This window comes from Onychostoma macrolepis, chromosome 05 (genome assembly GCF_012432095.1).
Source record: "Onychostoma macrolepis isolate SWU-2019 chromosome 05, ASM1243209v1, whole genome shotgun sequence".
Taxonomy (NCBI): domain Eukaryota; kingdom Metazoa; phylum Chordata; class Actinopteri; order Cypriniformes; family Cyprinidae; genus Onychostoma; species Onychostoma macrolepis.
In genome coordinates, this window is record NC_081159.1 from 18,841,767 (window position 1) to 18,902,714 (window position 60,948).

The window sequence follows — 60,948 nt, forward strand, 5'->3', positions numbered from 1 at the left end:
TACCTTTGAGCTATTTCAGAGAACTGGTTTGTCATTGGTTGATCTATATTCTCTTCATTAGTGAAAGTCACGATTCACTTGAACAATTCATGGCAAAGTTATAAAAATTCTAATAGAAATGTGTAGAAAATATGCTTGACAGTTTATGACAGCTAGATCAACCATTTTGCATTTACCGTAATGACTGATACGATGAATTAATGACTCGAGGTTTTGAGGTGTAAGACTATATAATACAATTTGAGCAACATGACAATAGCAACTGATAATGTAGGAAACCGCAGACAAATGTACATAATCAGTTGCATGAATGTACCAAAGCAATCGCAACTTGTTCAAAAGAATGAGAAACTTTTCATGATTTGCACCAGTGAATAGATGATGTGGAGGTTGAACAAGTAGTTTTGAGAATTTCATTTCTGATTCGAGAAATGCACCAAAGCCATGTACACTGAGAAAAACTGTAAACTGACTTTGGCCCTTTATCCATTGAAGGTTCTGATTGGTGTTTGATAAATTGTGTGCTAATTGAGTTCAAATTGTGCAGACTTGAGTGAACAATATTGAATGCTAGTGCTTTCTAAATGATCACATGGTGTAAGCACTGAGAAATGTAGGGATTTGTCTGTAGAGTTTTGCAGGAACAGTTCATCAAATCTGACTCGTGTTAAAGTAGGGGAATAGTGTTTATAGTTCAGCAAAATGGGTGTGCTTTTTGAAAAATGGCGTTATGGTTTTGAAATTTTAGTTCAAAAGCCTGGTTGTAGTGTTTTAGCAATCGAGAAAAACTGTAATGTAAATAGTACAATTAAAAATAACCGTTTTCAATTTCAGTAAATGTAATTTATTCCTGTAATGGCAAAGCTGAATTTTTATTAGCCATTGCTTCAGTCTTCAGTGTCACATGATCCTTCACAGATTATTATAATATGCAGATTTCCTACTCAAGAAACATTTCTTGTTATCAGTGTTGAAGATAGTTGTGCTTCTTAATATTTTTTGTGTAAACCATGATACAAATCTTTTAGAATTCTTTGATGAATGTATTCAAAAGAACAGCATTTATTTGTAACATTACTTTTGATCAATGTAAGGCAAAAAAAAATGTTATAAACCACCTTTATTAAATGTGAAAATGCAACTATTAAACACTAAAATGAAATGAAAAGACAAACTGAAAATAAAATGGAAATAAGAAATAGATTTTAAATGATAATAATCCTGAAAGCTGTTTAAGAGTCACAATTAAACAGGATCACATATATCTGAATGCCCCTTTTAAAAGTCAATATTAGAAAAATAGTGAAATGCTAGAATCCATTTCTTTGAGGCAAGTAAAAATTTCCTTTTATTTGTGCAACCTCAATCTGAACCCTGACAAACATGAACAGACAACTGTTCTCCCACAGAATTGTGGGTTTGGTGGCCAAATGGCAGAAGCAGAATAAATGAGCCAACAACGTTGTTGCCAAGCACAGAATCTCCCCCGTTCCCCGACTGAATCACCTCAGTGTGCATGTTAGATCATTTTTGTTGTAAAGTTGTAATTTGAGCTTGAGTCATTGACACTTCAATTAACGACCCAATCTGAGGTCAAGTCCTTTTCAAGATGCCTTACTAGTGGTGTTGATATGAGAAATCAATGCAGTCTGGGAACCAGAGTCAGAAACTCTACCCTGACCTGTTTGTCAAGCTACCTTAAGAATGATAGTTCAGTGTTCTCTCCACATGTTGATGCTCACGTGACTCAAGGAATGAAATTGAGTCATGTGGGAGCCTCTGTCTGTCCTGAAGGTAATAAAGCTCCAAAGCAACAGCACAGTGCTACAAAATGAGTCTAAAGAGTTTAAAGAGTCTAAATCACTTAAAAACAACTTTTACGGGGGAAAAGTTGTTTTTTATGTGATTTAAATTCTTTAAAGGAATGGTTAGAGTGCGTAAATGATGGCACAGTTTTCATTATTGGACAAACTGTCCATTTAAACTTGCAACACATAATGACTACATTTAAAATATGAGTGGACTGTACCGTTTAACATGTTTCGTTTTTCATACTTATCCATGTACAACAATACACAGATAACATAATTTTGTAACTCAGGACACTTACATAGAATTACACGTAGAGAATAGAATTACATTGAATGGAGCAGGTGAAACTAGGCAAACTCATCTGGAGGAAGGTCAAGAGCTTGAAAAGCTCCTGTACAGACTCGTATTTAAACTTTGTTTTATAGATCATTTCAGCCTTAGGTGTGCTATCCATATTTGTTTTTTGGATATGTTATACTTTTAGGAAATTTACAATTCAGGCTGATGTCATTGTAATATTTGAAATACTGGATTTATATTTGTCCACAGAAATATTAAGTAGCACAAACATTTTCAAAATAAGAAAAAAATGACAAATGTTTAATGAGTGCCAATTCAGCATATTAGAATGATTTGAAAGAATATGTGTGTGTGTATATATATATATATATATATATATATATATATTTGAAATTTTTTTTTTTTTTACTTGTAATTGTACTTGGTCTTCCTTTCTTGCATCCATTAAATAATTTATAGCCATATTACCACCATAAAGATGGTATTTCTGTGCACTTTAACACTCATATACAGCCGACAGAACACAAGACACAAACTAAGTGTCATGACAACGGCATCTTATTTACACAGAGCCAAAACCTTAAACTTAAACCCATACTCACTTTAAAGTTTAACACTGTTTTTGCTGCATTGCAAGTTCTGTTATTTCCTTCGGGAACTGCAATTAAATAATTCTGTTTCTTATTTTCTTAACGGCATCATGCACTGGCTGCAAATACATCGTTGTAGTGTGTGTTAGTATTTGAATGCACATTTTGTTTTGTGTGTAATTTTCTGGGATTAAGGTGTAACCATTATGACACGTTCTTAATTTCTTTTCCCCCTCACTGCACCAATTACATCTGCATTTATCCCTCAGCTCTCTCTCTCGCTCTGCCTTTCCTTTAAATTATAACTAGTTTGTGCAGCTGACTGCAGAATTGATGCAGCTGAGAGAAAGGAGGCAAAGACGAGAAATAAAAAGAGAGCAATGGAAAAGAAAGAATCACTCGTGGGTGAGAAAAGAACAACAAGGGAGAACGAGAGAGAGAGAGTAGAGGGAAGGCAGTGGATGGGAAAGAAAACAGAATTTAAAAGAGTGATAGGTAGGCAAAGGAAGAGAAGAAGTTTGAATATAAGAAGAGAGAGAGAAATCGGCAGAAAGTTAACCAATCAGAGAGCCACTGTCAAGAGAGAGAACTGATCAAAACCGCGGAAGCCTGGTTCTTGGAAACAAAGGACTGCAAACGTAAAACGTGGATGAATGTATGGAACGAAAAGGGGTGTATGGCGAAAGCGAGAGCCAGGGAATGAACGAGGAAGAGGGGAACAAATGAAAAAGAGTAGGAATCAGCAGAAGAGGCTTTTGCGGTCCCAAAGCAGAGGGGGAGGAGGAGGGCAAGAGAGAGGCAGGTTGGGGATGGGAAGGCAAGATCAATAACTAATTTCAGTGCCGAGCCTCAGTCGGACTGTTTTCCAATAAGCCCTGGACATAACGAGTTAGCTTGAATAGCTGTGCTGCAGCTATTGCTGCTCTCTCTCTCTCTCTTCATCCATCCCCCCTCTCTCTACCCGCCTCATGTCTCTCAGGGCCCTGGTGCTTGCGATGGCTGGATCGATCTTCTGCACGCTCACAAACACGCACATACTCAGGAATACAGGCCTGAGTTCTGCAACAGAATGCCAAGACATGTCACTGCTACAGCTGCAGCCTTGCATGCTGGTTGAGTGTGTGTGTGCGTTAATTATTTCCATCATTATGAATCATCTCATTTCTAAGTAGAGTGACCAGATGACCATAATAATTTTCATAATAAGTTTCAGATTTCATCTGAAAAACAAAATGTGCAAGTATTTTTATCGCTTGTCAACAGTGAAGTAGTTCTTTAGTATCCTCAAATGAATAAAAAAATGATTGTGCATTTTGACATTTACTTGTGAACTTGCAATTAAAGAAATATTTCATTAAATCACAAAACAATACCTAATGAATGTTGCATAACAAAAACATGATTTTGAGGCAATAGCAGTATATGGAATTCTATTTTTGTTGGATTAAATCATTTTTAAAACAAATATGACAACAAAAATAGTAAAATGTACAGTAATTGCAAATAAAACACTTTTAGAGGCTGGATGGCCATGTTTCATGATTATTTAAGGTTTTATCCTGGTCACTCGATATCAGAAATAGTTTATGTATAGATTATATGTAGTAAATATTACAAATATTAACTATTTAAAGGCAAAAACTGTTTTGCCAGGTCTGAAAATACTTTGCTGGCATGCTGTTGAATCCAAACGCGTTAAGACTCGCAGACGGGGGAAGCGAGCCGCCGCGCTCGTGAAGCTCAGACAGCGCGGATTTCGAACGCCATTGCCTAGCATCCATCTGGCGAATCTCCACTCTCTACCCAACAAAACGGACTAACTCCTTCTGCTTTCTCGGTTAAACAAGGACTTTTCCAACTCTGCTGTCTCTGCTTTTCACGGAAACCTGGATGAATGACACTATTCCGGACAGCGTGCTACATCTGCCGGGCTTTCAGCTGTTTATAGCGGATCGTGATGCAGAATCAACGGTGAAATCGTGTGGCGGCGGGACTTGCTTTTACATCAATGAAAGGTGGTGTACAGATGTAACTGTGTTAAAGAATATGTGCTGTCCCGATCTGGAAGCGCTCTTCATTAACTGTAAGCCTTTCTACTTGCCGCTGGAGTTTTGCTCGTTCATTCTCATGAGTGTTTACGGTCCTCCGCAAGCGCACGTGAGCTCAGCTTTACAGAAACTCGCTGATCAAATCACAGAGACAGAACTACAGCACCCGGACTCTGTTTTAATAATTCTCGGGGACTTTAATAAAGCAAATCTCTCCCGTGAACTGCCAAAATACAGACAGCATGTTATAATGTCCCACCAGAGACAATAATATATTGGATCACTGTTACACAGCAATAAAAGATGCATATCACTCTGTCTCACGGGAAGCTTTAGGATTTAAGCTTTTTAGCTCTCTGATCACTGTTTGGTTCATCTTATACCAACCTACAGGCAGAAACTGAAATCAGCTAAACCTGTATTAAGGACTGTAAAGAGATGGACTAATGAAGCAGAGCGGGATTTACAAGCCTGTTTCTTTCTCACAGATTGGAGTGTTTTTGTAGCTGCTGCAAATGATCTGGACGAGCTCACAGAGACTGTAACATCTTATATCAGTTTCTGTGAAGATATGTGCATTCCTACAAGGACTCGTCTAACTTACAACAACGACAAACCATTGTTCACTGCAAAACTCAGACAGCTCCGTCAGGCCAAAGAAGATGCTCACAGGAATGGGAACAGAGTCTTGTATAAACAGGCCAAATACACACTGGAAAAGGAGATCAGAGTGGCAAAGAGGAATTATTCAGATAAGCTAAGGATTCAATTCTTTTCCAGTGACACGGCTTCAGTGTGGAAAGGTCTGAAAGACATCACCAACTACAAGACACCATCCCCCAGCACTGAGGCAAATCAACAACTGGCAGATGATCTGAATGGGTTTTATTGCAGGTTTGAAAAAACACCATTAACACCTCCAGAAACCCCCCTCTCCCCCACACCTGCACTCCAGATCAGTGAAGATGATGTGCGCCAGGTATTCAGAAAGAACAAGAGAAGGAAGGCACCAGGCCCAGACGGTGTGACACCAGCCTGTCTGAAATCCTGTGCTGACCAGCTGGCCCCCATCTTCACACAGATCTTCAACAGAAGATCTTCAACCTTCCTGCTTCAAACGCTCCACCATAATCCCCGTCCCAAAGAAACCCAAGATAACAGGAGTTAATGACTACAGACCTGTGGCTCTAACGTCTGTGGTCATGAAGTCATTCGAAAAACTGGTTTTGGCTTATTTGAAGGACATCACTGGACCCTTACTGGACCCCCTGCAGTTTGCCTACAGAGCAAACAGGTCTGTGGATGATGCAGTCAACATGGGACTGCACTTCATCCTGCAGCATCTGGACAGATCAGGGACTTATGTGAGGATCCTGTTTGTGGACTTCAGCTCAGCTTTTAACATGATCATTCCAAACCTCCTCCTGCCCAAACTAACTCAGCTCTCCGTGCCCACCTCCGTCTGTCAGTGGATCACCAGCTTCTTGACAGACAGGCAGCAGCTAGTGAGGCTGGGAAAATTCTCATCCAGCACCCGTACGATCAGCACTGGAGCTCCTCACGGTTGCGTCCTCTCCCCACTGCTATTCTCTCTCTAGTCTACACCATCAACTGCACATCTAAAGACCCTCTGTCAAGCTCCTAAAGTTTGCAGATGACACCACAGTCATTGGCTTCATTCAGGACGGTGACGAGTCTGCTTACAGAAAGGAGGTTAAAGAGCTGGCTGTCTGGTGCAGTCTTAACAACCTGGAGCTGAACATACTCAAACCAGTGGAGATGATTGTGGACTTCAGGAGAAACCCCCCTGCACTCCCCCTACTCACCATCACTAACAGCACTGTGGCTGCAGTGGAGTCATTCAGGTTCCTGGGCAGCACCATCTCTCAGGACCTGAAGTGGGACATTCACATAGACTCTATTGTCAAAAAGGCCAAAAAATGTTGTACTTCCTTTGCCAGCTGAGGAAGTTCAACCTGCCACAAGAGCTGCTGAAACAGTTCTACTCCACCATCATTGAATCCGTCCTCTGCACTTCAATAACTGTCTGGTTCAGCTCAGCTACCAAATCTGACCTCAGAAGACTACAGAGGGTCCGGACTGCTGAGCGAATCATTGGTACAACCCTCCCTACTCTCCAAGAACTGTACTCATCAAGAGTGAGCAAAAGGGCTGGCAAAATCACTCTGGACCCCTCACATCCAGCACACTCCCTCTTTGAACTGCTGCCGTCTGGTCGACGCTACAGAGCTCTGAGCACCAGAAAGGCCAGGCACAGGAACAGTTTCTTCCCTCAGGCAATCCATCTCATGAACACCTGACAATAATTATGGAACACACAACACTATCATACATTTATTTATTTAACACACATACTTATTACATTTCAAATTTGCACCTAACATACCTGTACATACTAAATTGTCTATTTTGTATATTGTGTTTGTGCTGTTTTGCACATTGTCTACTTTGTATATTTGTATATTATTGTCCTTATTATCTGTGTCTTGTCTTGTCACTGTCATTCTGTCGCAGTGTGGAGCTTCTGTCACCAAAACAAATTCCTCGTATGTGTAAACATACCTGGTAAATAAAGCTCATTCTGATTCTGATTCTGAAGAAACAAAACTTGCAAATGTCACCAATCATATGAATCTGTCAGTGAATCAGTGGTCTTTACTTGTACTGCAGGTAAAGACAACATATATCCATAAAAGTATAAAAAAGTATAAAATTATGGGGATGTTATGAAATAAAGAAGACATTGAATAGACAACAGATCACTGTATTGCTTAACTGGTTGTACACAACAACAATTGCTGCTGCTGCTTCCAGTTCATTCATAAGAGTTATCAGTTTGAATCAGTCTAGTCTCACTGAATCGCTGAATCACTGAATCGTTCAGAATGGTTGTTGATTTACTCAAAGTTGTTTTATTCATCATGTACAACTCCAAAGTTGTTTGTTGTTTTGGGAGGAACTGCAAAAAGTGGCCTCTTTGCATAACTGTTCATGTATATGTCTGTGCATAGCCTATATGAGTATGTATGTACTTATGCAATGCAAAATATTGAGTCTCCATGAGCACAACAGTTCCTTATGTCACAATCAACACATTATCTTTTGTCCCATTGTCATCAGTTTCTTTGGCAATGGAATAAGGAAACCTGAGAAAATGTTCTCCTCAACATTAATATGTACATTTCATTAAATCATTTCTAAAACAAAATGTGATAGCATAAACAATAAAATGTAATTCCACATTTAACAGTGTTAGAGGCTCTTGTGATCTGCAATGTTTAATTTACCTTTGCTGGCAACAGAAAATGAACGTTTACAGTGACAGCAAAACACTTCACTTGCATTGTTGAAAGCGCATTTTCATTTGGGCATTTCTCCAGCTTAGCTAGCGAGCTAAATTGAGAAGCTGCTTGCGCTGTAGGACTGCAGCGAACAGCAGCAAGCGTGTAAAGTTATTGTTATGGCAGCCAGATACATTGCAAAGTGATTTGCGAAAAGACATTCTAGAATTGAAAGTATCAGCAAATCAACTTTCGATGGCAAAGAAACAGCTATTGAGAAGAACAAACTATACCAGAGACGGTAGCTAGAAGGACACTGAAGAGACATAATTTTAAGCGAATACGTCTAGCAGGTGAAATCAGGACACTTTAACATTTTTAAAGAATTGTGGGGACAAAGCTTTTCCCTAGGTGTCTCCAAGTCTACTTGGTTGTACAGAAGTTGATTATGATTTTAATCAAATAATTAGCACTATAAACACTGATGTCTTTCCTAGCTAAGTGGGCGGAAAATGAAACAGTTAACTGAAATAAAAATAAAAGGTCCACACACTGGGTCACAACACGGTTACATGACTTGTATCACTAAAATTTCTACACAAAATGCACTTTTCTGAAGAAATGCAGGATGATAGAGATGAAATGTCAGATTGAATTTAACTGTCGTTGAATGCAGGCTACTTTAAACTTTCAGTTATTTCTGCTTTTGTGTACTTTGATTATGCTGTTTCATATGTACACATATATTTTACATGATTCCATTAAATATGTGAATATAAACACTACTGTTCAAAGGTTTTGTGTCAGTAAGATGTTTTAGTTTTTAAAGTAATACTTCTAATCAGCAAGTAAATGTTATTTTTTTGTTTGTAAAAGTCATTGACCGTATCCAGTGATATCATTGTAATGTTAGCTTTTGTAAATTGGTCCACATATCCAAGGAAGACCAGTCACAATGCTGTAGGCAAATAAATGTAATAAATAATTACATCTACATTTATGTTCAAAATAGTGGAGTTGTAAGATTTTTTTTTTTTTTTTCTATTCATCCAAGAATCCTGAAACAAAAATTATAAGGGTCTCTACAAAAATAATAAGCAGCACAACTGTTTCAACACTGATAATAATAAGAAATGTTTCTTGAGCAGCAAATTAGCATATTAGAATGATTTCTGAAGGACCATGTGACACTGAAGACTAAAGTAATGGCTGTTGAAAATTCAGCTTTTTCATCACATGAATAAATTACATTTTATAATGAATTATGATGAATATTTCACAATATTGCTGTTTTTACTGTTTGTCTGTACTACCACTAGATGGTGCTGCTCTACTGTGTGTTTGCAATGGTCATTTAAACTATAATTCAATATAATGCAAAGAGAAAAAATGCATGGTTATGAGAATCACTGTTCTGCTGTACTGTCTCAAGAGTTTACTTGAGTCATTTACTTGATAAGTACACATATTGTTCCAAGTGAGAAATTATGTCAAAGAAACTGTTTAAACATTTGTGACCTAGTCTGGCTTGTTTCATCTGAGAACTGAGGATTCCATCCTATTTTTTTTTTCTACATATATAGTTTTTTCTGCTTTCCCCTCTCTTTCTTCTTCTCTCTTTTTATACTCATCTCTCTCCCTGTATCTCTCTCACATTCTCTCTCTCTCCCACTCTCTGTACTGCTTGCATAGCTACTGCTGCACTGGTGATAGGGAGCTTGCATATGTGAAATATTAATAAGAAAATGGCTTATGCATTTTTAACTATGTGCCAGCCAGACGTAGTCTCAGAGGAGTGTAAATTCTCCTCCAGACCAGGTGTGGAGCTCCTGTGCAACTAACTAGTTTGGTAACTCATAACCTTACAAACTGCCTTCATCTTTGATAATATGTTTTTGTCTTAAATTCAGACCATTATATTAATCCCAAACTCAATCCTTCACGTCTTTCATATGTGAGGTAAATACTAACTCTATAATCATGATGATAAAGCTAAAATATCTCCAAAGGAAGTTTATGGCAAGATTTAGCTCACTTGTAGGGGTTTTTCCAGAAATCTCAGCTAAGTAAAGCCACCCACACAGGACACTTCTATCCTCTCAGTAACCTTTTAGTATTCTCTCTTTCTCTCTCTGTTTCTAGGTCAGGGATTAGGCAGAGAGGCAGTAGTGAGTGTGTGCTCTGCACTGCTGTCCACTTCAATCTACCCAACCAGGGCTGATCTCACAAAATATAGATACAGAGAGCGAGAGAGAGAGAGAGAGTTGTTGGCGGTGATGGGGGGTGTCAGAGGCTCACATGGGGAAAACAGAAAAAGAGGGGAAAAATCAGAGGAGAACGGGCAGAAAGAGAGGAAAAGGCAGCTAGCATGGTAAGCATAGCGAGTAGCTGGGTTGTGTAACATGCAATCATGTTTTGTTCCATAAACACACACGCACACACACAGACTTACACTGTTTTCAAAATGCGAGGCACTGCTGCACTGTGAAACCAGAAACCACATCAGACCTCAGACCTTCAAAGACAGAACTAATCCTGTTCTCACCCAAACCTGATTGTAATTCAGTCATTAAGCATTCAGCTCGACGCCCTGCAGAGCTCTGGCTTCGATTAAGAGCCTAGTGTTGACTGGTTGAAGTTTGCTGCTGATATATTGCTGTATGTACTACAGGGTCTATAATGATATACTAATATAAAAAGGTGAGATTTAAAAACTGTTAGATATTGCATATTGCGTACAGATATACTGATTACGTTATAAACATACATAAATGTGCATATCCATTTATATATATATAATTCATAATATTATTCATTTTTTGATTTAGCTTTTATTTTATATTTTAAGTTTAAGTAGCCTAATTTTGTTATGTGCTTCTGTCATTTTTATTTTTTAAACATCTCTATATAGCTTTATGTTAGTTTTAGTTTGAACAATTTTAGTATGTCACCGTCAGCTTATTTCAGTTTCAGTCAATTTTAATTTTAAGTTTTCCATCTAATATTTATATTTTATTTTATTTCAGCTTATTATTTTTTTTCAATTACCAAAAACAACTTTTTATTTACTATAACAACTGTAAACAAGATTATAATATATAATGTAATATAATATTAAACATGAACATGGCAATGTAGTCATCCATTTTAAGCATTCATTATTAAAAAATATTCATGGTAATTTATAATAATTATAATTTATAATATATTTGCCAAATGCCATGATTGACCAATCAGAATTTAGTATTCAAGAGAGCTGTTTAAATAATAGCACTTTATAGCTACCTGATAGCTACTGCTTCTAGCTCAAACATAATACTGAATTCGTACAGGGGCATTCAGTACAAAGAAATTTAAGGAAACAAACATACATGATTTTACACTCTTTTTTATGTTATTGTTTTCTTCTGCTTCAGGAGAGACCTCAGTCCAGCCTCTCTTTTCATCTGTGTATTTTACAATTTTTTTTTTCTATCACAATACAGGTGCTCTCATCCAGACTACCATGATGTAATCCAACTGTAATCCCAAACATCAAAGAACCACACAGCTGTCATGTGTCACAAACACACATCCACACACTCTCTCTTCAAAGACTTTTGCAATGTGCGTTTGGCTAAAATTTGCTTCTGACTCATTTTTTGAGGAAAAATATCATTCATTTTTAAAACACTGTTAATGATATTGTAACATTTCTTAGTTAGCTTGGTTGTTTTTGCCTTTTGGCTCTGTGACAGACACTCTGGCCATATGGTTCAGCTTGAATAAGGCATAAGACCTCCTTGTGACCTTTCAGAGTGTATAAACACAAACATTTGCATACACATATGCACAAACACAGTCATATGACTGTGTAGCAAATGGCATACAGGAACACAGCAGATTACCTCGTATTTTATCTGTTATTAAGTACACAATCAGACAAATTCAACAAACAAAGAGGCACATCCACTCATAGCTGCTTGTATCATTATGTTAAGAAGCTTTTGCTATTGTATGCATTATTTACACATATACACATTATAATTATATGTATTTATAATTATATAACAGTCATAGTCATCTTCTGAATAAAATGGCTTTTAACAATACAGCCATGCGTTATAAAGTATATAGATTTGCTGTTTTAACTGTCTAACTAGGATTAGCATGAAGAGTCCTTGGAGTTATCTAACATTTCAGTCATTATTCCACTATCTTTAACACAGTTCCATGGAAACCTACAGAATATCTACTTTTAATGAAGTGTTAACCTATTGTAACAATAAACATTATTTTACATATACATTTTCATAGTATTGTCATCAATAAAACATGTACTTCAGGGTAGTATTGCAAATAGGACAACTTGTATCCGAAATACGGTTGTTAGTCAGTCGTTCACGGTGTTTTGAGCTCTGACCACTATGTGGCATTGTGTTTATTGTTAGTGTTAGTTTGCTTGAGAGAACTACAGATCCTGTTGTGCCTATGTTTAAATATAAAAATAAATATATTGAGTGAGTGAGTAAGTGAGTGAGTGGTTGATTAAATAAATGAATTAATAAAAGTATAAATGACTGGCTGAATGAAGGGAGGAATGATTTTAACCTCATGCTGTCCTAGTTAGCTTGAATATAGTACAACAGTGCCATCACGTGGCTCCTTTAATTAATGCACAAGTGTGTTTTTAAAAATGTTTTATTACAGTTATCATATACATACGAATTCTACACATTCAAACATTTATTTATTTATTTTGTAATAATAACATAACATTTTTTGTTATTTTTGTACAATTCATGATTTGACACCAACAACATGACAAAAGTCTAAATTATCCTACAAATGACCTAAGCACACTTTTAGGAAACTTCTGCAGGAGACTTTTTTTTTTTTTTTCTTTATTTTTTTTTAGTTTATTCTTTGTTTAAGTAGCACAAGATTTATCATGTCAGTAGCTGTCACTTTAAATGCAATTAATTCAAAGTGTTTATAGTTGTGCACACGTTTTTGTAAGTGTCCTCATATTGTCTATTTCTTTTTCAGGGAATCCATATTTCCTCTCTTGCATGCCATGAACTGAATGCCTTAATAAATGCATGAGGGTAAGTTTGTTCTATGTGTAAGTACAGAACATTTATAGATTGATACATATGTCCTTGAGTCTGAGTCGGGGCGACTGAAGGTCTGTGTGTAGAATGATAAGATGATTCTTCCATCCTATGCAAGACACATCTTCACACCTTTCCGTCCAACCAACCTCCACAGCTCCAGTTGGAAATCACTCCACTTCTAGAGCACAAAAAGATAGATGTTTCTTTTCTAAATACCAATTACACTGCATTTTAATCAGCTACTCTTGCTAATGCTGTTATTGACAAGAGTTCCTGTACTGTTGTCATTGTGTGACTGATAAGAGTTATAGCCAGTGGTGTAATTGAGTTACAAGGTGGCATCAAATAGCTGCCATTCAAACTAACTGACCTGATATCAGAGAAAGTTATGAGATCTGCATACTAATCTGCATGTTATATTAATATACAATTGAATACAGTATATGTTACACTCTTTTCCTTAAAGAGATAGTTCAAATAGTATGAGTTTCTTTCTTTAGTGGAACATACGTTTTTTTTTTTTTTTTTTTTTTTTAAAGGATTCTTTTGTATGAGTGTGTATATACAGTATATATATATTTGTTGATTGAAATAAAGCTAAAATAAAATGAAAAAATATATAAATATTAAATGAAGAACTTGAACTTGATAAAAATACTTACAATTAAAACTGAAATGAAAATACTTCAAAACTAAAACTTCATAGAAATTCTAAAAATAACAAAATAAAATCAAAATAAATAAACGAAAACAAAAATTAAAACTGAAAGCTGAAAATCTAATTAAAATATGAATAAACACTATAATAGTATATATATATATATATATATAGTTGATTAATATTATATTATTATTAATATTAGTTTTTAAACTACCTTTCGAATGTGTCCTTTGATGAGAAACTATGAGTCTACGATGAGACAAATCTTGGTGACTATACTGTCAAACATATGCAGCAGTGCAGAAGAGGTTAATCTGAAAGGACAAACGTGAAGAGGGCACACGGAGAGAGAGAAAGAGAGGACTACAGGCAGAGACAGGTGAGGAGAAGAGCAGGCCAGCTCTGCTGACTCAGGACATTTCAAAAGTGTTGATTTCCGCTCCATTTCTCCAGCCTCTTTGTAATTCTAATGAGAGTGTAAAAGGTGTCAGGAGCCAGAGAGGGAGTAGGCAGAAGAAGATAGGGTGAAAGAGAGCAGATCAGATTAAATATCGACTGACTTCAGGCTGTCCGATGCAGACAGGCAGTGTACTGAGTCATCATCTGTATACCCTGCCAGCTCGGCTGAGGAGGACAGACAGAAAGAGGATGAGCAGACAGAGCCGGGAGGGAGAACGAGGAAGAGAGGAGTTACCCAGGGGAGAGTGAGGAGAGCAGTGAAACGTAGGGCTTGTGGGGGAGGAGAGACCAGCATAAGTAGGCGAGACAGAAAGCATGCTGTCAAGTAATGAAGGGAGCGAAAATAAGAGATGGGATGAGAAGAAAGAAAATGCAACAGTGGCTGGACGGAATACAAAACAAATACAGGATCGAAACTAGGACCACTCAGATGAACATTTATTAAACAGGCTGGAGATCTCTGGGAAATGAGAGAGAAAGGATATTTATAAAAGTATACTAGTATAACTATGCCAACATTTAGATCTTATACACAATATGAAAATGAAATGATGATAAAAGGGATAAAAAAAAACAACAACTAAAAAGTAACACATTCTAACTAACTAGTTACTCAACAGTATCAATTCTTCTCTGTAAACCATTGCTCTGAGGGCAAAGAAGGGACGCAAACTATTCTGTCTTAAAAGATATAAGTAAGCCATGCTTTTAGTGTCTGACAAAAAAGATGCTATAGTGTTTTTACACTTTTTTTTTTCTTAAATTAATAATGCTGCTTTGATTGTATGAGTATTACAATAATTTTATATTCTCGTTAATCTCGTTTCATTTTTCAAAACTTCTTGTTTGTCAGTGTAGCCTATTTATGCCTCCTCTGGGCCCCAGCAAACCTCGAGTAATTTTAAGATGACTTAAAATTATTCAAATGAATGTCTTATTATTATTATATCATTAACACATCATTCTACTATTAATTCAATTAAAATAAATGAAAATCAACAAAAATCTAAAACATAAATCACATAGAATTTTTTTTTTTTTTTTTTTACAATATTGGGTAAAACACCACTGGGTAAAATGTACAATGTCGGACAATTTACAAGCATTTGGGGGGGAAACAAAGACAAAACAAAAAAAACATTTACTTGACGGTTTCTTAGCCACGTGCAAGTTTAAGTGCGGCCACAAGATGGAGACAAATAAAAAACAAAACACTGAAGGGAAACACGGTAGGAACACGCAGCAACATCGAAAGCTCGAGTCCCTGGTAGGTCTTTTTTTTATTTTATTTATTATTATTTTTTTTTATTAAACAGAGTACAATAACTCATAGAGGTAACAGCATAGTATAAGACCAAATACAATAACAATCAGCATCAAACCTTAAGGAGATCCACAATACATAAGGGGAAAAAAAATGAAGTAATTAATTAAAAAAATTAAAACACAAGAAACTTGGACATGTCCGATGATATTTTCGTGGCACAATTTTTAACTAACTTTTTAACTCCTCTTAACTGAGGAGTAGAATAGTTTAAATTCGTTCATGAAATGTTCAAAGCAGGGGCGAGAGTCTCTCCACTTACAACAATGTATATGATATGTAGCAAGTAGGAAAACAATATTCACAATGTCTGATATTGAATTATCTAAACCATCAACATAAAGCAGGATATGGTTGATGTTAAATACAGGGATGTTTGACATTTTTAAAGTGAGTCCCTGGTAGGTCTGAGGTAAGGGGATTAGAGTCTCTGATCCATTGCTTCAGTAGATGGCGGTAATGCTCAATATGGGATTGCGAGCCGCCAATAAAAACGAGAAGAAGAAGAAGAAACACTGTAGTCAAATAAGGAAATGACGTGAGGCGTGCAGTATTTCTGATTTGGGAAGCCAGGGGAGCTGGAAAAGCTTTCATGGGGCAGTTCTGCTACAGTTGTTCAGTTGTGACATGACCGATAGAAAGAAACGACAGTCAGCGAGAGCACGAAAGCAAAGGTACGTCAGTCTCCACTGTCTGAATTACTTTTAGGACATAAAGAGGTCAGAGAGAGGCAGTGGAAGCGTGTGATTTCCATCTGCTCTCGTGTCAACACGTGTAACTTTTTGTCATCACCAAATATAGCCGAGACAAGACGCCTTTAAAGACAGGAACACGTGTAAGAACTTTTTGGTCCAAGTAAATCCAGTAAGAAATGAGAATGAAGGTGAACAGATGCAACTGTACCACATGAACTATTTTCAGTAACTATTTATAACTCTCTAAATGTACCTATTTTTTAATCTATCCCAAAGACTAAAATGTTTAGTGAGTGTGGACATCGATATACCGTATGTCCTATATTTATTCATGCTTACATTTTGTTAGTAGACTACATGTTATAATAACTTGGCAGTCATTTGTCTGTCAGTCTGTCAGTGATGCTTCCTGACAGCTGAGTTCGGACAGCAGAGCTGCATTTGGATCCAGGTGTCTGAATATGACATGGGCTTACGCTTCAGCTCTTTAGGTCTCATTACAGGCTGAATATTTGGCTTTTGACGATTTCATTGAAATTATATTTTCATTATCAGTATCCATATAACTCCAACTTTGTCTAACTGACATTAAACCATTTATTCAGTGAATGCATGCATGACTAGTTCTACAAAACTAGTACTTAAAAATTGTTGTGATGTGTGTCCTGCTAGATGAGGATGGTTGTGCCCAAGGTTTTCTCACATACAACAACATACAGAATTTTTTCCTCCTGGCCACATTCACCTTTCTCATTTGGGGGCATGAATGAATGATTTTATGAAAATATGACCTAAAACAGGTAATATAATACAGTAATACAGGTATTGTGAAAAGCACAGTACGGAAACTTGACTAATAGCAGTTGATTATAACATTTTCATAAGAATGCAAATGATTCATTTTCTGAAATACTAATGCGTTTTACACTGCACAGAAGCTTCATCTGAAGCAACATATATATACCACGGAAAGATACATTTATACAGACTTATGATGCATCAGGGACCGTATAAATACATTTACACAAACTACAACTGCAGAAAAATGAAGCAATTTTTTTTATTTTTAAATGAAGCAATGTACATAGAAACATACAATAAAAATGAGGGACTACCTGTAATATATAGTCTTGCATAAATGCAGATATGATATAGCTTTATTATAAATTACTTTCTCATTCAGATCTGTGGTAAAACTAACTAATTTTGATCTCTGTGGTCAGGAGTTGCACAAAGATGGAAGACTGTTTGATAGAAGACCAGACAACCTTTTACTCAAAGGCAGAACACTATTGGAAGGAAGTTCCACCTACTGTGGATGGAATGCTGGGGGGTTATGGCAGCATTTCTAGCATCGACATTAATGGCTCCAAAAAGTTTCTTCAAAAATTCCTTGGGGTGAGTAGTTCTAAATTAATACTTTAATTCTGCAAGCACAAATTAAATTGATCAAAAGTCAAGACATTGATGAAAATAAAGACATTTATAATGTTACAAAAGGTTTTCATTTTAAATAAATGCTATTCTTTTGAACTGGCTTTTCATCAAAGAATAATAATTAAAAAAAGTATCACTTTTCACAAAAATGTTATACAGCACAGCTGTAAAATATAATAAAACAGAAAACAGTTTTTAATTGTAATAACATTTCACAGTATTGTAGTTTTTACTGTATCTTTTTTTTTTTTTTATAAATAAATGCAGCTTTGGTGAACATGAGTCTTCTTTCAAAGTTCTTTCCCAAATCTTTGAACATTAGTGTAAATGGGGGTGGGCGACATGACCAAAATCTTATATCGCAGTATGACTAATTTTATATCACGATATAGTAATTTTTTTTCTTTTAAAAAGGTTTTTATGATATTAAAATCTTTGATACCATAGAATTTTCATAATCCTTGTCACCAATGTCAATATCAAACTAATACAAGCCTAAAAATAGACACAAAAAAAAAACACTCAAGCTCACTGAAAATAAATAAACAGTCAGTGATGAAATAAGTATAAGAAACTAATTGCAAGCAATAGGACAAAAAACTACAATAAATAAGAAACACTACATTGTGTAAATTAATTAGCCTTCATTGTGTTAATTATATCCATCTATCTATGATAGATATAATTAACACGTGTATTATGAATTGATTCTCTATATATATATAATTATTATTATTCTTTCAGCTGTTTCCTCTCTCTTAAGACCTAAATCGCTGTCTTTATGAGGATACTTGTCAAAACGGGGATTCCTGACGCATACAAGTGTGTTTATGTAATAGTTCAAAGTCAGTCACACAGAAACAGAGACGGCGCACGCATATAGCTCTGTTGTTTGTTTCAACGGCTTAAAATCGGTTGTTTTAAAACTGCAGTGCTTAAAAACGTGTGTCCATGCTACAGATGTAGTCCCTCGTTTAGGACCGAGCTCCTCGTTTTGTTCTGGTCATTCTCCACCTGGTTCTGTCTCCTTCACGCCCCGTGGTGGTGTGTAAAGATTTAATCTTTTGGAAGTCTACTATTCTGAATACTAGTTCACTGTCAAGTCTTATAAACTGATTATTTGAAAGAAATATTGTGAAACTAACTGTAATCTTTCCCACAGTTACTCAACTTTCACCTAACCACAAATGAAAGCTCATGAGAAACACACAATCATTTGGTTTTCTGTTTTACTTTAAGGAAGGCCAGGGTAAGACTGGGACAGGCTGTGCTCTGGACTGTGGTGCAGGAATCGGCCGTATCACCAAACGCCTGCTGCTGCCCCTCTTCCGTACAGTGGACCTAGTGGACGTGACACAGGAGTTTCTGGATAAAGCTCGTAACTACCTGGGTGAGGAGGCCAAGCGAGTGGAGAACTACTTCTGCTGTGGTCTACAAGACTTTCAGCCCCAGCCAGAACGCTACGATGTCATATGGATCCAGTGGGTGATTGGTAAGGCATACAATTCACTTCTTTCACTACATTAACTATGAACCGAAATGGTGAAAATGACCAAATGTATCTTCTATTATACTTTGCAAAAAAAATGTGTCTCTAGGTCACTTGACCGATGACCACCTGGTGGAATTCCTGAGGCGTTGTCGGAGCGGTCTGCGTCCAGATGGCCTGATTGTGGTGAAGGATAATGTTTCATTTGAAGGTGTAATACCTGATGATGTAGACAGCAGCGTGTGTCGGGACCTGAATGTATTACGTCACCTAGTATCCCGGGCTGGACTCAACATCATCTGTGAGGAGCAGCAGCAGAACTTCCCTGAGGAAATCTATCAGGTCCACACTCTAGCACTCAGATAGCTGTGAGCACTAAACGAGGGGTTTTTTATGTTTGTTCGGAAGCCAATAATGTGAGAAGTTAAGATAAATGCTAGCTACACAAGAAGCTACGTGTTACTGCCAATGTTATCACCATTTTTTTAAACAAAAAAGGCACAAGACTTGAAGGTGACCTTGGGATTTTAAGCAGGGGAGTTTTACTTGACCTCTAGAGTTTGTAATATAAACAGCTAGGGTTCATCAAGTGGCAAATGGTAGCTTTTCAGATATCCAAACAGTTATACACTCCAGTTGATCCACAGTTTGAAGTGTGGAAGGCAGAAACAATCAAGAAAAAATGTAAACCACGCACACTGCTTTGTGTTTAGCAATAGGTGTGCTGAAGACTTGAAGGAACAGTTGACCCAAAAATGAAAATGGTCATGTTTTCACCCTCATGTTGTTCCAAACCTGTATGACTTATTTTCTTCTAGTGGACAAAAGATGGTATTTTGAAAAATGTCTGAGTCATACAGGTTTCCACAGTCGTACAGGTTTGGAATGACATGATAGTGAGTATTTGATGACAGAATTGTTTTTTTTGGGGGTGAACTTTCCTATTTAATCAGAGTTCAACGTGTGTCTATGGCACTGAATGGTGTGTGTAAAACATTTTAATAACTTATATGGCAATTTGAATCTATACTAGTTAATGTTACATGTGTGAATTTACAGCTGTTGACAGAAAACTCTATGAACCATATGCTGTATTTTGCCTTGAATAAACGAATATTTTGGAGCAGTGTTTGTACAGTGTTATTGTGTATAACAATGGTTCTCAACATTTTGGGCTTGAAGGCCCCTCGTTGTCCAACACAATATTCATGTCCCCCGTATATGCTATATTTGTAAGATAATTACGATCTGTCTGCTGTAATTATGACACAGCTGCTTGTTTTCAAACATTTTATTGATGTATTTAATGACTTTAGTACTATTGTTTCAGAAAAATAGTTATTGAGGGAAAATAAAAATGACTTCAGCTCCCATCTTGATATTTTTAATTTGTCATATTTGGATTATTTTAATATATATTAATAATGTTTTATAAATTTATGGCCACCTTGAGAGTCCGTGGAGGTCCTCTGATTGAGAACCACTAATGCAGAATATACAAGTTTGAGACTGGTATGGACATATTTTGGTCAATATTTATTTTATGAAAAAAAAAAAAAAAACGAAGAATTGAATTATTTCCAACTTTGGTTTCAAGTCTTTATCACTTTATCCTTCAGTTTTATACAACAAAACTGGAAGCAGTAACTACCTAGTTTACAGTTAATATCATGGTCTAGTTATGTGTGTTCATATTAATTTCAGTTACACTTACAGGTCCCAGCTGCATTGTCCAAGGTAGTGGGGAAACAACTCAGAAGAAGAAAGTGGTCGGACCACAACTCTTAACACCATTTAATCTCTTGGACTCACTTTCACACGAGGCTGTTGGTTATTAAGGCTATGTGTGTAATAGAGAGAGAGAGATCAGGACCAGGTTTCACTTTGAAAGCGTTTTGTTTTCTCCATGGCATCCAGCATCTCCTGTGCCTGGTTTTCAGACATGCCACCCTCTTTCTGGAATGCTTCTTTCAGTGCGTCACACACACTTGTGGGCATCTGCTTGGCATTCCTGGGTGAAAAGGGAAGGGTAGCTCATTTCTGTAATGCTCCTCATATGTGCAGTACTGTCATATTGCTAAACAACCATACATCAAAGACTATAGAATACCCAAGACTTGTCACTCCTATAGTTCTGAATGGGGAAAAATGCAACGCTCAATTGCAGGAAGCCCCGCCTTCTGAATGAAAGAGCTAATTGGTAAAGTCAGCGCGTCACTGCAGCTGCCATTAGAAGTTCCGGTTGAAATAGAAACAGTCAGCGTTCTAAAATGTGTGCTGAGGACTGCGCATGCGCACTGGCTGATCTAGCCTGAAAAATAAGCTTTTTATAACGCTATTTGAGCAAAAGAAACAACATTAACGATACAGTTGTTGTCAGATTTCTTTGGTGATTTTAAATATGAAATTTAATCGTAAGCTTAGTGAACAGTTTTGGAGAATTTGATGTTTCCCCATTCAAAGATATAGGAGCAGCACTTGCATGTTTCAAAGATGGCCGCCGAGTGACATGACTTGTCTTAAAGAGACTTTGCATACATGTAAGGGTTTGACATTCCCTAAAAATGTTAATGTTTTAGTAAAGTGTTGTTGAATGCCTAAACTTGATGTTAAAAAAGACTTACCCAGCTATGTAAAAGAACGCATTCTTCTTTGCTATCAGATCCCATAAAAGTTTGCTTTGTTCCTTCACACGTTGCTGAACATAGATTTTTTCCTCCTGTAAATGAATCGTATTAAAATTTACCTAATTATATTCCACAACTTATAAAAGGAAACATTTCCAGGGAAGTGTTCTTGGGACCTCCCCAGTACTGCACATTTTGGATATTTGGCTTATTGGACAAACCTACGCAGTATTCTTAAAGTTGTCTGACCTGATCTCTGGAGAAGGCTGTGACAAGGATCATCTGGCCCGCCTGTACCTTCTCCTCCCATTCTGATCGACAGTAGAAGTCTTTTGATTCAGACCGACAGCCAAAGAATAGCACATTCGCTGAAACAGGAGATGAGACTTCAGTTAGAATGTATTATCACTAACTATTCTGTGACTTAGCAACAGCATTATGTCTCATGACACACAATCAGTCACTACTTATCAAATTCTGTATTATCACACTGTTTTATAAAAGTATATTTAAAAAATAGGCCCCATGTCTTGATTGTTACCATTCTGCACAAATAAAGCAGAATCCATCAGACCTTTAGAGGAAAAAGCTCACCAGAAACCTCTTTAGCAAAATTCAAGTTTGATCACTTTCAATCTTTTTCATTTCTGAAAAACTGCAAAATACAAGAAACTCACCCATCTTCCCCTGAGCAGCCCTCTCCTGTATGGCAGATCTGAAGGGAGCCACACCAGTCCCTGGTCCCACCATTATAACAGGGGTGTCTGGGTCCTGAGGGAAACTCAAACTTCCCTTCTTCACCCAAAGCGGTACGTAAACATCTCCTAAATAGCATTTTGGACACCAATAAAATGGAATGTACAGATTTCATATATTTTATTTGTCTGAGAACATTACTGACTGTTTTTTACTTTCTTTCAGTTTGATCAGACTAACCGTTAGAAGGGTCCAGAGATGCCAGCCAAGAAGAGCAGAGGCCTTTGCGTGGCTTAAAAAGCAAGCTTTTATATTTCACCACGGCAACCAAAATCTGGATGCGGTTAGGCTGTTGCTGTGGGGGAAAAGGTAAAATCAGAAAGACATATTTATAGAAATATTATAAATGTTTGCACCACCGTTCAGACATTTAGGGTTGATAATGTTTTTGAAAAAAGTCTCTTATATTTTCTGTTTTTATATATTTTAAAATGTAATATATTCCTGTGAACACAAAGTTGAATTTTCAGCCATTGCAGTCTTCAGTGTCAAATAATCCTTCAGAAATCATTCAAATATCCTAATTTGGTGCTTAAAAACATTATTTTCAATTTTCAATGCACAAACAGCTGCTTAATATTTTTTTGTGGAAACAACAATCCTTCGTTTTCGGGATTCTTGGATGAATTGGAAGTTCAAAAGAATTTATTTGAATTTTGTAACATTCGTAAACGTCTTTACTGTCACTTTTGATCAATTTAATGCATTCTTACTAAATAAAAATATTAATTTCTTTAAATAAATATCTTACTAACCCCAAACATATGAACAGAAGAACTCTATAAATGTTTAACAAATATATATTTATGTAAATATATACGTAAAAAATATTTACCAAGAGCGACGAGGCAATAGAGAAGGAGCGAGGCTGAATTTCTGGAAAAAGATCCAACAAGTAGTCAATGCTCAACTCGGCTGTGGTATGAGGGAAGTCTGCCAGTACCTGAGTTAACATTAGAAAGGGATTACACCACTTTTTTTTGAATGATTACACAGCTCTTTCCTAATCCCTATGACAAAAGAAGTCAGTCAGTGTATGAAATGAATCTACAGACATCCAAAAAAAAAAAAAATTGTATTAATTCACATCAACAGTCAAGTGATCTCTGACCTCCAGGGCTGTTCGACGGGGTCGGTTGCAGTAGGAGTGAAGAGCGTCCTGACCCTGAGCGGAACTGAACTCCAAAAGTTTATCACGCTCCAGCTCATTAGTGGCAAAAGTGGCCAACACCTCAAAGAAGGAACGCCGTGGAACAGCAGAAATGTCCAGGAACTGTTCCACCAGAAAGCGAACAGAGCAGGGCTGAGGAAGACGCTCAGGGACTGCTGCAACAGGAAGGAGAGGAACACAGAGTTTAAAAGGTAAGACTTTCTTTCTTACATGGATCACATAAGGAAGTTTGACACGTGGGTTTGGAACAACATGACAGAATGTTTAGTCTCACCTGTGCTGCTGTCAGTGGGAGTTAGTGTGAAGTATGTCTCCGGGTCAGTAAGTTTCAGTAGTTGGCAGAACTGCTCCACATCCTCTGCATCGTTACAGGGTCTCATCATTACAACATCCCCTGCACTGTACCTGTCAGAGATAGACAACATCTTTTCATACCATTTTGTGATGACATTTAATCTGTATGATTTGATTTGAAATATTTCATGTATGCTCACTGAATGTTGGAGCCGGTGATGTCGAACTCGATATGCCTGACATCCTGGAAGTGTGAAGGATGAGTCACTCTCTGATTGAACACAACTCGAGCTGGAAAAGGCTGCAGTGGGGTGGGAGGGGCCTTATTATCAGGGGTCTGGAGATGCTCAGTCTGCTTGTCTGGGACTTCATCTAGGAAGTGGAAAACGTATCGGGGTGGAAGTCTGGAAAAGATAGATTATGAATTGTTATCCATTTGAATTCATTCATTTAATAAACATTATTGTTAGATTAGTTGACAGACTTACTTTTCTTCCTCACGGAGTGGAGCAAGGCCAGCTGGAGGAGGGTAGAGAGACAGGGTTTTCTGCCAGAACGAAATCAACCAGGGGTCAATCACACCATCTGGCCTGAGGAGTAATAAAAAGATATATAGATATATCAGGTGCACACATAACATATATATTCATTACATATACATATACATATATATACAGTCACAGAGCAGTCTTCTGGGGCAGTCATGGCCTAATGGATAGAGAGTCGGACTTGTAACCCAAAGGTTACTGTGAAAATTAATCTGCATTGTTAATCCTTTTGATCTTTTATTTAAAAGAATTCACAAAAATCTAACCTTTCATTGGATAATAAGAATTTAAAATGGGGGGAAATATCATTATGAAATAAATGTTTTTCTCTAATACACATTGGCCACAATTAATGGCACCCTTTTATTCAATACTTTTTGAAACCTCCATTTGCCAGTTTAACAGCTCTAAATTTTCTCCTATAACGCCTGATGAGGTTAGAGAACACCTGACAAGAGATCAGAGACCATTCCTTCATCCAGAATCACTCCAGACCCTTTAGATTCCCAGCTCCATGTTGGTGCTTCTTCTCTTCAGTTCACCCACTCATTTTCTATAGGGTTCAGGTCAGAGGACTGGAATGGCCAGCAGAAGCTTGGTTTTGTGCTCAGTGACCCATTTTTGTGTTGTTTTTGAGGTTTGTGTTTGGATTATTGTACGGTTGGAAGATCCAAACATGGCCCATTATAAGATTTCTAACAGAGTCAGACACTTATTGATTTTTTATCTGTTGGTATTTGATAGAATCAGTGATGCTATGTGTCTAAACAAGATGTCCAGGACCTCCAGCAGAAATATAGGCCCACAACATCAAAAATACAGCAGTATATTTCATTGTACACATAGTACTTTTTATCCCTGTGTTCACCAAACCCATCTTGAGTGTTTGCTGCTAAAAAACATTTTTTTTGTTTCATCTGACCATAGAAGCCAGTCCCATTTGAAGTTCCAGTCGTGTCTGATAACTGAATATGCTGGAGTTTGTTTTTGGATGAGCTAGGAGAATTTTTCTTGAAACCCTCCCAGACAACATGTGGTGATGTAGGTGCTGTTTGACAATTTTTTAAAGGTTTTCTGACCCCCGAGACTCAACTATTTTCTGCAATTCTCCACCTGTGGTCCTTGGAGAGTTTTTATCCACTCAAACTCTCCTTCTCACTGTGCATTAGGACGATATAGACACACGTCCAGTCCAGCAGTTTCGTAACATTTTATGTTGATTGGAAATTCTTAATTATTGCCCTGATGGTGGAAATGGTAATTTTCACTGCTCTTGCTCTTTTCTTAAAGCCACTTCACTAATTTGTGAAGCTCAATTACCTTTTGCTGCACATCAGAAATATATTCTTTGGTTTTTCTCATTGTGATGGATGATTAAGGGAATTTGGGCTTTGTTTTCCCTCTTATTTATATTTCTGTGAAACAGGAAGCCATGGCTGGATAATCTCATGTTCATAATCACCCTGGAGTGCTCAAAATTGTGAATATGAATGGGAATATACTTCAGAGATATTTTACTCATAAGAATTTCTAGGGGTGTCAATAATTGTCCAATGTGTATTTGAGAAAAACATTCATTTCATAATGATATTTCCCCCCATTTTAAATTCTTATAATCCAATGAAAGGTTAGATTTTTGTGAATTTGTTTAATAAAAGATCAAAAGGAGTAACAATGCAGATTAATTTTCACAGCCACCTTTGATCATATTTACCAAGGGTGCCAATATTTTTCGCCATGACTGTATATATATACACAGTACATATACATATATATATATATATATATATATACATATACATATACATACATACATACATGCATACATACATGCATGCATATACATACATACATACATACATGCATGCATACATACATACATACATACATACATACATACATGCATGCATATATACATACATACATACATGCATGCATATATATATACATACATGCATGCATATATACATACATACATACATGCATGCATATACATACATACATGCATGCATACATATACATACATACATGCATGCATATATATATACATACATACATACATGCATGCATATATACATACATACATACATACATGCATGCATATATACATACATACATACATGCATGCATATATACATACATACATACATGCATGCATATATACATACATACATACATGCATGCATATACATACATACATACATACATGCATATATATATACATACATACATGCATGCATATATACATACATACATACATGCATGCATACATACATACATACATGCATGCATACATACATACATACATGCATACATGCATGCATATATACATACATGCATACATGCATGCATATATACATACATGCATACATGCATGCATATATACATACATACATACATGCATGCATATATACATACATACATACATGCATGCATACATACATACATACATGCATGCATACATATATACATACATACATACATGCATATATACATACATACATGCATACATACATACATACATGCATGCATGCATACATACATACATACATACATGCATACATGCATGCATACATACATACATACATGCATGCATGCATGCATACATACATGCATGCATGCATACATACACATACATGCATGCATGCATGCATATATACATACATACATGCATGCATGCATGCATGCATATATACATACATACATGCATGCATGCATGCATATATACATACATACATGCATGCATGCATGCATATATACACATACATACATGCATGCATGCATGCATATATACATACATGCATATATACATACATGCATGCATGCATATATACATACATACATGCATGCATACATACATACATACATGCATGCATGCATATATACATACATGCATACATGCATATATACATACATACATGCATGCATGCATATATACATACATACATGCATGCATGCATATATACATACATACATGCATGCATATATACATACATACATGCATGCATATATACATACATACAGGCATACATGCATGCATATATACATACATACATGCATACATGCATGCATATATACATACATACATACATACATACATGCATGCATACATGCATACATACATGCATACATACATGCATGTATGCATACATACATGCATGCATACATACATGCATACATACATGCATGCATACATACATGCATGCATACATACATGCATGCATACATACATGCATATATACATGCATGCATACATACATGCATACATACATGCATATATACATGCATGCATACATACATACATACATACATGCATATATACATACATACATGCATATATACATACATACATGCATATATACATACATACATACATGCATACATATATATACACACACACACACACAGATCTGATGTTTCAGATCAAACAAATTTAAATATTAATCAAAAATAACACAAGTAAACACAACATGCAGTTTTTAAATGAAGTTTTTTATTATGAAGGGAAAACTAAATCAAAACCCACATGGCCCTGTGTGAAAAAGTGCTTGCCCCCTCCTATTAAATCCATAGGCGTAAATCCCATCTGAGGTTTGTCCCCCCTAAAAATATCATTACAAGCGACTCTGTGTATTTAAAATAACTGCGTGAGTAGTAAAACAAAATAAACGCAAATGTTTGATTCCCCCCTCCCTTGCCTCACAGTGGTTTGGTCCACTGCCTGCTTTCCTCTTTTACCGATACACACACAGGAGTCCGGTGGGGGAGAGCAAGTTCTTCATTAACAGTTAGTTATGTGTAAGTAACTTAGGCTGTCAAGGCTATTTTATTCTCTTTAAACATCGGGTGAAATTATTCTCTCTTTATTACAGATGATGCTGGATCATTAATAAATTAGTCATGACAAAAAAATTATGATATCCAATGTTTTTCTATGAGCGATTATAAGGTTAACAAGCTTAATACTGTAGCCTGTCACCCACTACAACTAACACAGTGATAAACCTGTGTGTGAACTGATATTAGGCTAATATTGTAGACCTACCTATGTGTTGGGTTTTGCTCAATATGATGTTAAGTGGCAGATCAGTGGGCTTAATGCGGTTGAATATATAAAGAGACGTACTCGGTTTCAGACGAAACCTAAAATACTATGGATGACGCAAAATAATAATTATAATATGACCGCGTGGTGAACCATACAGTGGGGCAAAAAAGTATTTGGTCAGCCACCAATTGTGCTCCCACTTAAAAAGATGAGAGAGGCCTGTAATTTTCATCATAGGTATACCTCAACTATGAGAGACAAAAAAATCACATTGTCGGATTTTTAAAGAATTTATTTGCAAATTATGGTGGAAAATAAGTATTTGGTCAATAACAAAATTTCATCTCAATACTTTGTTATATACCCTTTGTTGGCAATGACAGAGGTCAAACGTTTTCTGTAAGTCTTCACACACTATTGCTGGTATTTTGGCCCATTCCTCCATGCAGATCTCCTCCAGAGCAGTAATGTTTTGGAGCTGTCGCTGGGCAACACGGACTCCAAAGATTTTCGATGGGGTTGAGATCTGGAGACTGGCTAGGCCACTCCAGGACCTTGAAATGCTTCTTCACGAAGCCACTCCTTCATTGCCAGGCGGTGTGTTTGGGATCATTGTCATGCTGAAAGACCCAGCCACGTTTCATCTTCAATGCCCTTGCTGATGGAAGGAGGTTTTCACTCAAAATCTCACGATACATGGCCCCATTCATTCTTTCGTTTACACGGATCAGTCGTCCTGGTCCCTTTGCAGAAAAACAGCCCCAAAGCATGTTTCCACCCCCATGCTTCACAGTAGGTATGGTATTTTTTGGATGCAACTTGGATTAGTGCATTCTTTCTCCTCCAAACACGACAAGTTGAGTTTTTACCAAAAGGTTCTATTTTGGTTTCATCTGACCATATGACATTCTCCCAATCCTCTTCTGGATCATCCAAATGCTCTCTAGCAAACTTCAGACGGGCCCAGACATGCACTGGCTTAAGCAGGGGCACTGCAGGATTTGAGGCCTTTGTTACTTTGATCCTAGCTCTCTGCAGGTCATTCACTAGGTCCCCCGTGTGGTTCTGGGATTTTTGCTCACAGTTCTTGTGATCATTTTGACCCCACAGATCTTGCGTGGAGCCCCAGATCGAGGGAGATTATCAGTGGTCTTGTATGTCTTCTATTTTCTAATAATTGCTCCCACAGTTGATTTCTTCACACCAAGCTGCTTACCTATTGCAGATTCAGTCTTCCCAGCCTGGTGCAGGTCTACAATTTTGTTTCTGGTGTCCTTTGACAGCTCTTTGGTCTTGGCCATGGTGGAGTTTGGAGTTGGACTGTTTGAGGTTGCGGACAGGTGTCTTTTATACTGATAACGAGTTCAAACAGATGCCATTAATACAGGTAACGAGTGGAGGACAGAGGAGCCTCTTAAAGAAGTTACAGGTCTGTGTGAGCCAGAAATCTTGCTTGTTTGTAGGTGACCAAATACTTATTTTACAGAGGAATTTACCAATTAATTCTTTAAAAATCCTACAATGTGATTTTCTGGATTTTTTTTCTCATTTTGTCTCTCATAGTTGAGGTATACCTATGATGAAAATTACAGGCCTCTCTCACCTTTTTAAGTGGGAGAACTTGCACAATTGGTGGCTGACTAAATACTTTTTTGCCCCACTGTATGAACTGAACTCATATTTAAACACGGTCCATGCTATGTACACATGCTGTGTACGCATAGCTATCCTTACAAGTACAATTTTGGCTGTATTATTTGTGTCCCCTTCAAAAATTGCTTATGAGAAATTTTATGTTTATTGTCCCCCCCTACTGTTAGATGAAATTAATCAGGGGCGTAAAATCATGAAAGAACTGTGATTAACCACATTATTTTAGAAAGCCGAGTTAAATTTCACTAGCCAAACCCAGGCCTGATTACTGACAGACCTGTTGAATCAAGAAATCACTTAAATAGAATCTGTCTGACAAAGTGAAGCATGTTTAAAGAGCAACACGTCATTCCGTGATCTTAAGAAATTCCTAAACAGATGAGAAACAAAATAGTTTACATGTATCAGTCTGGAAAGGGTTATAAAGCCATTTCTAAGACTTTGGGACTCCAGTGAACCATGATCAGAGCCATTATCCACAAATGGAGAAAACTTGGAACAGTGGTGAACCTTCCCAGGAGTGGCCGGCCTACAAAAATTACTCCAAGAGCACAAAGACGACTCATCCAGGAGGTCATAAAAGAACCCAGAACAACATCTAAAGAACTGCAGGCCTCACTTGCCTCAATTAAGGTCAGTGTTCATGATTCAACAATAAGAAAGAGACTGGGCAAAAACAGCATCCATGGGAGAGTTCCAAGGCAAAAGCCATTGCTGACCAAAAAGAACACAAAGGCTTGTCTCACATTTGCCAAAAAATATCTTGATTATCCCCAAGACTTTTGGGCAAATATTCTGTGGACTGATGTGACACAAGTTGAAGTTTTTGGAAGGTGTGTGTCCCGTTACATCTGGCGTAAAACCAACACAGCATTTCATAAAAAGAACATCATACCAACAGTCAAACATGGTGGTGGTAGTGTGATGGTCTGAGGCTACTTTGCAGCTTCAGAACCTGGATGACTCGCCATAATTGATGGAACCATGAATTCTGCACTCTATCAGAAAATCCTGAAGGAGAATGTCCGGCCATCAGTTTGTGACCTCAAGCTCAAGTGCACTTGGGTTATGCAGCAGGACAATGATCTCAAACACACCAGCAAGTCCACCTCTGAATGTCTCAAGAAAAACAAAATTAAGGTTTTGGAGTGGCCAAATCAAAGTCTGGACTTAAATCCAATTGAAATGCTGTGGCATGACCTTAAACAGTCAGTCCATTCATGCTTGAAAACCCTCCAATGTGGCTGAATCAAAACAATTCTGCAAAGAAGAGTGGGCCAAAATTCCTCCACAGCGATGTGAAAGACTCATTGCCAGTTATCGCAAACGCTTGATTGCAGTTGTTGCTGCAAAAGGGTGGCACAACCAGTTATTAGATTTAGGGGGTAAGCATTTTTTCACACAGGGCTATGTGGATTTGGATTTTGTTTTCCCTTCATAATAAAAAACTTCATTTAAAAACTGCATGTTGTGTTTACTTGTGTTATCTTTGATTAATATTTACATTTGTCTCATGATCTGAAACATTATAGTGTGACAAACATGCAAAAAAATAAAAAAACACTTTTTCACACCACTGTATGTATATGTGTATATGTATATGTATATGTATATATATGTGTGTGCGTACAGGTTTGTATATCCTGGTGGGGACTTAAACCTGAATACACACAGACTCATGGGGACTCGTGACCTAAATTGAGGTCCCCGTGGGTACAAAAGCTTATAAATCATACAGAATGAGTTTTTTGAGAAAGTAAAAATGCACAAAGTTTCCTGTAAGGGGTAGGTTTAGGTGTAGGGCGATAGAAAATATGGTTTGTACTGTATAAAAACCATTACGCCTATGGAGAGTCCCTACAAGGACAGCTGACCAGCCGTGTGTGTGTGTGTGTGTGTCTGACCTGTGATATGTTTTTCATGATTCTCTGATAAATAAAAAGTTAAAAAGAACAGTGTTCATTCAAAATATAAATTTTGTGTTACAATGTACACTCCTATTCAAAATTTTGGGGTCAGTTAATTTTTTTTTTTTAAGAAATTCATATTTTTATTCAGCAAGAATGTTATAAATGGAGAAAAAGTGATAATAAAGACTTACATTGTTAGAAAAGTCTATTTTGAATAAATTCTGTTCTTTTAATAATAATAATAATAATAATAATTTGTTACATTTATATAGCGCTTTTCTGGGTACTCAAAGCGCTTTACATATAGGGGGGAGTTAGGGTTAGGTTTAATGCCTCATCCGAAGGACAGTGCTTTTTACAATATACAGGTGCTGGTCATATAATTAGAATATCATCAATTTGTCAGTTATAATCATCAAAATTAAAAGAAATAAACATTTGAAATATATCAGTCTGTGTGTAATGAATGAATATAATGTACAAGTTTCACTTTTTGAATGGAATTAGTGAAATAAATCAACTTTTTGATGATAATCTAATTATATGACCAGCACCTGTAGTGTGCCCGTCACTATACTGGGGTGTTAGGACCCACACGGACCACAGGGTGAGCACCCCCTGCTGGCCTCACTAACACCTCTTCCAGGCGCAATCTAGTTTTCCCAGGTCTCCCATCCAGGTACTGACCAGGCTCAACCCTGCTTAGTTTGAGTGGGCAACCAGTCTTGGGCTACATATGGCTTTTTATTCATCAAAGAATCAAAGAGAAATATCACAGGTTCCAAAAAAAAATATTAAGCAGCACAACAGTTTCAACACTGATAATAAATCAGTGTATTAGAATGATTTCTGAAGAATCATGTGACACTGAAGACTGGACTAATGACTGATGACAATTCAGTGCTGCGTCAAAGAAATATATATTTTTTCTTTTTATTAATAATTATATTTTATTGTGGGTATATTAAAGTATATTAAAATAGGAAACCAATATTAGAAACTGCAATAATATTTCACAATATTACTGTTTTTCTGTGTTTTTGATCAAATAAATACAGCCTTAATGAGCATAAGAGACTCCATTAAAAATCTTATGGATTCCAAAGCTCATCAACCTCTTAAAATGCCTAACTATGACAACCCTTACCTCCACTTATTTTGAATTACAAGAGAAGAATAAACCGAGACATTTTGTCAGTATGTAATGGGAATCTCTGCTCACCCCAGATCATGTTGATCATCAGCCAGTCCAACAGGCAGCAGCATATTAGTACCAAGCTGAAGCAAACGCTTATGGAGCTTCTTAGCAATGAAGTTAAACCTGGAAAAAGGCCCAAAACGGTCTGTGTTGTTTGTCGTCTAACATGAAAACGCCAGTGACATCAGTTCTAAAAGATTATTTACCCTTTCAAATTAATTAAAAAAAGAACTTCAGTCATCATACTTTGGATAAGAGGAGTCTCCAAGGCCCAGCACAGCACAGTCAAGACGACAAAGAGAATCAGCAGGCAAAGACTTCCTGAACAGGAATCGCCAGAATTTCTATATGAAGCAAATATATAACATTTAAATATATGAAATGCGTGAAAGGTTTATGCAATATTAAAGTTTAGTGACTAAATTGTTGTTTATGGTCTGACCTTCATATTGTCTGGAGGATCCCCCTGTCCTGTGGTGGCACAGACACACACTACCAGAGACTCTGAGATCAAGTTCGCCTAACGAGGAGACATATTAAAGGGATAGCTCACCCAAAAATGAAAATTCTGTCATTACAGTTTTTCTCAGTCGCTTTGGTGCATTTCACGAATCATCCTTAATATTTGCAAAGTATGTGCATTTCTCAAAACAATTTGTACAAACAGCACCACACAATGGATTACCTGCAAAAGCCTGTAACTTACTCAGAATCTTTAGTTCATCTCTTAAAAGTAAGTATTTATGTCAATGAACATATCAGTGCCATCAGAATGAAATCAGAAGTCCTTGTGTCATTGTTCACAAACAAGATAGTCAAAATGCTTAGTCATGTTGTCAATATAACAGTGGACTCTGTTAGTATTACCTGATGTAAACTATGGCAACAGTTTGGATGACAGTTACTGTACTGAAATGCAGAAGGCTGCGCTTCTTATGTATGCCATATATCCATTTCAAAAGTACAAATTTACACATTACTGTATGTGGGATATTGATTGATAAAGACTGTTTTGAAATGTTGGAATTATTGATGATATGGTCGATCTCCCAATATTTAGCTGCACCCTTTGACCATTGTAAGGCCATGATTGACAACATGGTCCACAATAATGGCCCTTATTTCATCTGATATGCGCCTCTGTCCTTGGCCTTCTTACTCTTCCTCTCGGCTGTTGACCCTGATCGTTTTCTGGATGTTCATCCATTCTCAGAATTTGTAACTCTTGTGTTGTCCTTTGTCTATATGCTTTCCAATTGAAGCTTAATGAGATGCACCTTTGAGCTATTTCAGAGAACTGGTTTATAATTGATTGATCTACATTCTCTTCATTAGTGAAAGTCAAGATTCACTTGCACAATTCATGGCAAATTTACAAAAAGCCTAATAGAAATGTGTAGAAAATATGCTTGACAGTTTATTACAACTAGATCAACCATTTTGCATTTAATGACTTATACGATGAACTAATGACTATATGTTTTTATGGGTAAGACAACTGCACAGAGAACTATATAATACATTTTGAGCAACAAGTAGTTTTGAAAATGTCATTTCTGATCTGAGAAATGCACCAAAGCGACTGAGAAAAACTGTAATTATTCACCCTAATGTCGTTCCAAACCTGTAAGACCTTCGTTCATCTTTGGAACACAAATTAAGATATTTTTGATGGAATCTGAGAGTTTCTGACCTGCAAAAGTATTCTTTTAACATCATAAAATTACAGTTGAGCCACTGATCTCACATGGGCTGTTGTACTGATGTCCTTACTGCATTTCTGGACCTGGGAACATTTCAGTTGTGTTGCTGTCTATGGAAGGTCAGAGAGCTCTCGGATTTCATCAAAAACATCTTAATTTGTGTTCCGAAGGTTTGGAACGACATGAGGTTGAGTAATTAATTACAGAATTTTCATTTTGGGGAGAACTATCCCTTTAACATAGAGCAAAAGAGCTTATGAGTTATAGCGTTACTGTTAACCAATTAACCTTCCCGTTAGGGCTGCACGATATATCGTTTCAGCATCGATATCGCGATATGCACATCCGCGATAGTCACATCGCAGGATGTGCGATTTTTAGACCGTTATATTTATACTGATCGTTTTCGCGACAGCTATCGCATCACGCCACCCCGCGACGCAATGTCTTCACTGGACGCGAAAAACGACCGTTGCAAATCCTCTGAACTTTGTGTCAGTACGTCATAAAAAGAATGAGGGATTTACTCGCAAGGATTTGGCGTCTCGCGCCCAAGTGGCAACCTCCCGCTGCCTCTAGTGAAACCAACACGGAAGTGACTAAAACTGCAGTTCATCGACTGGCCGCTGGAGGCTGGCTCCAAAATGTTAAAATGCCCAACTTTACAGCAGAAAAAAAACATGTTTACAGCCTGGTACAAAAAATTATTTTGGTCTATATAGCTAATTTTGCCCTTCGTGACAACTGTGAGGGGGGTGAATTTTTTTATAACTCATCCGTTTAAATTATATTAAGCCTTAAAGTTCTGCATAATTAAGGGCGTGGTCACTTGAGTGACAGGTGGACTGCCGCGAGCTCTGCTGCTCCAGAGTGTGAAACTCACTAGTGCGAAACTTAGAAAACTGGCTTTAAAGATTTGTATTTGTACATAAAAAAATAATTATAGGTAGGACACTGGGAATCTGGCAATTAGATGTTTTAATCGTTATTGCTTACAGTGCTTTGTTATATGGAGCAGTTTGTTAGATCGCGGTCTCTCTCATTCAACATATAAAGCACTGTTTATTTATTTTATATCTTTGTTCTATTATATTTATCTATGTTTGTAATTTGTTCATTTTTCTATGCTGATTTACTCATCTACAATATTTTTTTTCCAAATAGAGCTTTTCAAGTCATCTGGAGTTTTTTTTTTTTTTTTTTTCATATCGCAATATATATCGCAGAAATACAAAATATCGCAATGTGAGTTTTTTCCAATATCGTGCAGCCCTACTTCCCGTGTCTGTGTATGACTGCAGACTGCATCGTGCACTGACCACATTGTAACTGTCCAGAGCTTCCACTCGGACTCTCATCCGCCTCCTCTGCGCCTGGCGGCCGATCCGCTCTGCTGTGTCCTGCGCTGTTCCCGTCTGACTCCCGTACAGGACCAGCAGAGCGTGGGTGCTCATTTTGTCACTGGAATCAGACAACTGATCAGAGAAGCAAATAAATGCAGCAATGTTTTAGCGTGGTTTTTGAGCAATCAACGTCAGATACACTATAAAATACAATACCGGAGCTTTTTATGAGACTATATCAATGGTTAGTTATTGAACCGACGGATGTAAAGGCATGTCAGTGACAGCTTTTTGTCGCCCACTGTCTACGTGACAATTCTCATGCAATACCCTGCATCTTTTCGTGATCTACGATACAGAAAATATTCCAGTTGAGTAAGATTGAGTGGCTTACCTAAATATATAAGCACTTTAAGTGATACCCTCACTACCGTCAGCACATGTACTGACAGAATGTAGAACGGACTTCACTTCACCGGGACATCAGCATGTTGTCATGAAGCGCTTTACGGCAGAGTTCATTTTCCATTCGAGCCAACGTCATTTTACGACAGTTGTGCAATTCATTCACGACACTGTAACCTAAGCTAAAAATTAGAGTGAAAGACTTCGGGAAACACGCCTAAAATTGGATTATTGGATTTCAAATCAATTCATTTTTTATTTCAGATCCATAGGTCCATATAAAAAAATAAAAACTTACAAGCATACATTTATAAACAAGAAACATACAGACTTTCATCTCAGTGCTTCTAAAAGAGCAGAAATACCTTGTATCACTTAATGTAAGGTTATTTAAGACCATTATGACAGTATTTTTTGAATCACTTACACACAAAAATATACATATAATTCTTAACACAGCATGCAAAAGTGGGTACATCATTAGAAACAAACACTTGTCCACCTAAAGAAAAAATCTTAACCCGTCATGAAATGCCACCTAGATTTTCATTTTAACTTTATATTTACACCACATGCGTGCCTTTTCAAGTGAAGTACAGAATTTTAGAGTCATCTGTATAAAATTTACGAGCCAGCATATTTACCTGTCCATACACACAATTTACAGCAATGACTCCGCACAGATTCATTCTTCTTTATATTGTAGAAACTGCCATACTATTTATCCTAATATATCAGATACCCATAATCGCCACACATATTCACAAAATAATTGTTATTTGTAGTTAAAACTTACTTCGCAAAATTAAGAAAACTGATCCGAGAACATATACTTGTAACATATAATTCGTCCATTAGAGGGCGTCGTTCATTAAATATGTGAACCGGAAACAATTGTACGATAGACCTGTTCTTAGTTTTAAAGCGGTTTTAAAAATGGCGACCGGGAAGAGGTGTATGTTTACAGTTATTAATGCGATTATAACGGCTCTTATCACAGAAAGTCAATGTCGACTCCATCATCTCGTACTTAAGGTATGTGTGTGCTGTGCTAGAAATGTTGCTATAGGATATTCGTATAGTCACTGTACGTTTAATGTAACGGATGCTGTCTTATGATTCATCAGTCATAACCGTTTTGTTGTTATAATGCTAGTGCCATTAAACAGATGATAATTTAAACGCAGCTCAGTGTCTAAATGCTCGTGCGCCATTTAACAGTCGTGTTCTGTCTCAGGATGACATCCGTCAACGGGTCCATCTGAACACATTCGGCTTTTATAAAGATGGTTATATGAATATGAGCATGAACAGCCTCAGCTTCAGTAATGGGAAGACGGACAACATTGACAGCTCCACGGTCAGACTCTCTTCTTTCTGTTAAATGATCGGCTTTGAGATGCAATAATATGGTGGAATAAATTAATATGAAAATGTCTTGCACGTTATTAATGGACGTTTTTATATCACCTTATACGAGACTATTTCCCATTATCATAAAATTAAAGTAAATGAATGTCACCTGCAGTATGTTGATCAGGAAAAACCGACTGGGTTTCTTTATGAAATAACTTTCTAATGTGTTCTCTCACATTTTAATTAATTAATTAATTAATTATTTTTTATTTCTTCATTTCAGATTGGTTTTAGCCTAGATCGTGCAAGCAATAATGGCTTCTCCACATATCTGGTCAGTATCTGCCTTTGAATGTCCATCTGAATCTAATTATGTGCTTTTGCTGTACAGTTTTGGTATCAGTGTTGTGCATTAAATGTGTCTGTAGATTGTTATTGTTAGTTTAAGCATAGGTTCGTATTATCATAAATTAACCGCTTTGACTTGGCAATCTTGTCAGTTAAGGATTTAATAGCAGTACAGTATGTTTCATACAATATGATTTGTGACCCTGGACCACAAAACCAGTCATAAGTAGCACGGGAATATTTGTAGCAATAGCCAACAATACATTGTATGGGTCAAAATGATTTTTTTTTTTTAATGGTGAAAATTATTAAGATATTAAGTAAAAATAATGTTCCATGAAGATGTTTTGTAAATTTCCTATCATAAATATATCAAAACTTAATTTTTCATTAGTAATATACATTGCTAAGAACTTCATCTGGACAACTTTAAAGGCGATTTTCTCAGTATTTTGATATTATCTCAGCTAAATATTGTCCTATTCTAACAAAGCATACATTAATGGAAAGCTTTTATTCAGCTTTCAGATATTTCAGATAAATCTCAATTTCAAAAAATTTGTGGCCATGGGTCACATATTAGATTAAAGCTAACATTACTGTACCATTGGTAACATTGGCATTTACTGTATGATCTTTCAGTCAAACTCAGTCAGATAACCGATGACCTATCTTATGAATACGCAGGACGAGGGTCTTGACTACTGTCCTCTAAAAAAAGATCCAAGTAGTAGTTTTGCAGGGGTGCTTCTCTTGCTGGACTTCAAAAATAACTTGTGAGTTTTACTATTTAAACATTTTTCCCCCTTTATTTTCTCCCAATTAAAATGAATTTGGGAGTATTGTCCAGTTTATGAATGTTCTGTCATGACTTGCAATATCCTCAGAGTGAGGAAGAAGACTTCAGCAGAGGCTGGTGTGTTTCCCAAAATTGTACTTGTGGTGCCCAAAAACAATGTGGTGGAACAACAAGCTGAAAAGGGCCAAGATCTCCAAGACAAGGGGCCAGATGATGGATCTCAGTCTAAAAGTAAGTCTTTCTTATCTTGAACTGTATATCACATCATGGCATACACAACCATACAATTTCAAATTGGGAGTCAGTATTATTATTTTTTTTAATGCAAAGATGCATTAAATTGATCATTAATTACAGTAAATATATTTATAATGTTACAAAAGATTTCTGTTAAAGAAAGCGTTCTTTTCAACTTTCTATTCATCACAGAATCCTGGAAAAGATATGACAATTTCCAGAAAAGAATTCAACATTGATAACAATAAGAAATGTTTCTTAAACACCAACTAAGAAAATTAGAATGATTTCTGAAGGATCATGTGACACTGAAGACTGGAGTAATGGCTGGGAAAAAAAACAAACAGTTTTAAAGTATATTCAGATAGAAAACAGTTTATTAATTTTTTTTTTTTTTTTTATCTAATAGGCTAAATGCAGCCTTGGTGACCATTAAAGACTTTTCAAACAATAGTTTGTAAATGTTTTCATCCCATTTGTGTTGTAAATGAAAGCCTTTTAATTCATGCAATTGTAATGTTGGCTTTGCATTCCTGTTTTGTATCAGTCTACTTTTTAATTAGATTTTGTGTTTTTCTCCTGTTAATTTGCAGCGGGTTCTAAATCCAAGCGAGATGTTGAGGTGAGATCTGTTTTTAATCATGACTGCATTTAGTCTGAAAAAATTCTAAATTCTAAAACCCCCCCCACAGAACAAGACAGAAGATACATATCCTCTTCAGAACAAAGGCAAAATCTACTCATTTCAGGTGGGACATGAAGTGGTTTTGCTGAGAGCTCATGGGGCTCTGAAGTACATCAAGCTAGTTCTGAACTAAACTAATACCTGTCCGTTTCTACTAGGTGTACTTCTTTTGACATCTGCCTAATTGTGCACTCCAATGACTGACCTGTTCTTGTTCTAGTTTTACTTCAATGTCACAACGGATGAGCAGCAAGGCCTTTATAACTTTTATTTCTACAACTGCTACTCTATGTCAATAAACCAGGACAGCTCTTTGTCAGACATGCTGCCTTTCAGCATTGATGTGAGTGTTTCTCGGAGTTCTAAAATACAGTGTCCTTAAATGTAATGAAGTTCAAGTCTGTACTCAAGCGGTAAATATGATTTCAGATCAGCATCGAGGAAAAGAATCCAGACAGCTTTCTCTCTGCAGGAGAGATTCCTTTACCTAAGCTTTACATCTGCATGTCCATGTTCTTCTTTCTCATCGGCACGCTGTGGGTTCATGTTTTGCGTACACATAGGTAAGTGCCACAATAACAGAATTTCTATTTGAAGGTTTCATACAGTACATTACAAGAAATGACCAGTAGAGAGCAGCAAATTCTCAAATTGTCTCCTGTAAAATTAGTGAAGCAGATTTTATGATTACTATGTACTTTTCTTTTTTAGTTCTGATGTTTACAAGATTCATTGGCTGATGGCTGCTCTTCCATTCACAAAGTCCCTTTCCCTTATTTTCCATGCAGTGAGTGTTTACCTCTTTTGTTTATATGTGAATGTTAAAGGGAAATATTTTACATAAATGTTTTCACATTTCAAGAGTGATTTTCTTTTTTTTTCTTTTCTTTTTTTTTTTTAAATCGTACATCATAAATTAGCAAACCTTGTTAGTTTCATGAAAACTTTCCCTTTTGCTTTATGAACCACACAAAACTGATTTAGTAGATATCCAAGGCAAAAAGCAGCATTACATTGCCTTTGTTTTAACATTTATATTCCTATTTTACAGATTGACTACTACTACATTTCCAATCAGGGTTTTCCTATTGAAGGCTGGGCTGTGGTCTATTACATTACTCACTTGTAAGTTCACCAACATATAAAGTGTGTGTGCGTGAGAGAGAGATGTGTATGTAACTGGATAAGACAGGAATAGGGTGAAGCACTGTCATATAAGAAAGAAAAGGACTGACGTATATACAGTTATATTTTTGCTCCTCTGACTGGAATACACAACACAACCATTAAAATCTGAGCAGATTTTAAAACACTAGGCATCATATACTTGCTGACTTTAAAAAATTTTACAGGGTAAAAAAACTGGACTTGTTTGATATCTTTTGACTGAATTTATTGTCTGAAGGTGAAAAATTCAGAGTCTCTGCCTGTGCATTATAAAATTTTATGTGAAATCAGTTAATTCTGGCTTCCCAAAATCTACACATTGGCTTTGCCTTTCAGCAACTAGTGGTGATTCTTCAAGGCTGCAAATGTGGGCAAAACGCTGGACAAAAGTCATATAGTGCAGTGATTCTCAATTCCAGTCCACTCTGCATATTTTGCACGTCTCTCTTATTTAACACACCTAATTCAGATAACCAGCTTGTTAGAAGAAAGCTACATGAATGAACTGTGTTCCGATTGACAGGGTCCCTACACAGTGTTCATTGCTCCCTTCTCCCTGAGCATGGGAAATCTTTTGAAGTTTACTTCACTTCAGAACATTTATTCACGGATTTGTGCTACGCTACGGCCTGCAGCATCTTCACACACAGACGAAACTTACTAGAGAGGTGTGACATAATTATAGCTCTTTAAATAAATACGATTTAAATTCACATCTCGCATATTTTAAATGCCCTTTGAATGGAACATATACACTTCCTTCAAACTAAATATTCTGTGATGTCCACTTCACAGGGCATTTACGGCCGAATAGAACAAACATCTGAAGTAATAAGAGATGCATACAAAATGTCCAGAGCGGGGGTCGCGAGGACTGGAATTGATGTATTCCAGACTTTTTTTTTTTTTTTTTTTTAAAGGTTCCTCAGGTTGGTTTGGTTGATTAGGTGGGTAGTGAACTTGTTTTTTGGATTAAAACCACTGTACTATTGTCATGATTTCTGTAACAGTAATTCAGTTTGTTTGATTTTGCTAATTTTTTTTTCTTTTCATTTATGCAGACTGAAGGGGGCACTGTTGTTCATCACTATAGCATTAATAGGAACTGGCTGGGCCTTTGTCAAACATATCCTCTCAGATAAAGACAAAAAGATCTTCATGATCGTCATTCCCCTGCAGGTATTGGTCTTAGTTTTTTCTTCTTTTTTTAAAGAAAGTAGGTTTTTTATTTTTTTTAAGCAAAACAACTGCACTCCAATGATAAATACAGTTAGGGCTGGGCGGTATATCGAGTTTGTGCGATATATCGATATATTTTTTTTATAAGCCATACGGTATGAAGCAATACCGCTAATATCGATATACAGTAGTTTGATACGAGCGCATCTGAAAAAAAAAAAAAAAATAGTAGGGAGGATACAGACTAGACTGCTGTGAAGAAAGCGTACAATTTGTTCTAAACATGTGACAAGCTTTATATGAAGGGCTTTGAAACTATAAACTACAGTTTTTTTTTTTTGTTTGTTTTTTTAGTTTTAAGCGGCTCGCGCTTGGCCCGTCATATGCTCTGACAGAAAGGCTGCGTGTGCCGCTGATAGAGACGCGCTGTTTTGATATGTGCTGTTTTCCTTAATGCATAACTTACATTTCACAGGTATACTCTCCATCTGTAAATGTTGGAAAGCCATGGAAATATTTCCATTTTGTTCTCAGAAGTGGATGAGCTTTTGCTTTGCGATTCTCTGCTGAACTTCACAGACTTAATTCAGAACGAGCGCGCCAAACAGACAGCGCTATGACTCTGACTAAAATATACATTTTGCTGAAATATTTGTAGTTGGACAGTAAATGTGTCATATGTAGAATTTTAAACCTATAAGTAAGTGTATTTGTATGGTAGCACTAATTGTAACGTGTAATGGGATAATCAAAATAGCCTTTTTACTCAATTAGTCTGTGCTTTTTAAAAAAATTGTTTTCATTTTTAGTTTAGTGAATTTAACTTCTGCTTTAAAAGCATTATTTTTGGTTTTAGATTGCAATGTTACAGTGTAAGAATGTAATGTGATTTTTTAATTTTTTTTTTTATACATAATCTACATGCTTACATTCACTTTATTTGTTTAATTCAAATACAAAATACCGTATACCACAAATCAGCCAAAAAATACTGAGATACGAATTTTTGCTCATATCGCCCAGCCCTTGAATGTAATGTGATCTTGTTGGCCTTGTGATATTAGGTTCTGGCCAATGTGGCATACATCATTATTGAGTCCACTGAGGAGGGCTCCAGTGAGTATGGTCTGTGGATGGAGATCTTGTTTCTGGTAGATCTGCTGTGCTGTGGGGCTATTCTCTTTCCAGTTGTCTGGTGAGTGCTCTGCATCTTTGTCCTTTTAGTTTGGCCCAGATTCAATTTTCTATATCATAAATTATATAATATCTTGACTAACAAAGTAAATTGTTGGCTGTTTTGGGGTTTTATCTTTAGTAGTTTAAGTCTAAAATCAATTGTTTTTGTTTGATAGGTCCATAAGACATTTACAAGAGGCATCAGCAACAGATGGGAAAGGTATGTCGAACATTATCAGAGCACTTTCTGGTCAACAGTTCAGTCTGATATAAAACTTGATCATCACATGTACCATTTTCAGTGGCCTTATTTAACGACCAGTTATAAAAGATGTCAGTCATGTGTCACAATGTTTAAGCCATTTTAAATGAAATATTATGGAAAGTGTGTATTTTTAATCTTTCCAAATGCTTTTCTTGATTGTGTGAGCTGTCCTCCTTCACATTTGGCTGTTCTCTACATGCTATTCAAGAGACTTGGTCTTTATGGCATGAAATTGAATTGTGCTGTCTTCCATAATGCAGCAGTTCTAGATTTGCTGCTTTAAACATACATTAACCAGTTCTCACTTACAGATTTACATTTACATTTAGTCATTTAGCAGACGCTTTTATCCAAAGCGACTAACAAGTCTCTAATATATTTTTTTAAATTGTTGTTTTAAGAAATTAATACATTTATTATTTATAGTGTTAATATAATCATGAGTGACAGTAAAAACATTTATAATGTTACAAAAGATTTCCATTTCAAATAAATGCTGTTCTTTTTATTCATCTAAGAATTCTAAAAAATATGTTATAGTTTACACCAAACGAAAATGATAAAAGTTTTAATAAGCACCAAATTAGAATATTAGAATGATTTCTGAAGGATCATGTAACACTGAGGACTGGAACAATGGCTGCTGAAAATTCAGCTTTACCATCACAGGAATAAATTTAAATAAAAAATATTTTTAATTATAACAATTTTTCACATTATTAATGTTTACTGTATTTTTGAAAATTTTTGCAGCCTTGGTGAGTGTAAGAGTCTACACTTTCAAAAAAAAAAAAAAACTTGCGATCCCAAACTTTTGAATAGCATTGTATATGGAGAATTCTTCAAGTCAATACATTTCAGTTATTTGCCCATTATGAACACCAATAGTTTGTATTGATTTTGTGATTTTATTTATTTATTTATTTTTTGTTATGATGCCATAAGTCAGATGAAGTGATCCATAGCTGAAAACACAGATGGATCTAGTCGTCATTATAAACATTGACCACAGTGAGTGGTCACGCAGGGGTTTGGTCAGGGTTTTTCATTCCTTTGAGCAAACCGTGCATGTCAACATTTGTTAGTAACATGAAACAACACACCGTATTTCTCTATTGTGGTTTGATAGTTTAGAGTGGAAAAATGGATCCTGCTAGAGATGCTCTCTTTGGCATGTGCTCTGCCACCGTGCACTGTTGCCCGTTGTGACAGCAGATGCCAAGCAGCTTGCAAATGTCATAGCTCAGAGAAACCAGCCTGGGTTATGACTTTATCCTACCCACAAATCCATGGAATGGGTAGACAGATTCGACCCTGCAGCAAGGGATCTCTGCAAATTCCATCATCTGGGAAAAAAATGCAGAAATTTTGCATTACAAGTCTCATTTTTGTGCTGGTTTTTACTTGAATGTAAATGCCTGCATAACCTCATTCCAGTTCATGAGCTGAAATTGTTTTTATTTCAGTGTGCTTTATTGGCATAGTTATTTTTAAAATAATGTTGCAAAGCATCAGGAAAAGGTGTTGGTAATAGTTATGAAATTATTGTTTAGCCATTATTCTGTATCATCTATACTACCGTTCAAAAGTTTGGGGTCATTAAGTTATTTTTAATTGTAATAATTTCATTATATTACTGTTTTTACTATATACACTTTTTTTCTTGAACTGTCTTTGTATACCTTTATACAATATAAATTTAATCTGAAATACTTTTAATTTATTTGTATCTATTTTTGCCAGTTACATAAATGGTGGTACTTAAAAATGCGTGCATTTTACTAGTGAAGCTTTGGAATTATCAGAAGTTCTGGTGTGTCTGTTAACTGTATTTTTGTTGTATGTTTTGCTTAGACGGTTTTTTTTCCTTTTGCATTGACTTTTATTCAAATACGCGGAAGTGTTCAGATCAATGCTTTAAATCTTACATAAACCCCTTAACCTCCTGCTGAGAAAAAACCCTTAGTGATGAGAGAAGTGCAGGTTTTGATGACAACTTCCTGCTGCGCCTTGTGCTTCTTAAATAGTGACGTGTGCTGAATGAGGCTTTTTCAGGTTGGTAGCCTGGAATGAATGTGTGCTGTCTTTATTTCATATCTTTGATGTGATCCCTGAGGCTGTCTATTCTCAAGCTAACATGCTTCCAGTAACTTTTTCCCACCAATATTAGATTGTATGAACAATAGCAGGGGTGTGTGTGTGTGTGTGTGTGTGAGTGAGGGAAATAAGCACTCAAAATGAAGCAGGTTATTCCCTTAGCCCCACTGTTTGTGTCCCAATTTTTGCCACTGCTTTTTGCCACAAGTTACAAAAGTGGAAATATTTAGGCACAATATATGATACGTATACTGCAGCACCACTGTATGTTGCCTTTGTGTGTTATGATTTCATATAATCCTATACTGAAGTGAAAATATTCTCTCCAGGCAATCGCCACCCTTTTTTCCCTCTCAAGTAATCATTGTTTCTTTGCTGCCTATCACGTTTTTTTCCTTCTTTCTTCTTCTGCCTGTCCCTCGCAGGGCACAAAGATATACTCTTTGATTGCCTTCTGATTTTAACAATTTTCACAGCAGGAGCGAGAAGCATAGTAATTGAAGCATGAAAGGTAAAAGGACAGCTCGTCCCCTCTCTCACTCTGTTTTAATCGTAATGTTTGACTTCTCTTTCCTTTTGTAGCTGCCATCAATCTGGCTCAACTGAAACTTTTTAGGCACTACTATGTGATGGTATGTATTCACTTCACTGTCTCACTGTCCTTCTAACTTCTATTCAGACACAGTGATTTTAAATGGAAACATGCCTGGTGCTCAGTTCTGTGCAGGGCTGACTGCCTGTCATGGCATGAGAATTATTAGACTAATTAGTTTTGCTTGATTTTAACAGTCACTGACTGAACAAATGCATTTATTCATGAAGGTTTGTGCATGAATGCATTGAGTTCACATTTTTTATTGTAGTTTATTTCACAGTGATGACTTAAAATGCCTCACCTGTCACTTCTTGATTTGCCATTAACTGTCTCCAGCTTTGTCCAGTGTGGTCCAAAAGTCTGAAACTACTAACCACCGGCATTTTTCCGATTTCATAGCAATCTTTTTATTCATTTAAAGAATAGAAAAGATATTACATTGTTATTTTGAAGTATTTTGTTATATGCTTCAATGGAAGCAAGAGCATCTGACCATGTGGAGTTCACTTTATCAATGTCACATTTTCTTATTTCATTATTGACCTAACTAGTCCAAAACCTTAGATAAATATCTTCTTTATTTTGTTGCAACTTTGAAACAAATCAGACTAGAACACACTGTTTGTTTGGTCGTTTGTCTTTGTTAAATGTGATCAGTCATTTGAGACACTGAAACACAATTATCTAATTCTTTAGATAAATGTCACTCCTCTGTCTGTCTCTTTTCTTCTTACCGTCTCTTTCTGTGTCACAGATTGTATGCTATATTTATTTCACCCGCATCATTGCCAGTCTCATCAAGGTCATTGTTCCTTTCCAATGGAAGTGGCTCTACCAGGTGAGTGATGGATACTCAAACTTACAAAACAGATTTAACAGCTGGCCAAAAGTGCAGTTCACATTAAGCATAAACTCCTCTATTAATCACATCACAGAAAAGTTCATGGCAACATATCTGTAACATTTTTGCAATGTTAAAGGCATAGTTAAACTCTCAAATGAAACTGCTGTAATCATTTACTCACCTTCATGTCGTTCCAAACCTGTATGTGTTTCCTTCTTATGTTGAACATAAAATAAAATATTTTGAAGAATGCTGGTAATCAAACAGTTGATGGTCCCTATTGACTTCCATAGTATTTCTTTCCCTACTGTGGAAATCAATGGGGACCGACAACTGCTGGGTTCTTCAAAATTTCTCAGAATATTTTCTTTTGTGTTCAACATTAGAAAGAAATTTATACAGGTTTGGAACGACATGAGGGTGAGTAAATGAAGACAAAACTTTCGTTTTGAGGTGATCTATTACTTTAAGTGTTTTACATTTAAATAGGTCATTACCTGCCTTTTTGTTATTTTGTACTGTTCTCTGAGGTCTCCTTATAATGTCTGTACCAACAAACTTATGAAAAATGAATTTGCCAAGTCTATGAACTCCTCCTATAAACTATAAAACTATATAATATTTTTTTTTGGGGGGGGGACAGCACAAATAAATTAATGTTCACCTTTTATTTGTATTTAGCCTTCATACAAACAAGAAATGTGAAATCACTGTCAAATAAACATCTCAGACTCACCTTATTAATATCTTTAACTTCAAACTATAGGCTAACATACACTACCAGTCAAAGGTTTTTGAACAGTACGATTTTAGTTTTTTAAAGAATTCTCTTCTGCTCACCAAGCCTGCATTTATTTGATAAAAAAATACAGCAAAAACGGTAACATTTTGAAATATTTACCATTTGAAATAACTGTTTTCTATTTGAAAATATTTAAAAATGCAAGTTATTCCTGTGATTTCAAAGCTGAATTTTTAACATTTCCTTCAGAAATCATTCTAATATTCTGATTTGCTGCTCAAAATACATTTATTATTAAGTTGAAAACAGTGGAGTAGAATCTGATTCTCTGCCAGTAGGAGGTGCTCTGAGAGCGGCAGAACTAGCGCTTTCCCCAGTTATGGCTGTAATCTAAGCAGCGCCGCTCCTGAATGCTACTTTATCAGATAAAATGAAAATGCCATCAAAACTATTCTGAAGACAGTATGTTCCCCTTAGAGATACATTCATATAAATCACCTGCTTTTTGAAACGTGCAGTGCTCATGTTTATTCAACGAAGTCAAACGCCACAAATAAATCAATGTATGGGAAACACTGGTAATGTATATCGGAAATGTGTTTAAAAATCATATCACCGTTATTGAAAAAAATTATATCGCGATACATATTGATATTGAATTATTGTCCAGCCCTATGATTGGCTAACACTTGTGTATGTTTGACAGATATGTCCTTCACAGATGGTCGCTGCAGTGATTTAGGTTTAAAACGCATAAATACTCATATCAAACAATCTGTTTAACAGACAATAGTGCAGCAATAGGGATCATGCAATCAAAACTCACACTTGTGTGTTGTGACATTACTGTCAGATCCAATATAGTCTGTGTTTTCCCGCGGAATTGGGCTACTTTAACACTGTTGCCGCGAATTGTTTTTCATGCTCATTGGTTGAAGCGACCCCAAAAACGTAATATTTAGTCCCCTGACATGTGAATTTTACTAGGGGAACCACCAAAAAAACGCATATTTTACCCCCCGGAACATGATTTTTACTGGAGGACCCCCTTGAAACAAGATTGGGCTATTTTTGATTAGCAATTGGGCAGGTTTTGTTGTGAAAACCTGGCAACCCTGAATATAGTCGGCACAGCATCCTATTTTAGTTTCAATCTGAATCTTTCTGAAAATCCCACGTTTTGTGTCTTGTTTGTAAACAAATCTGCGGTAAAATGAAGTGAATAAAGGACCAAGTTCTTACTGATGCAATCTGGAACTTCATTAAAAATAAAGTTCATCCACTCTTTCTTAACGTTGGTATCAGAAGGAAGGCAATGCAAAGACTGTTCTTCCACAACTTGGCACTGCAAAGCTTCTTGTTGTCTTTGGAGCCATCTTTATCGTTTGTTTTCTGCGTAGACCTGTTATTTACGCTACGTGCGTGAGTCTGGGCGGGGCTAAACAGGCAGCGATGTAGAAGCAGGCATACATCTTCTTCTGTAGATGCTGTATTTAACCACACTATTACTTAATAGAGTAGTGCATTTCACAAGCTGGTGTTTTGGCAGACTGCCTTCAATATAAGCTGTTTTTAGACTAACAAGAAAGTTTTGAGTTGAAACTTACAAGATGCTTTTATAGCACAATGACCTTTTATGTCAAAAAATTTTGGTTTCTCAGTTCATGACCCCTTTAAAGCAAGTTAAAGGAGATTGAAGTCGTTATTAGCTTCACTAAGTAAATATGCAGCTTTGCCATTTTAAATGCAATTTAAATGCTCTGTTTGGTTTGATTATTTGGTTGGCCAATATTCAAACACCATAAGATTTACCATTTATACCATTTATAAATAACATGACCTGAGCCCACCTTAGGTATCCTGTGTTCCAGTGTCGATTTTGTGGCAGTAGTGCACTTTATAATCTTTTGAGCCTACTGCAGTTGCTTTGTGAAGTTTTACCTCCTAATTCTTAAAATCAGTAAGATCCCACTATGGTGTTACAAATGCTCATTCAAAACTACTTAAATCTCAGAATAAATGAATTGTGTAAAAACCAGATGCATCCCAGTTTGTGCACTTATGCCCAATTCTATTCCATTCTTTAAATACACTTAATTAACCAAAAAATATAAAATATGGGTTGTTGAGCACTTAATACATTTAACAGTCACAGATTTCCTTATATAGCGAACTCCATTGTTGGATGACAAAAGAAATCTTATAAAATTCATACTAGATGATTGAGTGCATGGTGCACAGTGTGCGGAATGTTTAAGATTAATTAATAAATAAATAAATAAATAATTAGCAAAAATGGAAAAAAGTATATTGATGGTTTTGTTCTTTATTTGTAGCTGCTGGATGAGCTGGCTACTCTGACCTTCTTCTTCTTAACTGGACACAAGTTCCGGCCGGCCTCCTACAACCCCTACCTACTGCTGTCTGTGGAGGATGAAGACATGGAAATGGATGATGTGTAAGAAATCATACATAAATGCACAGCAACTAGTTCATATCTACCTTATTTTTAATGTTAGAGTGGGCACTGCCATTTTACTTGAATGTACAAGCTTTTCAGCTGCTTCCACATATTTTAGCTGTACAAGAACAGTCTTTTATGCTGCTTGATGTTGAAAACTGATATTTTGTGTTATAATATGTAATTATTATTTTAATCATTCACACTGGTTTAAAGCGTTAAGAGTTTTATTTTATTATTATTCTATTTATTTGAACTATAATGAATCAGAAGCCTTCAACATTCAGCTTACTTCCACATTGAAAAATAAGGTGGATGTAACAAAAGACAGGACATTTCAAGAACATTTCTGCTTTCCAGCGTTCGCACAAGTCTGAATGGAAGTGAATGGACTGTACTTTGACATGTTTTCATAGTGCATCATTCTTTTATCTCAAAAGATCAAGGACAATTTGATTCCTCAAGATAATGTGACTCACTCACAGCACAGAGAGCCAGTGATGACAGATGACTATAACAATGCACAAGAGATGAGGAAATTGTCTGAACACTTATTTCTCTCATTTTTTGCATTTTACAATGATAAGGGCATCTTTCTTCTATGTGTTTTCGCCGCACACCTTTTCTACATACCCTGACCCTCTTGCACTCCGTTAACAGCTGTGACCTGGTCACACAGACAGGCTTACAAGGACCAAGCCAACTGTCATGGTTCTAGAAGAAGCCCAGAGGGGTTCCTCCTGATTGGAGGACCTAGTAGCCTTCCTCATTGCATGTCCTAGCTGAGAGCACCTGTCATGCCCTGTTTATTTACACACGCACACCCAAACATTTACTGCTTATTTCGAGTCATTTTGAGTGGCCTCATCAGGTCAGATGATTCAGTGTGTTTTAATGTTTTCATCTCTTCAGGCTTTGTGATTTTTTTTATATTTTTTGTTTGTTTGTTTGTTTTTTAATTCCCCCCAACATCCTTGTGTGTTTTTTTTTTTTTTTTTTTTTCTCTCTAAAGGTCTCTGTGGATTGCGTTCCTCTCCACTCCCTGATGTCCAAGTCTTGTTCTGTTCCTTGACAACCCCCATCCTCCCCTCCTTCCTCTAAGTCCCCATCTCCCATTCACCCCACATTCAGCATCCCCTCAGGCAGCATGTGCTCTATCCACCCCCCACCCCGGCACTTCCTAAAATAGCCCTGTGACTCCATATGTCCTTGTTCCTTGCTTGCACTTTCCCCCTTCTCCTCCTCCTCCTCCTCCTCCTCCTCTTCCCACAGTATCTCTCCCACCTGCCTTACACAGGACATTGTGCTTTACTCTTGCTTGTCTTCCTCCCAAGCTGAATGAGCAGAGTGCTTTTTTGTGGCCTATTTTCCCAAAAACGTTTTTTGGGTGACTTGTGGTGCGGCCTGATTCAGCTGTCCTCATTGAGTCTTGCAAAGAACAGAGATAAGATGGATGATGCTAACCACAAAAATAGAGAGCATTGCTCTCATGAGCATTCAAAGTTTAGGTCCAAACTGCTTGAGTGCTTATTTTTTATTTTTTATTTATTTATTTATTTTTTATTTATTTATTTGATCAATCTCAGGCACCTTTTAATATAGTGCAACAGTTGGGTTATAACTTCTAGGGCTGTAGCTATCGAATATTTTAGTAATCGAGTATTCTACCGAATATTCTGTCGATTAATCGGATAAGAATACCTTTTTCTTTATTAAAGAGCAATACTAAATATACAAGAGAAAATAAGACAGGTCTCTTCAAATGAACAAGTCATTTGTTTCCTTTTTACATTTTTATTGCTGAAATTGCATATATTAATAACTGTGAAAACTAAACCCATTTAGTGCATTTAATTGCCTTATTACATTCTAAATATAAAAATCAATTACAAATTACTTTAAAAAAGGTAAACATGGTACAACCTAAAACTAAGGCATAAATCAAAATAATAGTAATAAAAAAATAATAAAACCTAAACATTGTGCAACTTAACTTTCAAGTTTCAACCTAACTACAGCTCAGGCGTGACATAAGCCTTTACTGTCTTCTTAGAAGGCTTTGTGGCTTTTGTAAGAGGCAAAAATTTGCGGGCAGGAAGCTAACGTGGAACAAAAACAAGAGTCCATACACACAACATTTATTAACACATTTTTCAGCAACATGAATTTAAAGTTATTTGGAGAGTAAACACTCTTAAATGTCTCTCTGCATACCGGTGTGTGTGTGTGTAATCCTTTAAAGGAGCATGTGGTTGCAAACACAGTGCACTCTATGCAGTTATAGGGATGTACCGAAATGAAAATTCTGGGCCGAAACCGAGAATTCTGGATGTGCTTGGTCGAAAACCGAAACTGCTTTGTAATAATTATTTATTTTATTCAGTAATATAAAGTAGTTTTGTAAGACTTTTTAATTTAACTCAATTTTAATGACACAGAATTTAAAAAACACAAGCCATTGTGTTTATTTTTTTATTCAGTTCTATTGCAACAGAATCAGACATAACTGTTGTTGTTGTTGTTTTTGACTAATTATCCAAATAATGTATAGTCCTGCAAACAGGGTTTTTCCTTTCTCAAAATGCGGCAGAGGTGGTACCATCCTGATCATGTGCATTGTGCACACAATGTACCCACCCTTCAAGTGGATGAAACAAACACTTTTTACACGCAACATATTTTAGGTGTTATTATAATTATAGCTGATTAAAGAAAATGACAATTATAAAGTTATGTTTTATTTTCTCTCATCTAATGTTTTATCTTAAAATAGCCTTATGAAATGTTTTATTTTTCCTCAGAAATTCTGTGTTGTGTATCTGGTCATCAAATGAAGGCATAAAACATTAATTTTATTTATCTTTAAATTATTGAAAATTAAACTTTTTGGCAAACAAAGGGGATTTACTATTAAAATTAAAACATAAAAGAAATGTGTGATCATTCCTTAAAAAATAAAGTTTTCGTAATTTTAGTAGTATGTACTGTACATTCTGCTGAACAATAGTAATATATTTCTGCTGCAATATCTTCAAATTAAACCGGACTTTTATTTTGACGGGTTGCCGTGAATATCTTTTAAATTTCGCGTAAATCTGCTGCCCAGTACAGCTGTACTACAGTAAGGCTACTGCAAACAGGAGCAAGTATACTACATAGAAATTTCTTGTTGGTGCGTTATTTGAGCCGTAAATGAGCAGAATGCACATTGATAGAGCGGAATATTGAACGGAGCGTCAAGCGGCGCGGTGATGAGAGTGAAACTTGAAGGCCCTTTCACAGAGACACCCCTCGCTGCAGACTGTAGCGCGGTGACGTCAGGTATATGTTTACCGCGCATGCGCAAAGTGACGTATGGTATGTCTATGACACGCAGGCGCATTGCGTGTGTAATTTGCATTAGGTGGTGACGGTAGGTGTTTTTGCGTCGTGCGTGACGTAACACTTCATAAAAACGCATGCGCATACTTAACAGAATGCTCTAATAAAATGTAAAAGTATTAAGAACCCTAAGGTGGAAAAAAAATAAAACAATAAAATGTAATACAGCACATATCCATGATTTTAACTATGTTTCATCTCAGGTAAAATGATACGGAATTACAGAGTTTATTCTGTAATATCTGTGTAGTATTTTATTTACAATTTATTAACATTCTGTTGCACTTTACTTCACTGTGTATTGTAATATTACCCTTTAACGGCGCCTTATATATTTCTTATTAGGCTAGTTAAGATGACATCACTCGTCAGCTCTAGTGGTGCAGATGGTAAAATACACTGCCTCAACTGCCCAAAACGCTTCCACTACGAGAGAAAGCGGCAGCCGCGTGGCGATTCCACCGCTTGCCGCGTCCCGTGTGAAAGGGCCTGAACCATAGACTGTAAAAAAAAAAAATGGACGTAGTGTCCGTGACGTCACCCGTAGGTTTCTGTAAAGCGTTTTTGAAGCCTAAAGTGGGCGGAGCCGACCGCCGCCATCTTGGAAGTGCGTCACCGCGCGTCACTCCCGGATAATCGAAAATGGGCAAAAAGGCGGGACGTGGGTGAAGCTGAGCTGAAACCACGCCTGTCATGCAAAGACAAAACACCATAATTTTGTTTTTGGTCGACAATTAGTTATTGATCATTTTGGGACATTAATGACCTCCTTTATCATGTGTTTAAGTATCATGGAGAAAAGCCCCGGAGAAACCAAGGCAGAACACAGTATAACATCAGTTACCGCGCTTTGACTTTGTTTTGGAAAGCTCAGATAAGTTACGGTGCTCTGCATATGTTTGCATTCGTTCGTCAATACTGTGCCAGCCTGGAGTATACGGTATTCTGCCTTTGTTTTACTGTCCATTAAAGTCTACCGCGTTTATTGTGTACTTCTATATCTGTCGGCACTTCATTAGAGAAACAAATGAGAGAGATCGCGATCTAACAAACTGCTCCATATAACAAAGCACTGTAAGCAATAACGATTAAAACATCTAATTGCCAGATTCCCAGTGTCCTACCTATAATTATTTTCTCTGTACAAATACAAATCTTTAAAGCCAGTTTTCTAAGTTTCGCACTAGCGAGTTTCACACTCTGGAGCAGAGCAGCAGTCCACCTGTCACTCAAGTGGCCACGCCCTTAATTATGCAGAACTTTAAGGCTTAATATAATTTAAACGGATGAGTTATAAAAAAATTCACCCCCCTCACAGTTGTCACGAAGGGCAAAATTAGCTCTATAGACCAAAATAATTTTTTGTACCAGGCTGTAAACATGTTTTTTTTCTGCTGTAAAGTTGGGCATTTTAACATTTTGGAGCCAGCCTCCAGCGGCCAGTCGATGAATTGCAGTTTTAGTCACTTCCGTGTTGGTTTCACGAGAGAGAGTGGGAGGTTGCAGCTTGGCCTGAACACTGCTGTGCGGCGCGGCATATATTTTCGGTGGCCGAAAATTCAGTGCATCCCTAGTAAATGGACTAAAACGATTCTTCGAAGCACAAGAATTTGCCTCGATGATTTTTTGAATTCGAGTTACTCGAGGAATCGTTTCAGCCCTAATAACTTCCCATACATGTCCTTCTCAATTAGGGGGAAAAATGAATGACCTGATCTCTGAGGTTATTAATCAATGATATAGGTGCATCTCAAAAAATTTGAATATCATGAAAGTTCTTTTAATTAATTTTTTTTTTTTTTTTACTTCAAAAAGTGAAACTTTCATATATTCTAGATTAATAACATGTAAAGTAAAACATTTCAAAAGTTTTTTTTTTTTTTTTTGGTTTTTGTTTTAATTTTTATGATTAGAGGTTATAGCTCATGAAAGTAAAAAATCCAGTATCTCTAAATATTAGAATATTTACATTAGAGTTTAATTAAATGACCATCCCTACAGTATAAATTCCGGGTATCTCTTGTTCTTTGAAACCACAATAATGGGGAAGACTGCTGACTTGGCAGTGGTCCAGAAGAGGGCAAGTCACAGAAGGTTATTGCTGAAAGGGGTGGCTGTTCACAGAGTGCTGTATCAAAGCATATTAAATGCAAAGTTGACTGGAAGGAAGAAATTGGGTAAGGTGCACAAGCAACAGGGATGACCACAAGCTTGAGAATACTGTCAAGCAAAGCCGATTTAAAAACTTGTGAGAGCTTCACAAGGAGTGGACTGAAGTTGGAGTCAGTGCATCAAGAGTCACCACGCTCAGACGTCTTCAGGAAAGGGCTACCAAGCCACTCCTGAACCAGAGACAACATCAGAAGCGTCTTACTTGGGCTAAGTAGAAAAAGAACTGGACTGTTGCTCAGTGGTCCAAAGTCCTCTTTTCAGATGAAAGTACATTTTGCAATTCATTTGGAAATCGAGGTCTGGAGTCTGGAAGAAGACTGGAGACACATAATCCAAGCTGCTTGAAGTCCAGTTCTGGACTCACTGAAGTTTGCACCTAATTTTACTCTAAGTACACTGTGCATATCCAGTGTTTTTTTCCCCCTCCTCTTTGACATTTGACCTAAATTAAAATGAACCTCAAGTGGGTAAATGTCATGTTTCTTCAACAACAGTAGGTCCTCATACTGTAGATGTGTGGTGCATCTGAGCCGTGAACAGTTTACTGGTACTAGTGTGGCCATATGCAGTCCAATCTGTGCTCAAATAATTATTAGGAACAGAAGGGCAGAGTATGAAAGCAAGAGAGTTTATGTGTGCGTGTTGCTCTCACTTGATCTCAGTTTCTGCTCAGAACATTCTGTCCATGTTCGCCGCTAATGCAGAATGCTTAGCCAGTGAACTCATGGTCACATTTTTATGGAAATGCTTGTATATAAATAAGGTGCTGTTTGTGTAAAATTTGAAAATAATGAATGCAAATGGGATCTTTGTTTAAGTGATTCAAACATTTGTGGCCCAGTGGGAAAAGATTCAAAAGTACAATATACACTAGGTGTTTTACTTTATGCCAAAATGTAAACGCTAAGTTTAATTACACGTTTGTTTTGAAAATTGTTTCAAATCTTCTTTGAAAACAGAAAGATTAAAAGATGATTGTTTTGTTTTGTTTAAAGAAACAGATCCTGTCTTTCATGAATTAAACATCAGTTGTATGCATGCTAAAGGGCTTTCCTTAGAAAATTGGGACAGTCTGAAATTATTTGAGGCCCTGTTTTTAGTTAGCTATTTCAGAACAGCGTTACTGACCAAGATTTAACTTCATTCATGTCCGCATGGAAGAAGCACAAAACCAGATCTGTTGTAGAAACTGTTTTAGCTCTTGATTATTTTGTGGTTGGGAATTTAAGTGCGTTTGGCTTCAAATTAATCCTGCAAATGACAAATTATCCATGTTTTTGCTACATATCTGAGCTTGTTTTTGTTGTTAATGATGCTCTTCGTTTTCATTTCAGTGTAACTACCTCAACAGCCATGGGAGAGGGTGTTAAGAAAGTGAAGAAACTGTCAAACGGACCATCAGAGGAGAGGGAGAGCATGGCATAATGGAAGAAACAATTCTGTCGGTTCTGTGTGCCTCTGGACTTTGTGGCCAGCTACTGACAAGTGGGATATTCATGTGCAGAATTCCCAGTGGACCTTCTCTCATGATCACATGTGAAGACACCGCGTTCCATATCCACACATATGTCTATCTCTGTAAATGTTGCACAGACAGTTTGGAGAATTCACATTAAGGCACTCCATGATTCCCTTTGCCACTGTAGTTTTAATTGACATGCTTGGTGCTGTGCTTTATTTTTATCTTACCATGTGTGTGTGTGTGTGTGTGTGTGTGTGTGTGTGTGTGTGCACGATTTGTTTTTTTTTTTATTTGGTTCATTTTTTAATTTATTTATGACCTTCCTACACATTGCTTGATTTTGGACACTGTGTGGCACTTTAACAGGTACACTCTAGTCAAGTGAAAGCCTATGTAAGGTTACTGCGATGTGCAGAAAATGGCGTGCCAGTGACGTCTCTTTCAGCTATTAAATTAATTATTTCCTGCTTTGAGTTCTCAAAATGAATCATTTTTATGTAAATATGCAAGCCCTTAAAACATGCATAACCCAGATTAATGTTACAAAAAAACAAGATTTTCAAGCTTTGTCAGATTTGATGACAGCTGCTTTGTATTTTTTCAGTATTTGTGGTTTAATAAGTATGGATGATGAAGGATTTTCCTTAAATAGATCCAGTGTGTCCAGAAACATGTATTTCAAATGTGTTAAACGTGGATTAAAATGATTTCAGGGATCTTGTAATTTATGGTTGCTGGTGATGCAATGGAGGCTTTTATTTTGATGTTTAATATTTTGCTTATTTTCGGTTATCTTTGAGTAAGCTTTATGAAATTGTATTTCAGTATTAAATTGTGCAATGGTTTCATTTGTATTTGTCTTTTATATTTTGTTATAAGTGTGTACATATCTATTCGTATCAGTGATTTTATGCATTCTGTCTACATGAAGATTTTGTTTTTCAACATAAGGAATGCACAGGAGAGGACTGGTATTACATTAGGACAACATTTTCCACACCTCTTTATATTTACAAAAAGTGATCATAAACACTGTAATGTTAAAGCAGTATCTTATCATGCTTGGACACAGTAAACATTTGACAGCACTGAAGCAAACGGCTCGCTTATAATTAATTCACAAGTCTGGAGTGCTGTGCTCACTTCTTAAGTGCCATTAAGAGCATCTGATGTTGACAAAATGTCAGAGAGGGACTAATGAAGAGCTTTGGCTGCTGAGGATAGGAGAATTGCAAATGCTAATTCTATTCCCCTTGTGCCTGCATAGAAAATAAAGCAAGAGAAAAATCTTTCAATTTAATTTTATTTCCTATCCATTATTCCTAAAAAAATAACAGTGGGGACAGTAATTTAGTTTAGAAGAAATATAGAGAAGCACAAGATGTTAACATGCATTAGATGTTCTGTCTTGCAAATTCCATCCCTTATTTGGAATCTAATAATCAATTCCCAGAAGAACTGTGATTATGTGCTACTTGATTACTTCATATTCATCAGTTTATTGTCCGTCTTACCTTAGGTCACTTGGATTGTCTATTTATAACAAAACAGTGGTGATAAATACGTTTTTGGTTATTATCTGCTAAAATTAACTTCCAGATGTTCATTAAGTTTATACTGAAAGATGATGTGATATACACGTAGCCTACTATACAGTACTCAGTACTGAATTTTAATTTTATTCTTATCTGGCTTGATAAAAGGTTTGGGTTATTAAAATCACTTTAAATTAGCCTACTCGATTTGAAGCTGTGGTTCTCTCTTAAAAGGCTAACTGTACAGTATTTTGTGTACCACTAGGAGGTCAGGGGTTAACCAGCTTTATGGTGGTGATAGTAGCACATGGTGTAAAAGAGTGACTAAAAGCAGGATTAGATAGCACTTGACCCAGGCTTACTGTATTAGTCAATGACCAGGGTAAATGTGGTTACAGATTAGCTGTCTGGCCAAAACTGTCTGTGCAATATAGCAAGCCAGGAGAAATGGTTTGAGGGTTGATTAAAATCTAGTGTCTAAGAAGCTATTGATATATCATCATCATTTTATCCCATTTGCAAAATGAAAATGAACACTTCAGATTTAGCTTTTAGAGTTTGTATTGGTTGAATGTATCATATGGCTAAATTGATCACTGGTGGAAGTATTCACACACAGTGTTAAAGATGATTAATCTTAGTCCCATTCTTAATTAGATCAAATGTATTTTCTGTTAGTTTACAAGTTGTAAATATCGTATATTACAGATCGAATTTGATTAGTGACTCTTTCTACAGGTGACACTATTACGCCATATAGGTGGCACCAAGGAAATGTTCCTGAAATTAGTCTTTAGCCCTATTTGGACGGTAATTGTTTCTCAGGGGGACATAAGTGATTTTCACCATTTACAGGGGGTAGTTGGTGATTTTAATGGCGCCTGAATCCAGGATGTCAGTGTTTTTCTCTCACCACCCCCGTAAAAATCCCCGTCCGAATTACCTACTGTTTTTTGACAAACACCAAGGTCGTGTGGTAATTTAATTGCCGTCCGAATCCACATCTCTGAGTTTACGAGGAAAAAATCTATTCAAAATTCAGTGTTTAAACCCTTTTTGAGGACTCCCGAACACCATAAGGTAACGTTGTACTTCGGTGTAATTTGCATACATATTTATTTCTGAAATGCTGGAAAGTATTTAAAAGAACAATACTTCATAACTGCTCCACCACAGCTACTGGGAGCAGAAAGAGAAGAAAAGCACATAACGTTAAACATTCAAATTGGTCTTTATTATGGCAGAAGCAGGTAAACAGTTATACTACGGGGCCATTGAATGCTTGAATCTGATTGGCTGACGAACGTTCTATGGTGTGCAATTATTTTCAGGGAAACGCACAGCAAACGTAGTTCCAGGCAGCTCTTGACCGCATTACATGACCATATCACTTTGCCAGATGATTTCTGTTATTTTAAAGGTCTTACAACAGCAAAATAACCGAAACCCACAACGACACTGGCCAAATAAATAAATATAGCAATCAAAAGGATAAAAACGACAGATCATGTCCTTGTTTTTGCCACAAAATTACGCTTTATTATGTAAATTAATCAAATTAATTTTATTTACAGCAGA

General features: G+C 36.5%; 3 protein-coding genes and 1 long non-coding RNA gene across 10 annotated transcripts; 3 read left to right on the forward strand and 1 right to left on the reverse strand.

Annotated features, from left to right (window-relative positions):
* The first annotated feature begins 9,586 nt into the window (after positions 1-9,586).
* Positions 9,587-12,552, forward strand: LOC131541492 (uncharacterized). The gene is made up of 3 exons (XR_009271521.1): positions 9,587-10,011; positions 10,195-10,423; positions 11,538-12,552. It is a non-coding gene; the product is annotated as an uncharacterized LOC131541492 (long non-coding RNA).
* Positions 12,553-16,099: 3,547 nt separating this feature from the next.
* ntmt1 (N-terminal Xaa-Pro-Lys N-methyltransferase 1) lies at positions 16,100-20,339 on the forward strand. 2 transcript variants are annotated; one of them, XM_058775009.1, is made up of 5 exons: positions 16,112-16,266; positions 16,960-17,087; positions 17,511-17,685; positions 18,964-19,216; positions 19,323-20,339. In XM_058775009.1, exons 3-5 carry the CDS (start codon positions 17,524-17,526, stop codon positions 19,577-19,579), a joined length of 672 nt encoding a protein of 223 aa, XP_058630992.1. In that variant the 5' UTR covers positions 16,112-16,266; positions 16,960-17,087; positions 17,511-17,523; the 3' UTR covers positions 19,580-20,339. The 2 variants fall into 2 exon arrangements, with proteins under 2 accessions (XP_058630991.1, XP_058630992.1); XM_058775008.1 differs by lacking the exon at positions 16,960-17,087 and having other exon boundaries at positions 16,100-16,266.
* A 142-nt stretch (positions 20,340-20,481) lies between these two features.
* On the reverse strand, positions 20,482-37,683 carry ndor1 (NADPH dependent diflavin oxidoreductase 1). 5 transcript variants are annotated; one of them, XM_058775000.1, is made up of 15 exons: positions 37,514-37,683; positions 36,441-36,596; positions 33,861-33,938; positions 33,665-33,762; positions 33,443-33,541; positions 24,550-24,651; positions 24,262-24,465; positions 24,042-24,172; positions 23,708-23,922; positions 23,432-23,539; positions 22,777-22,891; positions 22,518-22,664; positions 22,090-22,208; positions 21,838-21,932; positions 20,482-21,224 (listed from the first exon to the last, which is right to left on the reverse strand). In XM_058775000.1, exons 1-15 carry the CDS (start codon positions 37,556-37,558, stop codon positions 21,080-21,082), a joined length of 1,857 nt encoding a protein of 618 aa, XP_058630983.1. In that variant the 5' UTR covers positions 37,559-37,683; the 3' UTR covers positions 20,482-21,079. The 5 variants fall into 5 exon arrangements, with proteins under 5 accessions (XP_058630983.1, XP_058630984.1, XP_058630985.1 ...); XM_058775001.1 differs by having other exon boundaries at positions 36,441-36,582; positions 37,514-37,650; XM_058775002.1 differs by lacking the exon at positions 37,514-37,683 and adding an exon at positions 36,859-37,009.
* Positions 37,684-37,746: 63 nt separating this feature from the next.
* Positions 37,747-58,689, forward strand: gpr107 (G protein-coupled receptor 107). 2 transcript variants are annotated; one of them, XM_058775006.1, is made up of 18 exons: positions 37,747-37,904; positions 38,107-38,229; positions 38,509-38,559; positions 39,261-39,349; positions 39,461-39,603; positions 40,203-40,231; positions 40,302-40,358; positions 40,515-40,637; positions 40,724-40,857; positions 41,006-41,081; positions 41,346-41,419; positions 42,523-42,640; positions 43,705-43,835; positions 43,993-44,036; positions 46,761-46,810; positions 47,528-47,611; positions 50,696-50,817; positions 57,708-58,689. In XM_058775006.1, the coding sequence occupies exons 1-18, from the start codon at positions 37,806-37,808 to the stop codon at positions 57,796-57,798; spliced, it is 1,638 nt and encodes a 545-aa protein (XP_058630989.1). In that variant the 5' UTR covers positions 37,747-37,805; the 3' UTR covers positions 57,799-58,689. The 2 variants fall into 2 exon arrangements, with proteins under 2 accessions (XP_058630989.1, XP_058630990.1); XM_058775007.1 differs by lacking the exons at positions 37,747-37,904; positions 38,107-38,229 and having other exon boundaries at positions 38,513-38,559; positions 39,216-39,349.
* Positions 58,690-60,948: the final 2,259 nt, after the last annotated feature.

What these genes read in the sequence shown, in the direction of transcription:
- ntmt1 (XM_058775008.1), top strand. Translation starts at nt 16,220, where the DNA reads ATGACCGATAGAAAGAAACGACAGTCAGCGAGAGCACGAAAGCAAAG. An exon ending in GCGAGAGCACGAAAGCAAAG is followed by an intron (nt 16,267 to 17,510) that starts GTACGTCAGTCT and finishes CTCTGTGGTCAG; the next exon opens with GAGTTGCACAAAGATGGAAG. An exon ending in ATGGATCCAGTGGGTGATTG is followed by an intron (nt 19,217 to 19,322) that starts GTAAGGCATACA and finishes ATGTGTCTCTAG; the next exon opens with GTCACTTGACCGATGACCAC.
- ndor1 (XM_058775000.1), bottom strand. Translation starts at nt 37,558, where the DNA reads ATGAATCTGTGCGGAGTCATTGCTGTAAATTGTGTGTATGGACAG. An exon ending in ATCACCGGCTCCAACATTCA is followed by an intron (nt 24,173 to 24,261) that starts GTGAGCATACAT and finishes TATCTCTGACAG; the next exon opens with GTACAGTGCAGGGGATGTTG. An exon ending in CCCGTCGAACAGCCCTGGAG is followed by an intron (nt 23,540 to 23,707) that starts GTCAGAGATCAC and finishes ATGTTAACTCAG; the next exon opens with GTACTGGCAGACTTCCCTCA.
- gpr107 (XM_058775006.1), top strand. Translation starts at nt 37,806, where the DNA reads ATGGCGACCGGGAAGAGGTGTATGTTTACAGTTATTAATGCGATTATA. An exon ending in AATCCAAGCGAGATGTTGAG is followed by an intron (nt 40,232 to 40,301) that starts GTGAGATCTGTT and finishes CCCCCCCCACAG; the next exon opens with AACAAGACAGAAGATACATA. An exon ending in GCAAAATCTACTCATTTCAG is followed by an intron (nt 40,359 to 40,514) that starts GTGGGACATGAA and finishes TTCTTGTTCTAG; the next exon opens with TTTTACTTCAATGTCACAAC.